The following is a 72,089-nucleotide window of genomic DNA, read 5'->3' on the forward strand; positions in this document are numbered from 1 at the left end:
CGGCGGTCGCGGTCGGCGGCGGGGTCCTTGCCGGAGGCCGGCGACGGGGTGCGAGGCCGGGCGGCACGGCGACGGCTCCGGACGGCGAGGCGGAGGGAGGCGACGGCGGCCGGAATCGGCCGGGGCGCGGGCGGAGGCGGAGGAGCTCGGCGAAGGCGGCAGCCGGCGGCGCGCGGGCGCGCGGGCGCCCCGCGGACGGCGGCGGCGGCGGATCCGGACCCCGCGGGCCTGGTGCGGGCCGCGGCGGGCTTCTGGAGCGGCGGGCGCGGCGGCGCCATGTGGCAGCGGGCGATTCGTTCGGGCGCGGCGGCGGACGCGTCCGGTCCGATCCGGACGTGTCCGGCGGCGCGGAGAGGGAAGATTTTAGGGTTTCGTCCGGAATTTCGGGGAAGGGGTCTATATATAGAGGTAGAGGGAGCTAGGAGTGTCCAAATGAGGTGTAGTTTTCGCCCACACGATCGTGATCGAACGACCGAGAGCATGTAGGGGAGATAGATGGGTTATTGGGCTGTTTTGGAGGGGTGTTGGGCTTCAACTTAAAAGAGGCCTTTGCGGGAGTGCAGATAACCGTTGGAGTCCCAAACGAGCTCCAAATGACCCGAAACTTGACAGGTGGTCTACCGGTGCTATACCAGGGCCACTTGGCAAGGCTCGGTCCATTCCGAGAACGTTCAACACCCGCACACGAAGAGAAGATAAGAGGGGTGCGCCGGTGCATGTGGGAGTGTCGGATTGCGAAACGGACAACGGGGAAAATGCTCGGATGCATGAGACGAACACGCATGAAAATGAGATGCACATGATGACATGGTATAATATGCATGACATGAATAAAATGCAAACACAAAAGACAAAACCCAACCACGGAGGGAATATCATATCACATAGCCGAAAATGGCAAGAGTTGGAGTTACAAAGATGGAAAGTTACATCCGGGGTGTTACAAACTCCCACTTGATTCAAGCGATTGAAGTACCCAGACAATCTGAGCACATGCTCACTAGTTGAGCGATTCTCCTCCATCTTTTAGCTATAGAACTTGTTGGAGACTTCATATCTCTCAACTCGGGTATTTGCTTGAAATATTAACTTCAATTCCTGGAACATCTCATATGGTCCATGACGTTCAAAACATCTTTGAAGTCCTGATTCTAAGCCGTTAAGCATGGTGCACTAAACTATCAAGTAGTCATCATATTGAGCTAGCCAAACATTCATAACGTCTGCATCTGCTCCTGCAATAGGTTTGTCACCTAGCGGTGCATCAAGGACATAATTCTTCTGTGCAGCAATGAGGATAAACCTCAGATCACGGATCCAATCCGCATCATTGCTACTAACATCTTTCAACACAGTTTTCTCTAGGAACATATCAAAATAAACATATGAAAGCAACAACACGAGATATTGATCTATAACATAATTTGCAAAATACTACCAGGACTAAGTTCATGATAAATTAAAGTTCAATTAATCATATTACTTAAGAACTCCCACTTAGACAGACATCTCTCTAGTCATCTAAGTGATCACGTGATCCAAATCAACTAAACCATGTCCGATCATCACGTGAGATGGAGTAGTTTCAATGGTGAACATCACTATGTTGATCATATCTACTATATGATTCACATTCGACCTTTCGGTCTCCGTGTTCCGAGGCCATATCTGTTATATGCTAGGCTCGTCAAGTTTAACCTGAGTATTCCGCGTGTGCAACTGTTTTGCACCCGTTGTATTTGAACGTAGAGCCTATCACACCTGATCATCACGTGGTGTCTCAGCACGAAGAACTTTCGCAACGGTGCATACTCAGGGAGAACACTTCTTGATAATTTTTAGTGAGAGATCATCTTAAAATGCTACCGTCAATCAAAGCAAGATAAGATGCATAAAGGATAAACATCACATGCAATCAATATAAGTGATATGATATGGCCATCATCATCTTGTGCTTGTGATCTCCATCTCCTAAGCACCGTCGTGATCACCATCGTCACCGGCGCGACACCTTTATCTCCATCGTAGCATCGTTGTCGTTACGCCATCTATTGCTTCTACGACTATCGCTACCGCTTAGTGATAAAGTAAAGCAATTACAGGGCGTTTGCATTTCATACAATAAAGCGACAACCATATGGCTCCTGCCAGTTGCCGATAACTTTGGTTTCAAAACATGATCATCTCATACAATAAAATATAGCATCACGTCTTGACCATATCACATCACAACATGCCCTGCAAAAACAAGTTAGACGTCCTCTACTTTGTTGTTGCAAATTTTACGTGGCTGCTACAGGCTGAGCAAGAACCGTTCTTACCTACGCATCAAAACCACAACGATAGTTCGTCAAGTTAGTGCTATTTTAACCTTCGCAAGGACCGGGCGTAGCCACACTCGGTTCAACAAAGTGAGAGAGACAGACACCCGCCAGTCACCTTTAAGCAAAGAGTGCTCGTAACGGTGAAACTAGTCTCACGTAAGCGTACGCGTAATGTTGGTCCGGGCCGCTTCATCTCACAATACCGCTGAACCAAAGTATGACATGCTGGTAAGCAGTATGACTTGTATCGCCCACAACTCACTTGTGTTCTACTCGTGCATATGACATCTACGCATAAAACCTAGGCTCGGATGCCACTGTTGGGGAATGTAGTAATTTCAATAATTTCCTACGCACACGCAAGATCATGGTGATGCATAGCAACGAGAGGGGAGAGTATTGTCCATGTACCCTCGTAGACCGTAAGCGGAAGCATTATGACAACGTGGTTGATGTAGTCGTACGTCTTCACGATCCGACCGATCCAAGTAGCGAACGTACGGCACCTCCGAGTTCAGCACACGTTTAGCTCGATGACGATCCCCGGACTCTGATCCAGCAAAGTGTCGGGGATGAGTTCCGTCAGCACGACGGCGTGGTGACGATGATGATGTTCTACCAGCGTAGGGATTCGCCTAAACTCCGCGACGATATGACCGAGGTGGAATATGGTCGAGGGGGGCACCGCACACAGCTAAGGAACGATCTTGAAGATCAACTTGTGTGTTCTAGGGTGCCCCCCTGCCCCCGTATATAAAGGAGCAAGGGGGGAGGCCGGCCGGCCCTAGGGGGCGCGCCAAGGAGGGGGAGTCCTCCTCCTAGTGGGAGTAGGACTCCCCTTTCCTAGTCCCAGTAGGAAGGAGGAAGGGGAAGGAAAGAGAGGGAGAGGGAGAGGGAAAGGGGGGCGGCGCCCCCTCCCCTAGTCTAATTCGGACTCCTCATGGGGGGGCGCCACCTCCTGGGCTGCTGCCCTCTCTCTCTCCCCTCAGGCCCACTAAGGCCCAATACTTCCCCGGGGGGTTCCGGTAACCCCTCCGGCACTCCGGTTTTCTCCGAAAACACCCGGAACACTTCCGGTGTCCGAATATAGTCGTCCAATATATCAATCTTTATGTCTCAACCATTTCGAGACTGCTCGTCATGTCCGTGATCACATCCAGGACTCCGAACAAACTTCGGTACATCAAAACTTATAAACTCATAATAAAACTGTCATCGTAACGTTAAGCGTGTGGACCCTACGGGTTCGAGAACTATGTAGACATGACGTAGAACTATTCTCGGTCAATAACCAATAGCGGAACCTGGATGCCCATATTGGCTCCTACATATTCAACGAAGATCTTTATCGGTCAAACCGCATAACAACATACGTTGTTCCCTTTGTCATTGGTATGTTACTTGCCCAAGATTCGATCGTCGGTATCCAATACCTAGTTCAATCTCGTTGCCGGCAAGTCTCTTTACTCGTTACGTAATACATCATCTCACAACTAACTCATTAGTTGCAATGCTTGCAAGGCTTAAGTGATGTGCATTACCGAGAGGGCCTAGAGATACCTCTCCGACAATCGGAGTGACAAATCCTAATCTCAAAATACGCCAACACAACATGTACCTTTGGAGACACCTGTAGAGCTCCTTTATAATCACCCAGTTACGTTGTGACACTTGGTAGCACACAAAGTGTTCCTCCGGTAAACAGGAGTTGCATAATCTCATAGTCATAGGAACATGTATAAGTCATGAAGAAAGCAATAGCAATATACTAAACGATCAAGTGCTAAGCTAACAGAATGGGTCAAGTCAATCACATCATTCTCCTAATGATGTGTTCCCGTTAATCAAATGACAACTCATGCCTATGGTTAGGAAACACAACCATCTTTGATCAACAAGCTAGTCAAGTAGAGGCATACTAGTGACACTATGTTTGTCTATGTATTCACACATGTATTATGTTTCCGGTTAATACAATTCTACCATGAATAATAAACATTTATCATGAAATAAGGAAATAAATAATAACTTTATTATTGCCTCTAGGGCATATTTCCTTCACATGGGGCAACCTCCCGGACGCCGACTGGTGGCACCCCCGGAGGAAAGGGCAACGAGCCGGCTGCTAGCCGCAGTCGGACGCGCCTCTCCATTGAGCGGGACGAGGAAGGCCGCCCTCGCGCAGTAGAGCGGCGAGGAGACCTACCGCCTCCCCCGTCTCGTGGAGCGAGGTACCCCACTCCGCCTCCTGTCACGCATCCGACACTCGGCGACCGCCTTGGCCGTCGAGAGGGAGTCGGAGAGAATGATGCTCGCCATTGGATCGATCGCCTCAACCGATCCCTGGCGCTTGAAGAAGAAGATGCGCTGGGCCCGCCCTGTTCCGGCCCCCGAATTCGAGATGAGCCCTTCCCCAGAGGGTTCACCCTCCCGCGAGACACGCCCAAGTACACCAGCTCCGTGAAGCCATAGGACTGGCTGGTCGACTACTCCACGACCATCAGTATAGCAAACGGCAACAGGCGTGTTGCCGTGAAATACGTCCCGCTCATGCTTCAAGGCACTCCCCGGACGTGGCTCAACAGCCTGAAGCCCCACAGCATCAACAGCTGGGTTGATTTCACTGAGGTCTTCATCCGCAACTTCACTAGCACCTACAGGCGGGCTCCCAAGCCCCGACAGCTCTCCGTGTGCGTCCAAGGGCCCACGGAGTCAACTCGCGTCTACCTCACGCGCTGGACCGAGTTGCGCAATTCCTGCGAAGGCATGCACGAGGTGCAGGCGATCGAGTACTTCATCCCCGGGTGCCGAGAGGGCACCCTCCTCAAGCATCGACTCCTCTACGACGAGCCCGAGACCCTCGATGAGCTGCTAGTCATCGCTGACAAGCACGCCACGGCCGACTCCTCCATGAAGGTGGAAATTCTGGTTGACGCGTCCGGCAAGGTGGCACCTCAGGCCCCTCGGACTCCGGCTGGTGACACCAGTCGGCGACAGCAACCAGGTGATAACAAGCGGAAGGCCACCCAACTGGCTTCCACCAGCCGGCAGGTGGCAACGGTCGAGGATCAGCAGCCAGAAGGGCAGCCGGCCCCCAAGCGGCAGAAGGGGGGCAAGTCCAATTGGTTGCCCGCCTGCTCTTACAATCAAACCTTAGATGCACCCTGCAAGTTCCATAGTGGTGCGAAGCCATCCAACCACACCACTCGAAAGTGCCACTGGCTCACCAGAATCGCCAAGTGAGATGGACTCCTGCCTCCTCCACCTGCCGGACCGCCGCCTCCTCATCCCTAGCAGCCGGCGGCCCGACCAGTCGGAGCCATACAAGACGAGTACCCAGAGGAACACAGAGCCTATGTTGTGTTCACCAGCATGGCCGACGACAGACGCAGCAGACGGCAACAACAACAAGAAGTGCAAGAAGTGGCCTCCAATACTCCAGAGTTCATGCATTGGTCCGAGAAGCCTATCAGTGGGAGCAGGGCCGACCACCCGCAAGTGATGCCTTCCCCTAGTTCGTATGCCCTGGTCCTAGAAGCAACCCTTGCGCGGGCCGCCCGTTTCTCCAGAATCCTGATAGATGGCGGCAACAACATCAATATCCTGTACCATGACACAATGGAGAAGTTGGGAATCAAGCAGACGCAGCTCATCCCCAGTCGGACTGTATTCCATGGCATAGTTCCTGGCCTTTCCTGCTTGCCAATCGGCAAGACCCAGATTGATGTCCTCTTCGGGGACAAGAATCATTTCCGTCGAGAGAGAGTTTGGTTTGAAGTGGTGGACCTCAAGATCCCCTACCATGCACTGCTTGGCCGGCCTGCTCTTGCCAAATTCATGGCAGTCCCCCACTACGCCTACCTCAGGATGAAGATGCCGAGTACCAAGCGGATCCTGACAGTAGTCGGAGACTACAAGAAGTCGGTCGCTTGCACCGCAGATAGCAGCCGGCTGGACGAGTCCCTCGTGATTGCGGCCGAGAAGCGGCTCCTTGACTGGGTGGTGGTGTTGGCAGGCAAGAAGCCGGAAATGTCACCCACCCCCCAGGAGTCGGAGGTTGAGGGCTCGTTCAAGCCGGCCAAGGAAACAAAGAGAATACCCTTGGACCCGGAGCACCCGGAGAGGCACGTTGTCGTAGGCACCAGCCTCGACAGCAAATAGGAAAGCGAGCTCGTCAATTTCCTCCGTGAGAATCAGGACATCTTCGCATGGTCTCCCAAAGACATGACGGGTGTTCCGACGGATTTGGCCGAGCACGAGCTACATGTCCGACCTGACGTCAAGCCGGTCAGGCAGCCCTTGCGCCGCCTGTCAAAAGAGAAGAGAAGAGTTGTCGGAGAGGAGATAGCCCGGCTTCTAGCAGCCGGATTCATCATGGAAGTGTTGTTTCCAGAATTGTTGGCCAACCCAGTCCTAGTATTGAAGAAAAACAAGCATTGGCGCATGTGCATTGACTACACCAGCCTCAACAAAGCTTGCCCCAAAGATCCCTTCGCTCTGCCAAGGATTGATCAAGTGATAGACTCCACAGCCGGATGCGAGCTGTTGAGTTTTCTGGATGCATACTCCGGGTATCACCAGATAAAGCTGAACCCGACCGACAGGCTGAAGACCGCCTTCATCACGCCGTTTGGAGCCTTCTGCTACCTGACCATGACGTTTGGCTTGAGAAACGCCGGTGCCACGTTTTAGCGTTGCATGCAGAAGTGCCTCCTCAAGCAACTCTGTAGAAATGCCCATGTATATGTGGATGATGTGGTGGTGAAGACGGAGAAGCGTGGCACTCTGCTAGAAGATCTCAAGGAGACTTTTGAGAACTTGCGCCAATTCCAGATCAAGCTCAACCCGGAGAATGTGTCTTTGGAGTTCCAGCTGGCCAGCTTCTCGGCTTTCTGGTCTAAGAGCACGGCATAGAATGCAACCCCATGAAGATCAAGGCAATTGAGATGATGAAAGTACGCACCCGACTGCTGGACGTGCAGAAATTCACCGACTGCCTAGCCTCAGTCAGCTGTTTCATCAGTCGGCTGGGCGAGAAGGCTCTTCCCCTGTATCAACTCATGAAGAAGACCACTTTTTTTGAGTGGAACGACAAGGCGGACAAAGCGTTTCTTCAACTCAAGAAGATGTTGGCAACCCCACCTATCCTGGTGTCTCCGACTGAGAAGGAGCCCATGCTCCTCTACATTGCAGCCACCAGTCGGGTTGTCAGCGTAGTCATGGTAGTAGAGCGCAAGGAGGAGGACAGAGCATTGCCGGTCCAGAGACCGGTGTATTACTTAAGCGAAGTATTGTCCGGCTCCAAGCAAAACTACCCCGATTACCAGAAGATGTGTTATGGCGTGCATTTTCCACCAAGAAGCTGAAGCCCTATTTTCAAGAGCACCCAATAACCGTCGTCTGCACAGCTCCACTTGCTGAGATCATTGGGAGCCGAGACGCCTCTGGCCGAGTGGCCAAGTGTGCTATTTATCTGGCCCCTTACACCATCTACTACCAGCCTCGCACCACCATCAAATCACAAGTGCTGGCTGACTTCCTCGTTGATTGGGCCGAGACCCAATATTTGCCGCCTGCACCAGACTCCACTCATTGGCGGATGCATTTTGATGGTTCAAAAATGCGCACTGGTCTGGGAGCCAGCGTCGTCCTCACCTCTCCCAAGGGTGACAAGCTCAAATATGTGTTGCAAGTCCACTTTGCCGCCTCCAACAACGTAGCAGAATATGAGGCACTCATACACGGGCTCCGGCTTGCCAAGGAACTCGGCATTCGCCAAATCCTGTGCTATGGTGACTCCGACTTGGTGGTCCAGCATTCGTTAGGCGACTGGGACGCTAAGGATGCAAACATGGCAAGCTACCGTTTCCTCGTGCAGCAACTCAGCGGATACTTTGATGGGTGTGAGTTCCTTCACGTGCCAAGAAATGACAATGAGCAAGCAGATGCCTTGGCACGGGTTGGCTCCACCCGACAAGCAATACCGGCTGGCGTCGCCCTACTCCGCCTTCTGAAGCCGTCTGTCAAGCCGTCTCCTAATTCAGACTCCATCTTTGTGCCCCCCCCCCCAAAGCAGTCGAATCCGACTGGACGATCCCGGAGGCCGGCACGAGGATTTCGGCTGGCGGCCCGAGGACTGCTACAACCACACCCGGCCCGGGGACCTCAGAGCCCGGCCCGGGGACTTCAGAGCCTGGCCCGGGGACTTCAGCAGTCGGCCCGGGGACTTCTTTAACACAGCAGACGGAAGCAGCTGCCAACCCGCCGCCTCCCGGCCCAGCCGTCCTCATACAAGTTGCAGTAGTCGCAGTCGAAGAAATTGCGGCGCCCTCATGGGCTCAGCCAATCCTCAAGTTCTTGGCGAATAAAGAGCTACCAACTGACGAAATCTCAGCCCGACAAGTACAGAGGCGAGCTGCAGCTTCCACCATAGTCAACAGAGAGCTGGTGCGACGAAGCGTCACAGGGGTTTATCAGCGCTGCGTGGAGTCAGACCAAGGCCAAGCAATACTTAGGGATATCCACCAGGGCGAGTGCCGCCACCACGCGGCTTCAAGATCACTTGTGGCCAAAGCCTACCGCCATGGGTTCCTCTAGCCGACTGCCCTGGAAGAGGCCAAAGAGCTAGTTCAGAAGTGTCAAGGGTGTCAGAGGTTCCGCTCCAAGCCACACCTACCGGCTTCTGCACTCAAGACCATTCCCATAGCCTGTCCCTTTGTTGTTTGGGGTCTGGATATGGTAGGGCCATTCAAGACGGCCCGCGGTGGCATGACTCACTTTCTTGTTACTGTGGACAAGTTCACCAAGTGGATAGAGGCAAAACCAGTCAAGAAGCTGAATGGGCCGAGTGCAGTGACCTTCATCGCCGACATCACCACGCGGTACGGCATCCCACACAGCATCATCACCGACAATGGCACCAACTTCGCCAAAGGAGCCTTGGCTCGTTTCTGTGCAACACAGGGCATCCGCCTGCACTTAGCGTCCGTTGCCCACCCAAAGTCAAATGGCCAAGTGGAGCATGCAAACGGCCTCATTTTGTCCGGCCTCAAGCCCCGACTGGTCGAGCCTCTGGAGCGTTCGGCCGGCTGCTGGCTCGACGAGCTGCCGGCCGTCCTCTAGAGCCTCCGCACAACTCCGAACAAATCAACGGGCTTCACGCCCTTCTTCCTCGTTTATGGTGCCGAAGCCGTCATCCCGACAGATATTGAGTTCGACTCCCCAAGAGTCACCATGTACACCGAGGCGGACGGCAAGGAGGCGCGAGAAGACAGCGTCGACTTGCTGGAGGAAGGCCGGCTGTTGGCACTCAGCCGGTCGGCCATCTACTAGCAGAGTCTACGTCGATACTACAACTGCAAGGTGAAGCCAAGATCCTTCCAGGAGGGAGACCTTGTGCTCCGGCTGATCCAGCGAACACCAGGACAGCACAAGCTCTCGGCACCATGGGAAGGCCCTTTCATCATCAGTAAGGTGTTGGGCAACGATGCCTACTATCTGATCGATGCCCAGAAGCCCAGAGCACGAAAGAGAGATGATTCAGGCAAAGAGACAGAGAGGCCATGGAATGCAAACCTCCTCCGAAGGTTTTACAGTTGAAAGCAGTATGTATCACGCTACCTTTTGTATTATGTATAAAGACTCCGCGTCCCCCGAGAAGAGCTCAGGAACTGCCCTCTTTTATCTATATGATAAGTATCATGCCTATGAGAATGTGTAGTTTTATTTTTTCCGCCTGGCACCGGGTTCGACCAGTCGGCCCGGAGCCTCGCCGTCTTCTACAATATGCCGCCTCCCACAGCCAGACAAGTAGTGTGCTAGGCACCAAAAACTTCCTTTGTCAGAAGCCGCAGCTCGCAGAGCGACTGCATGGCGGGCAAAGGTTGCAAGGCAGTATCCCACACAAAAGAATGACTAAGGAAGGAAACACATATAGCAAAAGGCGGCATGGCACCTTACCGTTTGGCTGCTTGGCAGCCGTACAGCCGGCCTCTGCCTTTACTACCAAAAACTCCAAATGGCTAAGTCCTAGCCCCCCTCACAAACGGCTAGAGTGCTCAAATCAGCCACGGTCCGTAGAGCGGCCGCCCGACCTGTGAGAGCATAGCCAAGGGTTGGCGGCAAAGGAGAAAACCAAGGAGAAAAAGGAAAAAAAGGCTGGAGGTCGGCACAGCAAGCATAAGCAACGATAAATATTTACATGGATAAAAGGCCTCTGGCCAGCATTCAAACAGAGTTTTGATATACACCCCGCAGGTGGAGTTGCGCAAATTTAACAAAATGTTCAAAGCAGCAAGCAGAAAGCAGATAAAACCCTAAGGAGTAGCAGAAGACTCCGGCTGGGCGGTGCCGGTTGGCGCAACAGAAGACTCCGGCTGGGCGGTGCCGCCTGACGCAGCAGAAGGATCCAGCTGGACGGTGCCGGATGGCATGGCCAAGGATTCTGGCTGGACGCTGGAGTCAGCTGCACCACCTGGCGCAGCAGGCGGCTCCATCCGAACAGAGGAATCACCAGCAGCAGGCGGGGGCGTTGGAGTGTTGGAGGGCGGAGTCGATGGCGTCCGTCCGACGAACGGGCGGCAGGGCGGCCCCCACTTGGACGCCTCCAGTAGCGGGCGGCACCTCGGTGCGTGGCTCGTTACTTGAAGCCCGGTCAGGTTGGGGCTGACCGTCCGCCTCGACCTCCAGCAGGTCGACGTCGCTCTCCTCGTCTTCCTCCTCCTCCTCCTATTCTTGCTCCTCCTCCTCTTATTCCTCCTCCCCGTCTTCCCCTTCGTCGCTGGAGTCGATGACTTCAGCTGAATCTTCGCTGTCCTCCGGGTTTCACCCGAGAAACTCTTGCGGAGCTTCGCCGCCTTCCTCGAACACCTCCGGGACAAAGACACTGGTGTCGGTGAAGTCGGCGATCGCCGCCTCCCTTTTGACGAGATCAGTTTCCACCGCCGCCAGCTCCTCCTGCGCCTCCAAGCCAGAACGTGGCCAACTGGGCTAGATCTAGCCCAAGGTACCATGCCTTGACGAATTCCAAGGCCCGGCGTGCCCCTGCCCGGGCTGCTGAGCCTTTCCAGGCTTCCAGGCGGTCGGCCGCCACCTCCAGCCAGTCGGCACTCCGACTTGGGGTGCGTGGAGCCGGCAAGCCAGGCCAGAGGGTGGAGACCGCGTGGGCTCCGATGCGCTGGAGGCGGCGTAGCACGCGGTGAGCAGGCTGAAGCCAGGCCCGAATGCTGAGGACATGTTCGCCAAGAGTCCCGGGAGCATCAGCGGCGATCTGCGCACCCTCCGCCCTTTGCTGCTCGCGCTAGGCCTCGATCATTAGGATCACGGCCACAGAATGGCCCGGGAAGAAGTCTGTCCGGGCGGAAGAAGAAAAAGACCAAGGCTATAAGCAAGGGCCGATAGTTCAAAATAAGAAACCAAGCGAATGAGGCTTACCATCGACCAAGTCTTCAATACTGCTGAAGCATGCCGTCATCTGGGCCTCCTTGTCGGCCCAGGCAGAGTGCTCGATCTCAAACTCGGCGAGGAGGCTGGTCTCCGTCGACTTCACCTTTAGCTGGGCCGCCTCGAGGGCTTCCGCCTGCTCGGCAAGTTGGGCGACCAGACGGTCCCGCTCCTCCGCCAGCTTGCTGCACTCCGCCTCCTTGCCACGCAGGGTGGTGTTGGCTTCGCCCAGCTGCTGCTGCAGGGCGGCATTGGCCTCTAAAGAAAGACAGAGAAGGAAAAGGCATCAGTCAAGTGGACAAGACAAAGGAAAGAAACAACTAAGGAGATTTGGCCCGACTGCTCAGCAGTCGGCCCGAACCTCGGGGACTACAGCCCGCGGGCACGCCAGCGTGCCCCCGTGGAAAATAAGTAGATGACAAGGGAAAAAGACAACTAAGGAGATCCGGCCCGACTGCTCGACAGTCGGCCCGAACCTCGGGGACTACAGCCCGCGGGTGCACCAGTGCGCCCCCGTGAAGAAAGAAGATAGAAACTTACGCCGGCTCTCGGACAGATGGGTCGTCTGCGCCTCCAGCTCCCAAACCTTGGAGTTGTAGGCGGTCGCACGGAGATTGTGATAGTCCTGTAGAAGAGACATCAGATGAAGTCAGCAGTCGACAGTGCAAGATAAAGTTCCGACCCACCTACTCAGCAGCCGGCCCGGAACTTGGGGACTACACCCAGTGGGTGCGCTTGCACGCCCCCACGAGAGAAGCAAAGAAGATCATCCCAAGAAGAAAGCCAAGGACAACTTATGCAGATGGCAGTGCGCGACTCCAAGTAGGCCTCGTTGCAGCGCTTGAGGGCCTCCACTTCTGCCCGGGGCTTGGCCTGAACGTCAAGAGACGCCTAGTTCAGAGCACCAGTCCCGCCCCCGTGTATCCAACCCACGTGTGCGACGTTGGTCGCCTCGGTATCGGGGGCCGATGAGCTTGCGGCGCCGATCGCCTGCGACCGCGGTGCTGAGGCCGCCTTCTCCAAACGGTGGTGCGTGGGTAGGCGGACCATAGGAATTAGGCCCGTCACCATCATATTTTCGACGGGCGGCACCGGCGGCGCCACCGGCTGCTCGTCCCGCGGCTCGCTGGCTGGCGGAGGCGGCGGGGGCGGCGGCACGAAGACGTCCGTAATGGCTACATCACCGCCCTCCCGCTCCCGGATCGGGTAGTCGCCGCCGGCACCTCTGGCCATCGCCTCGAATTCAGGCGGAGGCGGCGCAGTGTTCAGGGGCGCCACAAGCAGCGGCTCTTGGCGGCGTACGGCCTCCGCGAGCCGCTCCTTCTCCGCGGCCTGGGCTTCCGCCTACGCCAGCGCCCTCTCAGCAGACGCAGCGGACAGGGCCGCCTACTCCCTGGCCAGGCGGTCGGCCTCTTCCTCGCGCGCCTCCCGCGCATTCAGCTCTGTTGCCTCCCGGAGGTCGGTGGCTGGGTCGATCCACCAGCTGGTCAAGGAGGTCGCTGCCGACCTGAGGACCGAGGCGGCGCTCGACTTCTCGAGGGGTAGCAGGGCCCTGAAACAAGAAGACAAGTTGGAAAGCTCTCGCGCTAAATTGACAAAAAAACAAGGAGTGAGGGAAGGATACTTACGCCGACACCATAACAAGTGCCTTCGGCTGCCTCTGATATTGGGCCACCTTGGCCGCGGCTTCTTTCCGCCTGGTTGCCGCGGCCGGATTCTTGGGCTTCTTCGGGGCGCTGCCGAACAGGGTCGCGCCCTCCGCTTGTGCTTGCCACCCCCGGAAGGCGGTCCAGAAGAGGGGCCGGCGCCGGTGGTGGCAGAGCTCCGGGCAGGGCGCAGTTCGTCTTCATCTTCGTCGTCGTCGGGCCAAGTCTCCACGCCGCCGCCTTCCTCGGAGCCGCCTGCTCCACCACCGCCGTCCGCTCTACCACCGCCGCCTGTCGCGTCGTCGGTCAGGGTGGCCGCCCCCAAGTCGGGGTCATCCAAATCGCTCTCCGCCCTGTCCGCCTGGAGGGCATCACCCGGCCCCAGGAGGGCGGCCGTTGCCTCGCACATGTAAATCTGCAACCAAGAAAGGGCTGCGTCATGAAGAGAAACGAAGCTGAAGGAAACAGTTCAAAGGACAAAATGAAGAAACTTACAGCGGGCGGCGGATTGTGGCGAGAGTACGGCCGCTTCCCGTACCGCCACTCCTTCTCCGAAATTTTGAGGTCGGAGATCTCGTTTACCATCCGCGCAACTTCAGCGGGCGGCATGCCTTTCGTGCACAGCCAGCACGGATTGCGGTGTCCGCCCATCTGGAAGATCGGATGAGGGCGGCTCTGGAGCGGGAGGACCCGGCGCTCGACGAAGGCGGCGAGGAGGTCGGAGGCCACGAGGCCCTCCGACTCCTGGAGCACTCGGAGTCGGTCGATGGCGGCCGCCGCGTCTGCCGACACCGGCTTCGGTTTAAACCCCCAGGTGGGCTGAGCCCCGGTGGGGGGGCGGCCTCGTAGGCCGGCAGGTTGAGGAAGTCGGTAGTCGGGTCCATGTTCTCGACGTAGAAGTAGGACTGCTGCCACATCTTCACTGACTGTGCGAGCTTGATGACGGGGAAGGCGTTCCGCTTCGCCGGTCGGCGCATGGCAACAAAGCCCCCGCACTCGGCCGCCCTCTCCTTGGCGGAGGTGCTGAGCTTCCCATAGAAGAACGCTTCCCACAACTCGATTGTGGGGAGGATGCCGAGGTATCCCTCGCACGCCGTGACAAAGGCAGAGAGTAGAGTCACGGCGTTGGGCGTGAGGTGGTGAGGTTGAAGATGATAGAAGTTGAGGAAAGAGCGGAAGAAGCCGCTCGCCGGAAGGCCGAAGCCACGAAGGAAGTGCGAGCGGAAGACGACCCGCTCGCCTTCCTACGGCACCGGCGAGATCTCCGTCTCCGGTGGCACCCGCACCTTGACAAAGGCCGCGCTGGGCATCCGGCGCGTGTCGCGGAGGAAGGAAATGTGATCCTCGATCACGGTCGATCCATCCCAATCTCCCATGGCTTCCAGCTGGCGGCGCGGAGAGGAGAAACGCGTCGGCAATGGGCAATGGTGGTGGTGCTACGGCAGCAGAAGCAGCAGAGGATGAAGAAGAAGAGTGGGAAGGGGCGAGAGAGCTTTGCCGCACCTCTCCCCCCTCCCTACTTATAGCCCCAAGCTATGAAGCCGAGGGGGCGAGATGTGGGTCGTGGGATTAACTGCGCCCACGTCCCCACGGCCCCCGTTTCCCGCGCGCATTCACCACGTCGTAAATGGTCATGGGGAATGGCAACCCTCTCCTACGGCGCAGTGGATCCGCCCGGTTGCCGAGGAATGGTAGTGGCGGGCCCAGACCAGTGTCATGTCCCGTCCGAAACGTGGGATGGCAGGCTGACCAGGCTGTAGTGCGTCGCGTGGTGCGCCCATGGCGGGCGGCGGCCTGGGAAGCTTAGTAGGCACGCCACCTATCTCCCGCCTGGAAGTTCAAAAACCAATAGTGCAAGCTCCGCCTGGAAGAAGTCGGCCTCATCAGTCGGCTGGCCGCATGGCGGACCGGCACCTTCCCGGAGCCCGGTGAGGGAGGAAGCTGCTGAGGCTTCGCAGCCCCTCGACCGCGGTGCCTCACCGGCTTCGGGGACTACTGTCGGAGTAATGGTCCATGGGTAGGCTCACCCGAGTCCCTGGATTTATCAAGACTTTGAGCCAGCTCCGCCTGGCTGGACCCCGAGCTGAAGCTCCGCCTTCTGGGGCCGGCTGGCTCAGCGGCCGGCTGCTAGAGGGCGGCCGACCCAAGTCTACGGCGCTCCGAGTGACCAGCTCCTGGCGGCCGACCTCCAGAGAGGGCGGCAATGGGCAGGCGGCCACCTCATGACTATGGTGCGGCCGAGCCCCCATCAAGAGTACAAGTCAAAGCATGGCTACAGTGAAGCACATTGCCTCCGACGCTCGAGACTGGCGTGGCTACAGTGCTCCGTACAGACGGAGATCACCGCACGACGGAGCACTGTGTCGTATTACCCTTACGTTGCTCCGGGCAGGCGGAGCCCTGTTCCCCATGACGGCCTGTCGGTACGGCCTACCGGAGGTGGGCGCTATCGGGCAGTGACCCCAAGGAAGACGGCGAAAGCTCGACCAGACGGATTCGAGAGGGGCTGGCCTCCAGCAGGCGGCCGTCCCTTGTCCCGAGGCGAGCACGCCATTAAGCTGATAAGACCAGGTGTGGCTACAGTGGCCTCCCACCAGGCGGCGGGACTGTAGCCACGCTAAGATGACCAAGGCCCCGTCACCAACGACACGGCTACAGTAAGCAGCCACCAACATGTCGGCGGGGCCCACCAGGCAGCAGGCCCCAACAGTCGGCAGAGAAGCCGGAGGCTGGAGACACTGACAGCCGGGCCTAGCACCCGGATGAATTACCATTGTACCCCTGGGGGTAGGCCTATATAAACCCCCAGGTCACCCATGCAAAGGGTTCCCACTCCATTAGAACTAGCCACTCCCCTAGAGCAGGAAGAGAGCTAGCCTTGCCTCCTTCTGCCTCTAGCAAACAGCTCAAGGAGCACCATTGTATCACTTGTGCCTTAGTGATCATGCGGAGACCCCGCAGAGCAGGACTAGGGGTATTATCTCCTAGGAGAGCCCCGAACCTAGGTAAAGTACACCGGCGTTCGTGTCTACGCCTTATCCTGCTTCCAAGCACCGGCGACGTTCTACTCGCTCCCACCATGATAATCCATCCATTGGCATATGTCGCACCCAACCCCCGACAGCTACGGTCGAAACGGGGGTCCTGTTCATTGGGAGGGGTGTGGCGTACCGCCAAACGGGACTCCACGGGATACTGTTCATCTCCACCGTTGACCTCCTCCATCCTCCACGGGCTGCTGTTCATCCACCATGGACCTCTTCCAGCCTCCACCTGTGTCTGTTCATCCACGGGCACCTATTCATCCAGCCTCCACCGCGTGCTACTCCACCGGCTACTGTTCAACCAGCCCTCTCCACGGGCTCCTGTTCAACCACCCCTCCACATGCTATTGTTCATCCAGCCCTCCACCATCTACTATTCATCCAGCCCTCCATGGGGTTGTCCTGTTCATCCATCCCTCCACGGGGTCCTACTCATCTAGCCCCAACCGGCTTGATCAATCGGGGTCCTGTTCATCCAGAGGCAACACCATGGGGTCCTGTTCATCCACCCCCACCGTGAGCTGTTCATCCAAACCCCCCAGCAATGCCACTATTCATCCAGAGGCAGCATCGATCGGCTTCAGTTAGCAGCAGTAGCGAAGGAATCGCTCGATCGAGTTCAGTTAATAGCCACCGATCGCTCGGTTCAGTAACGCGTAGCCTGCAGTGCAATCGCTCGGGTTCAGTAGGTGAACGCCTCGCTCGGGTTCAGTTAGAGCCCAACGCCTCGCACCCATGCGCGTGCGTGTATGAGAGAAACGTGCAAACCTCCGTGTATCGCTCGGCCCCGACCACCCACTGTAACCGAGAACACCCCGATATTTTCCTCGCCCTCGCTTCTACCACGGTTTTTTCCGTCATGGACGGCCCAAAGAATGTCATACAGCTGCGTCTCCGGGCCGCCCAGGACGAAAAGCCCATTTTCTGTCATGATTTTTTGTCATAGAAGTAGGAGCGCACCACATCTATGATGATACCGGGTTTTGTCACAATTACCGTCATAGAAGTGTCATAAGTATGACAGAAAAAATTTTGTTCGGCCCAAAATGTCACGGATGTGTATTTTTTTTGTAGTGACCCCTTGGCTGCCTTGGTAGCTCACCGTATCTTCGGAGGGGGCGCCGCACGGGGGTCTTGGCGCTTCCTGGGATTGGTGGTGATGGAGAGAAAACGAGGGAAGGCGAAGGTGGCGAGTGGTGGGGGGGGGGCACGTCGGAGTACGATGGTGTGGATGCCTTCGCCTCTAACCGGTGACCCGCCGCCTCATCTTCCGTCCTTCCCTTACCTCCCCGGCACCATCATCACCGGGCTCTTTGGGCTATAGCTGGGGAGGGGGATCTTCTCGGTGCCTCCTCCTTTCCTTCGGTGATCTCCCGACCGAGCCCCCGAGGATGGCTTTGCCAGGGCTCGAGTCGGGTCTTCTTGCTGGTGGGGGCAGCCGGGGGTGTTCTGCCCCGTTCCTACGCTTCTCCTCGACACCTTTGCCATCCCCAATCTCCTTTGGCCACTACTGAACGGGCCGGGGCGAGATCGGGACGGGCTCCTGTCGGGTGCTTTTCTTGTCTTTTCCTCCTTCCACGGCAGTGCCTGGGGGAGGGAAAACGAAAAGAGGAGATCACGGGGCACTTATATTTTTTTAATATTAAATCTAGAGGCATTTGCCAAATTTTAACTCAAATAATGTAATCTCTCATGTCCATGTTTTGTTCCGTGATGCTTGTACTTCTATCAGCATGTTAATGAAAAAGATGAACCTTGCCGAGAAATCGTGCATGTTTACGTCCATGCAGAGATGAGATGCCTCTTTAGTGTAAATAAACGAGTTTGCCGCGATAGGCTATCCTTCCGGTGCTCTTTTTGTCTATCGGAGAACCTTATCTGCCGGGTTACAGACAGAAGGACCAGCTCCCCTCCAACTTCCCTTTACCAAAGGCAACTACAACCACCCTGACTGAAGCAGCGTTTAGGCCAGGAATGGGAGCACCTAAGTCTAAAAGGAGTGGCGAGGTTTTCTAATGCACAAGTTATAGCTTACAGAATATGAATGGACAAGAGGTAGAACTTATCTGTTTGGCTTGCCGGGATCGCAGTGCCATGGAATCTTCTCACTCCTTTGTCCAAGCCAAGTCCATAGTGAGAACCTGTAACTTCATGTAGATGATAATGAATGCAAGATGCAATCCTATCTATATGCATATGCAGATGCTCATGAAATGCTTATGCAGTAATCTAAAATGCTCATGCATGTGTGCAATCTAGGTTGGGGCCCCTCTACAACGCTTCTTTATTTTCTCTTGCATGGGGTCATCGCCCCGACTTTGTACAAGGGGTTACATGCAATTGAGGCAAGGCCTGTACAAATGGGTTGCTACCAGGCTCGCGCCTTATGGGTAGAACTTGCGGAGATGCTCAATATTCCATGAGTTTTGCAACAGAGTGCCATCTCCGGTCTCCAGACGGACTATGCCATTTCTGGTGACTCGTACTATCCGGTAAGGGCCTTCCCACTTCACTGACAGCTTGTGTGTACCCTTGGCGGACAGAACACGCCTAAGGACAAAGTCACCTTCCTCAAAACTCTGGGCATGAACCCTGTGGCTATGATAGCAATGCAGGGCTTGCTGATAGCATGCAGCATGCGTAGCAGTCCGGAGACGGTTCTCCTCGAGTAGCACAGCATCGTAACATCGGTGCTGATCTTACATGATCTCGTCACAAGCAAGTACTCGAGGTGACCTGTAGATGAGTTCCGTGGGGATAACTGCTTCTGCCCAGTAGACCAGGGAGAAGGGATTCAGCCCGATAGCTCGGTTTGATGTCATTCTGAGGGACCAGAGAACTACCGGTAGCTCCTCGATCCACCACCCGCCGTGCTTCTGCAGCGTATCAAAGGCTCTCGTCTTGAGTCTGCGTAGCACTTCACCATTCGCCCTCTCAGTTTGTCCATTGCTCCGGGGGTATGCCACAAAGGTGAATGAGATCTTCCATCCGAGGGCATGAATATATTGCACGAAGGTGTGGCTCGTGAACTGGGTGCCGTTGTGGGTGATGATCCTTGCCGGAACTCCAAAATGACACACCAGATCTTTCAAGAAGTTGATAGTTGACTGAGCAGTGACCTTTCTCACGGTAGTCACTTCCGCCCACTTTGTAAACTTGTCAATGGCAACGAACAAGAATTCAAAGCCCCCGATTGCTCGGGGGAAGGGCCCGAGGATATCGAGCCCCCAGACCGAAAATGGCCATGATAGAGGGATTGTCTGAAGCGCTCGGGCGGGCAGGTGGGTTTTCTTGTAATGGAACTAGCAGGCTCCACACTTAGTGACTAGCTCGACCACATCTTGGAGGGCTGTGGGCCAATAGAATCCTTGCCTGAATGCTTTCCCAAGTAATGCCCTTGATCCAATGTGGGAGCTGCACATTCTTTTGTGTATCTCAACTAGAAGTTCCTTTCCTTCTTCCCGGCAGACACACTTCAATTTCACACCATTGGGCCTCCTTCTGTATAGAGTGTCATTGAAAAACTGATACATACTGGCCCTCCGAGCTACTCTTTCAGCTTCGTCTTGATCGCCGGGAAGCTCTCTGGTTTGGAGGAAGTGGACACTGTGCCTTGCCCAAGTTGGAGCATGTGGCTCGGCAACAAGGACTAGTGGCACCTCCTCTGCTGCGGGAGCACTGGCCTTGTGCACGGGGTCCATGGACCCGGCAGGAGGGGGTGGTCCGGAGGCTGTGACGAGTTGTTTCCGGCAGGGTCTCTGCCGGGAGCGGACGGCTCTACCAGGAGAGGCTTTCCAGTGTCCAACTTTCTCCTGTTCCGGGCCATTGTTGCCGCGGATACGGAGGGCTGAGTAAGACGGAGAACAAAAGTCCCTGGTTCCACAAGAAGATTCTGCGCATCACACTTTTGACAGATGATCAGCTATATTGTTTTCCACACGGGGTACATGCTCTGTTTGCAATCCGTCAAAGTGCTCCTCCAATCTTCTCACTTCCTCGACATATGCCTCCATTAATTGACTTTGATAATCCTTGTTAACTTGCCTCACCACCAACTGTGAATCTCCTTGAATGATCAGCTCCTTCATTCCCAATTCGGCTGCAATCCTAAGACCGGCAAGGAGCCCTTCATACTCTATTGTATTGTTGATGGCTTCTTCCTGTGCAAAATGCATTTGGACGACGTACTTCAAGTGCTCCCCGGTGGGGGCAACAAGAAGCACACCAGCCCCTGTGCCTTCCAAGGAAAAAGCACCATCAAAAATACATAATTCTTTCTTGGGGTGATTCCTTGCAGGGGACAACTGTCCCTGTCACTTCCTCATCAGGGGATGGCGTCCATTCAGCAATAAACTCTGCCAATGCACTGCTCTGGACAGTTGATGTGCTCTCAAACCTCAAGCCAAAGCTGGATAGCTCCAAAGCCCACTCCACTATTCTGCCGGTAGCCTCTGGGTTTCGGAGTATCCGTTGCAACGGGAAACGAGTAACAACCGTGATCTCATGGGCTTGAAAGTAGTGGCGTAGTTTCCTTGGGGCCATGTTGAGGCCAAAGATCAACTTTTGCACACCAGAGTACCTTGACCTAGCCCCCTGTAAAAGGGAGTGGACAAAGTACACTGGGCGTTGCACCACTTTCTTCCTTGCCGCGTCCTTGGGGTTGTCATCGTTGCCGTGCTCGGTACTGCATTGATCCTTTTCTGGCCCTGGTGGCCACTGCTCACTCTCTTTCTCATCCACTTCTCGCTGCACTACCAAGGCTACACTGACCACTTGATTTGTTGCCACCAAATATAACAACAAGGGCTCCTGAGGCTTGGGTGCAACTAGGGTAGGCACAGAGGACAGTACGTCTTTAGCTCTTGCAAGGCTGCATCCACTTTAGGGGTCCACTCCATGGGACCTGCCTTCTTCAAAATCTTGAAGAACAACAGGGCATGCTTGGCGGACTTGGAGATGAACATGCTTAGCACGGCAACGCATCCCGTTAGGCGCCTCACATCCTTGATTGTTCTTGTGCTTGCATCTGCTCGATAGCCTTGATCTTGTCGGGATTGGCTTTGATCCCCGTGTGGGACACAAAGTATCCAGGCAGCTTGCCGGAGGGAACGCCAAAAACACATTTCTCTGGGTTTAGCTTCAAGTTGATCTTGCGCAGATTTGCAAATGTCTCCTCCAAATCCTAAATGAGAGTTGCTCTATCCTTGGTTTTGACCACAATGTCATCCATATAAGCTTCAATGTTTCTATGCAGCTGAGGTTCAAAACCAATCTGGACTGCCCTTGCAAAGGTGGACCCGACACTCTTTACTCTGAATCGCATGCGGACAAAGCAATATGTACCGCATGGAGTGATGAATGATGTCTTCTCCTCGTCCTCGTTTGACATGAAGATCTGGTGGTACCTAGAATAGGCATCCAGGAATCAGAGCAAATCACAACCTGAGGGGGAATCCACTATCTGATCAATTCGCGGCAAGGGGAATGGGTCCTTTGGGCAAGCCTTATTTAGGTTTGTGAAGTCAATGCTCATCCTCCATTTCTCCTTCGCCTTCCGGAGTACTATTGGGTTTGCTAGCCAAGTGGGATGTAGCACTCCTCTGACCAAACCAGCTGCTTCAAGTTTCTTGATCTCTTCTGCAATGAACTGCTGCCTCTCCAAGGCCTGCTTCCGGACTTTCTGCTTAATAGGTCTGGTATGTTGGCAGACAGCAAGGTGGTGCTCGATTACCTCCCTGTTAGCACCAGGGATATCAGATGGCTGCCAAGCAAAAACATCTATATTCGCCTGCAGGAAAGCAACGAGCGCGCTTTCCTATTTGTTATCGAGGGTGGTGCTGATGGTGAAAGTACCATCAACGCCAGCCAGCCCTGTCGGGACCTTTTTCACTTGCGGAGCAGCAACTTGGGTCTCTTGCTGTTGGAACACTTTGGCACGTCGTCAACGGGTGCCATGCACTCAGAGGGGGCACGCTTCCCGGGCTCCTTGCCAGCGATCCTACAATCCTGTTTCTTCCCTTTGCTCTCCTTGCTGGGAACTGTTGTCATTGCAACCTCTACTGCGACCGCGTCCTTGTACATATTGTCCACACAAATGATGGCATCTTTCTCATCTAATGGGATGGTGAGGACTCCCAGCGGCCCAGGCATCTTCAGGGTATTGTAGGCATAGTGGGATGCCACCATGAATTTAGCCAAGGCCAGGCGTCCAAGGATCCCATTGTACGACATGGGAAGGTCAACTACGTCAAACACAATCTTCTCAGTCCGATAGTTAAGTTCTCCCCCAAATGTTACTGGCAACGTAATCTTCCCTTTAGGATGGCTCCTACCAGGGTTGACTACTTGAAACATGCCTGTAACCTCTGGCTCTTCTTCTGCTATCTGAAGCCTAATGATAACTGCCGAGGAAATCAGATTAAGTCTGACCCCACCGTCCACCAACATCTTTGTGACCTTGAGGTTGCGAATTGTTGGAGAAACCAACAAAGGCAGGCATCCCACCGCAGTGGTGAGGCTAGGATGGTCCTCTTTGTCGAATATGATGGGTGTACGAGACCATTTGAGCGGCTTCCGGGCCTCCGGCGCTGGCTCCACGACATTGACTTCTCGAGCCCAGCCCTTGAGTTGTCAATGGGAGGTCTGCAAATATGCACCTCCATCAACGCACAGGGCGCTCATGGCCTTCTGAAACTCCTTCTCACTGGTTTCCTCTTGATCCCCCTTGTCACTCTCATCACCATAGACTTCCTTGTCCTGGCCTCGGGCGGGTTTTCCTTTGTTCCAGAAGGGCTTACCGGGGCGATTTGCTCCATCGCCTAGGCCCTTACCGCCAGCGACATTATGACCACTTTCCTTATCTTGCTTCTCATATTCTGCTCTCTGTCTCTTGAATAACTGCTCGACCTGATATCACTCCTGAAGGTCGTGGCCCTTGGTCTGGTGGATCTTGCAGTATAGCCCATCACCTTTCCCGGCCTTCTCGGCAGCTGCGGCTTCCCGGCAATCGGTGCACGTGGCAACCTCCTTGTTGGGCGCCTTAGTCTTGGCGATCTTGCCGGTACTAGGGGTGCCTGACCTTTGAACAGTCAATACTGCGTTATCCCTTCACTTCTTACTATTCTTCTTAGCCTTCTTCTGACTGGTGGATTCATCATCATCCTCTGAATCAACATCAATGCAATCTTCTTCTCCAGGCAATTGCCTTCCTTCCTCCATCCGGGCGCACTTATCCACTAGGGTTCACAACTCCTTCACAGTCCTGGGCAACTGCATGTTCATCTTGGCACGGATTCAGCTGTTGTGCACATTGGACTAGAAGGCAGCTACCACGGCTGCCGGATGGATATTTGGGACGTTGCTATGAACTTTACTGAACCTTTGTATATACTTATAGAGGGTTTCTCCTTCCTTCTGCTGGAGAAGCTGCGGATCGCTGGGGCGGCTCGGCTCCTGGTGGCCACCGGTGAAAGCGCCGATGAACTCATGGCACAGGTCTGCCCCGACGAGATAGAGCTCTCTGGCAGGTGCATCAACCAAGACCTCACGTTGGATATGAGTGCGAACGGGAAGTATTTGGCGAACACCTTCTCATCTCTTCCCCCGGCAGCCTGAACAGCGATGGTGTAAATGATCAGGAACTCTACCGGGCTTAGTGTTCCGTCATACTTCTTAGGTATCTCCGGCTAGAACGTGCGAATGGATGACCAACAGACTAGTTGCAGCTTATGTGTGAAGGCAGGGCAGCCAACCTTGAAGGAGAGGAGCCCATCAGCACCAAGAGTGGGCTTGTCGACGTCGGGGACGCCGCGCCCGTCGGCTCGAAGGAGGTTGCCACGGCGTTGTTCGACGATGCACACGTCTCCTCTCCACCCATCTTCCAAGATTTGCCATTGGCTTGGACGTGCCTGAGGATCAGAAGAGGCCATCGAGGCATCATCAGGGTCTTGATTTGGTCGCGCCCGCGCCGGCCGCCCTGGCGGGGATTGCACCGTGGGGATGGCTCCCCCTGTACGGGTAGCGGCATGGGCCATAGTTGTTGCTAGGGGAGGCCTTGGCGGGGCAGCCTGTCATGAGCCGTCGGCTTCGGTGAAACGAAACAGACTTTGGATGGTAGCACGCCATTCGTCCATCTGCTCGGTTGTTGGTGGAAACCTTAGCAGTAGCTAAGCCTGCGCCATGGCCTCCGAGGCTGTGCTTGGCATAGATGATGATGAAGTCGATCGCGCTGTCGCTCGGCTCCTGGTGGAGCCAGTGGCAGCTGCACTGCGCCCCTGCTGCTGCGGTGCAACCACCTGGGCAGCAGGGTTGTGAGGCAGAGGCACCTGAGGGCCATCAGCTCCGTCGGGCGCACCAGTTTGGTCAGCCCGCCCTGGGCAGAGCGTATGCACAGTAGTAGTGTCCGCGGCAAGGACGGAAGTAGGGAGGTGGCTCGCCCTGGACCGAGCGCCATCACTGTGGCTGCACCCGTCAACGGGGGGAGCGCGGCCGTCAGGGTGTTGCTGATGTCGCTCTCCTCTAGCATCTTCTACTCCTGTGTCGGCCGCGAGGGGGATGGTGGTGGTGCTGCCTGCTCCGGCCACAACCCCTGCAACGTTCGCTCCCTCATGCGTCTCCGCACCCCCTGCAGCGTTGGAGGCCGCGGGTAGCGGGGCCTTAGAGGTGGATGGATGAGCTAAAGGAGCTGATTTCTTCTTGGGCGTCACAGTCGATGGCGCCGTCGACGATACAGATGGCGATGAAGATAACGCGCTACTTACATCTTCAGGTTCGTGCAAGCGATATCCCTACCTGGCACACCAAAGATGTCGCGGGAAACCACGACCACCTATGGGACAAGGACGGCCCCTTGCTGGTTCGACAGGAGGGAGTAATGTTGCATAAAGAGCAGACCAATGCAAGGCAGCGCGGCAGGGATCACACATGCAGTTTTACCCAGGTTCGGGCCGCCACGAGGCGTAAAACCCTAATCCTGCTTTGGTGGATTTATGGGAAAAGGTGGTGGTGGTGCATAGTACACTTGCCCGACAAGGGTTGCTTCGGGTCAGCGATGACTACACGCGTACGGGGGTGTGAATGATCTAAAATTCTAACCCCTTGAATCATTGGCATGGGCCTCCTTTTATAGATCAAGGATTTAGCACAATGGCAAATAAGTCATTAGACACTGATATTGTCATGGAATTAACACGTCAGATATCCTTAGTGTGAGGACTTAGTCGTGAGGCCAATGCATCTATGTGGTAGCTTGATAGGGGTTGAGCAGAATCGAGAGACGCAACACAAGACACGGGTTTAGACAGCTTCGGGCCCCGGGAAACATCATGCGGTAAAAACCCTACATGCTGTTTGAGGCTAGATCTCATTATCATCACGAGGGAGTCACCCTAAACCGGCTCTCCTCTAGTTGTGTCTAGCCCTAGAGATTGTTTCTTGCTTGTCTGTCCCTCTTTGGGGAGCCCTGCCCATCCTTATATATGTTGAAGGGGCGGTTTACATGACTAGTCCTAGTTGGATTAGGATTACTCTATTACAAGTGGAGTTCTAGTCTTGCTTCCTTTGTAAAAAATATTCGTTGTGCTTTCCTCATAAACCGGCCCACCATAGCGTGATCTGGCTTCCATAAACCGCCCGTTGGGCCACCGGGTCTTGTTGCTCCTCTGGCCCGCCTGCCGGATTACCAATGAATCATAAACCGCCAGGTCCAAGTGGGTCACTAGTGAATCGCCAAACTCTAGCCGGATCATACATCGAGCGGTTTATACCGCGGGGTATATCCCCGACATTAGCCCCCAGTTTAATTTGGATTAATCCATGTCAAACTGATCTGCAACATAAACACAAGAAAAAATTTGTCGCGTTGTGCTCCGGTTTAAATATTCTTGTAAACCGGCACTTGATCATCCTTAAATCCTTGTTATTTCTTCCTTCTAAAAAATCCGAGTCAATAGACCAGCTTCATAATCAATTTGCTTGCAGAAGATATTTGTAAATAAAGAATCCATTTGAATTGGCCTTCAATGCTCTGACTTGACAAAAATATTAGTCTCTGAATATTCAACTGATATCCAGCCGACTTGAAGATGTAAAACTTGCTGGTTTATGATTACCACCATTGTTGGGTTATAAAAACTGATAATTCCGGGTCATGATTGTTGCCAACGCCAGTTCATGATTACTGATGACGCCGGGTTATGATTGTTGCAGACACCGGGTCAACTTGGTTTATTCAAAACTGAGAATTTGAAGATTTTTCTCCGTTATATCCATATTACCTGTAGCCCCCCAAGTCTTGAGCAGAACAAAGTGATGGCTTAAGACTTGCTTCAATATAAATATTGCCACTTAAGAAGAAATCCATGTTGTTCATCCCAGTCACTTAGTAAAAACTGAATACTCCATATTATGTAGCCCCCAAGTGTCGGGTTGTCATGCTTGCAGCAACCTGGGACTTGTAATTGTCTTATACTCATAAAAACTTCAACCAGTGTAGCCCCCAAGGGTCGGGTCATTTTGCAATAATGAGTAGGGACTTTATAAATATGATCATGCTTCATTGAATAATAACGTCATATGATGTAACTCCACCATGGGGCTTAAATCCACGTCCACAAGGTTAAGAGCTTTGTGCTTTACCAAGTGAGCAGTGGACCCTTGAATATAATAGACTAAAACTTGTGTACCTTGAATCATTGATAGGAGCAATTGGTAGCCCCCAAGGGCTGGCTCATTATAATGTGATGAGTTGGGTCTTCAATAAGATGAGCAAAAAATGACTTTGCATTAGCCCCCAAGTGTCATGGTGCATGCTTGCAGCGACATGAGACTTGCATATTTGATATAATCTCAACTTTGAATAAAGTAGCCCCCAAGTGCCGGGTCGTAAGCCTGCAGCGACTCAGGACTATTCCCTCCGTTGTAGAATAAATCATATTCATTGATAATATGATAGCCATTGCGCTAAAGAGACTTTGAAAACCTTTAATCATAATACTGGTTATTGATAACCATAATAAAAATCCAGCCATGTTGGCTATTAAAGACTTGAATAATGTACCCAATGATTTATAAACGCATGATTCCAATGGCGCAATCCAAATATATATTGGCGACTTATAGTCCAAAGCCAGGCCGGGTTAACAAACACCGGATTATAAGTGATTATGCACTGACAACTTGTAGTTGAAAGTCGAGCCGGGTTAAAGAACACCGGGTTAATTTGATGACTGATAGTCATGCCGGGTCGAGAGACGCCGGTTCAACATAAAATTTATCAAAAGAAAAAATCTTGACAAAGGCAAATAAAACCGTGTAGTCGAGGCTTTTCAAGGGCTGCCAGGCCCAAATTTGAGGCTTTTCATGGGCTGCCAGGCCGCTGAGTTAAACATTTTACAAAGCCTTTTAAGATGGGCTTCCAACTAACCAATCGTCGTTTTAACTTTGACAAGTTCAGGGTCTATATAAGAGTAACTTGTCAAATGTTCGGCGGGTCATGCCAGGATTACCTGGATAGGAGTGGCTTACTTGATGAAGGCAGGTTAACCCAGGGTTTTAGGTGAATACACCAGGCTTCCAAGCCGTGGGTCGATACCCAATTACAAGGGTCCCTTCAAGCTCTTTGTGGCTTTTGCACAAAAGAGCCCCCAAGTAACTTTGTGAGTTGTGCTCAATGGGTGCCAATGTTTGAGTTGTGCTTTTAGCAACAATACTCTCTTTGGCCCCTTGGGTGTGAAGCTCCCAAGCTGTATTGTGGCATGATAGCCAGTTTAATGGACAAAACAGGACGTCGCTTTGTAAGCAGAAGCCCCCACATGATAAATAATATGATAAGCCAATAATGTAGGATACCCATGTTTGAACCGCGCATCATGGCAGCAGGTCCTCTTCAGCAACCTTTAAATTTTTGCAAGAGATAAATTCTTCTTGAACCGGGATTTTGAACCGGATATTGAGAGCTTCAAAGCTTTGTGGGAGACATCTTTCCCTTGAACCAGATTTTAAACCGGAATCTTCATTTTCAGCCGGAAATTTTCTGACGACCTTTAAACTCGAACTTGCGAGAAGTTAATTCCTTTTTGAACCGGACATTTTTAAACCGGATTTGAGAGCTTCAGAGCTTTGTGGGAGAACAGATTTCTCTTGAACCGGATTGTAAACCTGATATTTGAGAGCTTCAGTGAGACTGACTTCCTTTGAACCAGATTTTGAACCAGAATCCTTTCTGATGACCCAGAACTTCTTCACTGAGCTGGGATTTTGTCATATACTTTTTGAGCCGGAAATTCTCTGACGGCCTTTAAATTTTCATCAATATAGCATTAGCCTCCGGGACCGCGTTATCTTTTCCTCCATCATCCTGGCGTTCTTACATTCGCTTAAACTGGCAAGATTTGCTGAGTCATGTCATCATAGCCCCCGAGTCCTTAAGACGACTCGAGGAGTTGGTTTGAGATTCTCCGTGTTTGACCATAGCAGAAGGTGTATATCATTGATGTTTGGTAGCACGATATGAATCCACAGAAGGTTGAGGTGACTGTGGCGGGTTATAAATGATCCCGTAGGAGCCGTGTCAGCAACTCGACCAATGGTTCCTTCCAACTAGCTGTTTGAAGCTAACCAAGCTGTAGTGGCGGCGACTTGTGCACATGTCCACTGAGCCCTCCAGCGCAGACGGCGGTTTGATGATAATTTGCCTCCATTTTGTTGGAAGAAAACCGGCTACCCAAGTAGTGACTTGGTCATACTCAATAAACAGCTCATGCAAACAGGTGCGGCCCGGTGTGTTGATGTAGACCGGGCCGCGAGAGATGGACGGCAAAGACAACCGCAACATCAGAGGTGACTCGGATGGACGCGACATTGTAAACCGGTGCGGATGGGGAAAATAGGCACCAGTGTCGTAAACCGGCTCGAACGGGCGAGTTAATCGCGGGCGCGGTCCCGGCAAGCTGATGTAAACCGGGCCACAGGGACAGCGTCTTGCGCACGTTCATTCACCAGGTGGTATTACACGGACGAAACGCCGGTGCAGAACGTTGCTAGCGCGTGCTTCGTGCCCATAATATAACGCCTCATTTGTAATGAACAATTGACCTGCATAAACAATATTGCATACCAAGGCAAAGATAAACTGATCTTTAAAAAAAAGGAATATGTGCTAGTAAAATATTTTTTAGATAGATATCACCTGATGTGTTTAGGCCGGAAGTAACCCGCCATGAAGCTGATGATCACTAGGTGAAACTGAAATCACTCACAGGTGAATCAGCCGCGGGAGCAGACAGATAAATTGGTCACGGCGTTTGTACGCCGGTGCAGGCGAGCAAGTTATTCTCCGCGTTGTAAGCCGGAGCGGATGCGTGAACCGGCGGCGAAGGCGGACGAGCGAGTCGTCCATGGCGTTGTAAGGTGATGCAGAAGGGCGAGTCGGCTGGCGCATTGATGTAAATTGGACCGCAGGGGGGACGGTGATTCGTTTGGACGACAGACGATCCGTTCCATGAATAACTTCCAATACATGCAACAGTAATTTAGCCATTCTCTTATGTGCCTATAGTGGCGTACTGTTCCCGGACTACGACGGTACCCTCGGGTCAATGATGGTGGCATATCGCTCGGTGCGGAGTCGACGGAAGATGAAGGTGACTCAGCACAGCAGTGGTTTAAAGTATAGCAGCGGCATTAGCAAGGCCCAGGGCGGCTTACGGTGCAGTAGAGGTGGAGTGGTAGGCCTAGGGACTCGTAATATGCACGTTGATTCCCTTTAGGACTTGAATTTCTCAAGAGAAGTAGTACTCCTTGGATGCGTCTTATTCTAGCATCTATTGCTTCCGATTAATAGTGGCAACGCCAGATCGGAAAGAAAAAGTAACAGCCAAACTGTATATAAAAAATCCACTACTTCTGCTGATTCCTGAATGACGATTGATGTGATGTTTCTGCCGCTGTCGCTGTTTTCTTTGCAGTCTTGGCAGGTACGCCAATATCTCGGGCGATACTACTTGTACACGAGCTCTTCGGCTGTACATGTGGTTTCCTGTCAGATCCGACCCGATTTCGGTATCCGTCTCGGATCTCCTACCTCCGAAAAATCCACCAAACTTTATTGCTAGTCACCAAATTGGATTGAAGACAACAGAGGCCGGATCAAGAATTAGACGTTCAGCACGCGACTTCGATGAAAAATAAAAAAAACTTCGGAGTACGATCTTGAGATTGGATTTGATGTGGATCTTCCGGCACTATCTCTTCTTCATCCAGAAAATCACAAACTTCTCGATGCCTGAGAGAGCTCCCTTCAAGAACTCAACACCACCGTGCGCAGCCCCACGGTGGGCACCAACTGTCGTGGAATTAACACATCAGATGTCCTTAGTGTGAGGACTTAGTCGCGAGGCCAACGCATCTATGTGGTAGCTTGAGAGGGGTTGAGCGGAATCGAGAGACGCAACACAAGACACGGGTTTAGACAGCTTCGGGCCCCGGGAAACATCATCCGGTAAAAACCCTACATGTTGTTTGAGGCTAGATCTCATTATCATCACGAGGGAGTCGCCGTAAACCGGCTCTCCTCTAGTTGTGTCTAGCCCTAGAGATTGTTTCTTGCTTGTCTGTCCCTCTTTGGGGAGCCCTGCCCCACCTTATATATGTTGAAGGGGCGGTTACATGACTAGTCCTAGTTGGATTAGGATTACTCTATTACAAGTGGAGTTCTAGTCTTGCTTCCTTTGTAAAAAATATTCCTTGTGCTTTCCTCATAAACCGGCCCACCATAGCGTGATCCGGCCTTCCATAAACCGCCCGTTGGGCCACCGGGTCTTGTTGCTCCTCTGGCCCGCCTTCCGGATTACCAATGAATCATCAACCGCCAGGTCCAAGTGGGTCGCCAGTGAATCGCCAAACTCTAACCGGGTCATACATCCGGCGGTTTATACCGCGGGGTATATCCCCGATAGATATGATAGCAAACAGTGCTATCATACCTAACTCTGTAGGCTGATAGCATGCATTTAATGCGCCGCTTAGTGTCACGTCGTTGGTCGCCCGGCAAGGCTTGCCGGGCTAACTTGCCAGCTCCACGCCTGCTCGCTTGACACATCAGTGGATGGGTGTCATTTGTGGGTTCACTTGGTAGGAAGCGGCCACCATGTGGCGAATGGTTGCCACTTAATCATCCTACGTCTTGACACCACACTGATCCACGACGTGGGTCGTGGTGGAGCAGTCGGTGGGGTGATCTGGCCTCCGTGGGCCCCAGTAGGCCCTCCCGGGGCACATGGGTACTCTTCTTCTAGGGGGGGGGGGCTCGCCCCTTGTCGGGCTCGCCTGCCCGGCAAAGGAGGCGTCTCTCTTGATAACATCTGGTCCTTCTGCCTCAGTCTTGGTTCCTTCTGATATGTTAGCTGGTTCTTCGAGTCTCTTGGTCTCTTGATTTGGTGCTCCAATCTTGATCTTGTGCCTGTGCACAGTCTGGTCAACATGCCCCGGGTCTGTAGCACCGACAACTGTTGACTTGAGTTTTCCTTGGTCTGCAGACTAGTCATGTCACCAGCGTCTACAATACTCTAAAGCTTCTCGATCATTCCTTCTGTCATGTAGCGCAAACAATGACTACTTCTTTCTGCAAAGTGGTAAGACCAACTGGACCCACTAATGCAGTAGTTTGTCTTAAACACAGTGGCTCCTTTTGTGCAGCTTAACTAAAATCAAAGTCGAAATAAAACCGAGCAGAAGTTTTGATATCCCTGTATGCAACAATAGGTATAAGGGAAACAATTACTAAGAAATAACGGTTGATGACGTATACTCCCAGAAGAAAAACATCTATTGATCTACCTTATCTTAATGCGAAATAAAGCAAGAGAGTAGCAATTCTCATTCAGTGTGATTCATTCATATTAACTGAGACATTACCTTAAGAATGCTTGTTTCAACATGTATAAAGAACGACAAAGCAGAAAAGTACCATTCCTAAAACAATGCGTCTGATTCATATTAACACAGACATTATCTTAACAATGCCTTGGTTAAACATGCAGAAAGAACTACAAAGCAGGATAGTACCATTTGTAAAACACTTTAACTGACATATAATAACAGAGGCATTATCTCAATAATACATTTCTTAAACATGTACTCCGGTCGATCCCTAACAGAAATGGTACTCCCGTCGATCCCTAACAAGTGTTGCAGTTTTGAACTAAGATTCAGTAGTTAATTCTGAGAGTAGCATTGTTTAATTTTACCAGCGGCATTAGATTAACAAAAAGCATAAACAATTCCAGGGGAGAGTGGGCGCAACAACACCATGTGCTTCCATCTACTTATAAAGGGGGTGATGCAGAGTTTTGTTGTAACAAAGAAACAAGCATCATGTCTGGGTTGGAACAGTTTTTGCTCACTTAATGGTAAAAGACAGTAGTTCAATAGCTTCAATTCAACATTTATCCAAAACAGTACCAATACAAGTAGCACAACATCTCAAAGCACACTTCAACATCATGTGGATGAAAGTCAGTACTGACCTTTCTTGACCAAGATTTCAAACAACTCGCGAGGAGGCCATGAAAGAAATCTCAACACATATATGGAAATCCAATCTACTTTTGTGCAGTTCCACCAAAATTAAGCAAAGTCGCCGGTGTGACATTCAAGTTGAACTACGCAAAACACTCTTAAAACAAAAGTGTTTCTCATAGCGAAGCAAAATGTCCCAATAGCAACAAGTTGAATTGATATCCCTGTTTTAACAGAGGCAAAAAACGAATCAATTACTGGCCAATAAAGGAGGATGAAACATGCGGCCACAAAAAGAAGCATCTACCTTATCTTGATGGAAAACAAAGTATAGGACAGTAGCATTTCTAAAACGGTTGCATTGATTCATATTAAAAGAGAAATTCTCTTAAAATAACATTCATTAAAAACATAATTTAATTTTAACAGTGGCATTGCTTCAATTTTCCAGTGGCATTCTTAGATTTACAACAACAAAATAGTTGTATGGAACATGGGACATGCCAGCACCATGTGCCTCCACACATATAAATGGGTGATGTAGAGTATGATGCCAAGCAGCATATTTGTGTTGGTCACATATTTGTTCTCTTTGAACCTTTTTCCTATGCGATGGCAGCAAATCCAGTCATGCACAAACTCCCAGACCCCCCGGTTTCTTTCCTTTTTCAACAAAGAGATCACTTCCTTGCAGATGTGTGTACTGGGTTACCCCCTTTTTCCCTTTTCGACCAACAAAGCGGCTTGATAGTCAGTCTATACCACTTTCCCTCCCTCCTTTCCTCATTGAACCACGTCCTAGATTCATGCTCCACCTCACCCCACCCTTCTTTCCTCTTTGAACCAACACCTAGATTCGACTACAGAATTGAAAAAGATCCGCATGCAGCTAGAGGAATGAGGTTTGAAAGAAAGATATACCTTAGGGTCATCGGGATGTGGCTAGGCGTGCGGTGGGAGGCCGGATCTTCCCACACTACATACGGCAATGAGGAAGAAGGGGTCGGTGGCCCTCCCACACAGGCGCTGGGTGAAAGACAATAGCGCAGCCGGCAGTGGATTGCCTCCCTTGCCGAAGGCGATAGACTGAACGCTACACCTCCTCCCCTTCCTAGTGTGACGGGATCCGAACGGCTCCTTCACCAGCTGTGAGGGGGGGAGACAGAGGCCAACGCAATCTTGTTTAGATCTAGTGAAGAGGGTCAGCTTAGGATCAAAAGTATGTCTAGAGGGGGGGTAGACTACTTGACAAAATAAAAGCTTAACCTTTTCCCAATTTTAATTCTTGGCAGATTTTAGCAACTTAGTACTAGTCAAGCAATCACAATACAATTCAAGCAAGCATGCACAGACTATATGAATAGTGGAAAGTAAAGCATGCAACTTGCAAGAAAGTAAATGCGAGGAGTTTGGAGGGAGCAAACGCAATGTTGACACGGAGATTTTTGGCGTGGTTCCGATAGGTGGTGCTATCGTACATCCACGTGTATGGAGACTTCAACCCACAAAGGGTAGCGGCTGCACGAGTCCACGGAGGGCTCCACCACGAAGGGTCCACAAAGAATCAACCTTGTCTATCCCACCATGGCCATCGCTCATGAAGGACTTGCCTCACTTGGGTAGATCTTCACGAAGTAGGCGATCTCCTTGCCATTACAAACTCCTTGGTTCAACTCCGCAATCTTAACGGAGGCTCCCAAGTGACACCTAACCAATCTAGGAGACACCACTCTCCAAAAGGTAATAGATGGTGTGTTGATGATGAACTCCTTGCCCTTGTGCTTCAAATGATTGTCTCCCCAACACTCAACTCTCTCTCACAGATTTGGCTATGGTGGAAAGATGATTTGAGTGGAAAGCAACTTGGGGAAGGCTAGAGATCAAGATTCTTGTGGTTGGAATGGAATGTCTTGGTCTCAACACATGCGTAGGTGGTTCTCTCTTAGAAAATCAATGGTGGAAGTGTAGGCACGTTCTGATGGCTCTCCTCACGAATGAAGAATGGGTGGAGGGGTAAATATAGCCTCCACACAAAATCTAACCGTTACACATAGATTCCCAAACTCGATGAGATCGAATGGTAAAACTCGGTTAAACCGATTCAGGTCAAAATATGAATGTTAGGCTTTTCGGTGGGATCGATGCAATCAACTCAGTGAGACCGATACGCTAGGGTTAGGGCATAACGCAATCTTGGTGTGACCGATCACATGAACTCGGTTGGACTGATTTCAGTAATAGGCACATAGAGGGTTGGTCAGGCAAACCCAGTTGCACCAATTTGCTCATGTCGGTGAGACTGAAATGTTATGAAAAGGAAACAGTGAATTTGCATTACAAACTCGGTGGGACCGATTCACTCATTTCGGTGGGACCAAAACATTACGAAAAGGAAACAGTGAATTTGCAATCCCATCTCGGTGAGACCGAGATCACTATCGGTGAAACCGAAGTGACTAGGGTTTGTGGCAGTGGCTATGTAAAATGAACTCAGTGGCGCTGAATAGATCAAATCGGTGGTGCCGAGTTTGACTTTTAGGTTTAGGACATATGTGGATATGAGAAAGTGGTTGAGGGTTTTGGAGCATATCAGTGGTTTTTGAGCAAGTAGGCCATTAAGCAACACCTCATCCCCTTTTAATAGTATTGGCTTTCCTATGGACTCGATGTGATCTTGGATCACTTAAATAAAAACGTAGAGTCTTGACCTTGTTGCCAATATGTGTCTTTAGAATTTTGAGGGGTCCACATCTCTAGTCCATGCCATGCCAATCATTGAACTTTCTGAAATGATCATCTTGGAAGAGCAATAGTTCAATGAGCTATATGGTGTTAAGAATTACCAAAACCACCTAGGGATTAGTTGCACTTTCAATCTCCCCCTTTTTGGTAATTGATGACAACATATAGATCAAAGCTTCGACAAATGATAACAAGAATGAAAAAAACATCGTCGCTTTGAGAAGTATTTGATAAGCAAGAACTCCCCCTAAATTTGTGCATTATTTAAAATTTGCTTTTGAATGAAAATGCACAACCAATTAGGATCATGGGTTACTCTTCCATGTCACATACATCTTGGTGGAGCGCTCAAAATGATAGAAAATAAGAACAAGCACTCATCGCCAAGGCAAAGTGAATGATCATACATAAAGAATAGATAATGTCATCATCCAAGCACAAGCATTTAGCATGATATGATCAAACACATGACCATACAAAATATCTCACACACATAAGCATAGAGTATCTCAACCAAGCAAGCAAAGCAAATAAGTAGCAAAAGAAGCAAAGATCTCTCTCTCCGAAGCCTATGATCTATACACTTTCTTCCCCTTTGGCAACAAATTACCAAAAAACTTGAAAATGCATAGTGATATGCGGCTCTCTAGGCTTGATCTTCAGGAGGAGGTGTTGAGAGGACTCCAAGGATGAAAGCATCAGTAGAAGTTGATGGAGCTGGTGGTGTTGCCACTAGAGGGGCAACTAGAGTTGTGGCTGCAGGTGCTGATGCTGTAGTTCTAGTGTCTGGCACTGGCACTACTGCAGACCTCTGTGCCCTAGGCACTCTCTGGAAGACTTCTGTAGTTGCTTTCGCCTTCCTCTCTTTTGCTTCTTCCTGGAGCTGCTCAACTGAGGTCTGAATTTCATTCACCTTAAAGTCAAGATCATAGAATTTGGTTTCAATGATCCTCTCCAAGCTCTCCTAGTTCTGAGTCAGGGTGGCTAGTCCTTTCTCAACTCTCAAGGTTGCTTGAATAAGATATCCAAGCTAGTCTTGCTTTCACTTGAGGAACAATTGTGAAGCTTCTTCAGCACTTGGTATCTTTGCTGCCTTCTCGGCTTTTGCCTTTTGTCTCTTCTCTTGATCCTATAGAGATGTTGAATCTTCAGCAGTCATGACAACAGTTTTGTCCTCAAAATCAGGCTTCAAGGGAAGGTGCTCTTTGTCCAACAAGTATACTCCTTTGGACATTTTGGAGTTTATCAACATCTGTATGTGTGGATCATACCCGCATGACCTCTTCTGGTCAACAGTTGTTCTCTTGATTGTCTCAACAATCAAACTCATGACCTTGAATCTCTGGGACAAATCAAAAAGCTGGTGCAGATTAATGAAATGGCCTCTAATCATCCTGTGATCTCCTGATTTGGTCAACAAAGTGTGCCTCAAGATAGTGTTCATTGTGCCCAATCCAGACATCAAGAAATACACTGAGCCTAGCTTGTGAGTCTCCAAAGCTTTGCCAGGTATCTCCTTGTACATATTTTCCATGGAGTTGTGATCCTTCTTCTTCTCAGCATAGACATCAATGTCTTTCTCAGCTTCTTTGGGGGCTTTTATGAGCTTGGCCCACTCATCAACTGTAGATTGGTACCTTGTACCTTCAGTCATCCACACAATCTTTCCATCAGGATAGAAATGAGCTGTAGAGTAAAACTGCATAATGAGCTCATCATTCCATTTGGTCAACTTTTGACCCACAAACTTGTCAACACCATTGAGCTTGAAGCTTTCATGCACTCCTGGGAAATGATCTTCATTCTCATCAATATACTCCCAATCAACCCACTTCATATCACAAACAATGGGCTTCTTGTCAAGCAACACTGTCTCATAGAAATCCTGTTGTTCTTTGGTGTGAAATCTATAGTCCACAGCAGTCCTTCTCCTCACGGCATATGGATCAGCTTGTCTCCATAGTCTGAGACCTGCATCCTTTCTCTCTTTCATATTCTCAGCCACTAGATGATTCTCATCATGGTCTGGAATCTTTGGCTTGAGTTTCCTGAGCACTTGGGCTCCGTCATCTTCTTCTTCAACCTCAGGCACTAGGGCCTTGTTCTTCTCTACATCAGATATGTTCATGGTGCTTCTCTTAGGTGTAGTCTTGGAGGCTTGAACTGGAGCTTTGGGGGCTGTCTTGGGGTTTGAAGGAGCAGCACCAGACTTGATGGCATCCCCCATCAGCTTTTGTGACTTGGGAGGAGGTGCAACATCCTCTTATTCTTCCTCACTTGCAGAATCTCTCCTCATAGATGGATTTCCAAGCACTCTTGCAACTGTTTTCCTGACTCTTTCTTTTCTCTTCTTGCCATCTCCATCTTCTCTGGCTTCTAGAGTGAATTCCATTATCTCTTGAGTTGATGCCCTGGCCTTTGACACAGGCACTCTCCTGGCAGGTGCTTTCTTGTGCTGACCTGGCTTGGTAGAAGCAGCAGTAGCATACCCTTTCTTGAGCACCTTCTTCTTTGAGCTGACTTCTTCAATCTCAAAGTCCTCATCCTCAGAGTCTGAAGTTTTCTTCTTGCTCTGCCTAGTTTGTGCCTTAGGCAGGTTTCTTGGTGTGCTCATGCTACCATCATCATAGCTGCTAGAGGGACAAGTGCCCTCACTCAAGTCCATCTGCTCCTCTGACTTGTTCTGGCTGTCACTCTGATCAGACATACTGCACTGCAAATTGAGAGTTGGCCCTGTGAATAGTTGTAGATCAGATAGAGTAGATGAGCATCACAAAGTGCAGAGCTTTGCAAAAAGAATGAGTCAAAAACTTGGTTTTAGTTTTTCACAGGAAGCATTTCGGAGCTACCGATTTGTAAAACTCGGTGACACCGAAGCAACTTTGGAGTCTAAAATAGTGGAATCGGTCAGACCGAGACACTGTTCAGTGGCTCCGAGTTTGCTAGGGTTTCACAAAGTCATGATCTCGGTCACACCGATTTGCAATTTTTGGTCAGACCAAAAATCACATGTGCAATGGCCTAAGCCAAATCGGTGAGACCGATTTCTACAATTCGGTCAGTCCGAGATGAGTCCGGCGGAAACCTAACCCTAAATTCTCAAATCAAATCTACTCTAAAGGATGATTTCTGTGGATAGATGAATCTCATACTTGGAAACAAACATGGCATTGTCTTTGTGCTAAGAATCAGAGTTAAAAGAATGCACAAAGTGTCGAACTCATACCCTAACTTGGCGCTAAGCTCGCTACGGTGACAACGGGGGTGAAGATTTCTGTTGACGGTGGCGGAGACCAGCGGCGGGAGGTCGCTGGCGACCAGAGGACGATCCGGGGACCTAAGGCGGCAGAGCAGGACACGCGCGGGCGAAGAGGTTTTGGAGGAATATCCAAAATTTGACCCGTTGGTATATATATCCTGGCACTGTCGGTGTGACCGAGTGGAACAACTCTGTGGCACCGAGATGTAGAATCACAAGCGGTTACTGCAACTCGGTGAGACCGAAGAGTTCTAATCGGTTGCGCCGAGATTGAAAACTAGATCAACCCAGTGAACTTGGTGTGACCGAAATGGATGAATCGGTCAGACCGAAATGCACAGAGAGGTTTTGGAAGTTTAAGTCTATGACAAATCGGTAACTCCAAGTGCTCCTCACCCAGAGGGTTCGAATTTGACTTGTTCAAACTTTGTGATGTAGCATGAATAGAGCTTGAGACGATAAAAGCATAGATAGCTAAAGGAAGTTCTTAGGCATTCTTGTCCATCCATTTGGCAAAAGAAGAAAAGCCAAACAATCAAAGCAACAAATGGATGTCCTCGAATGAAAAAAAATATGCAATCAACATGCTCACACAATAAAATGGCAAATGAAATATGTGGCAAAGCATGCACATTCACTGAAGCATCTATCAAGCAATTGGCGATGACTAGGTCATCTATATATGAGTATATTGACTTAGGAGTCAAATCAGAACATTTGATCATAGGTCATACTCATCGTTTAAGCACAAGTGGGGTTACCACTTTTACATAAAACATTCACACCATTAGAGTTGATTTAGCTCAATTCTTAGAGTAAAGCTCCCCCTAGATGTGATATCCCCTCTAAGAGGGATGAACTAACCTTGGGTTTTGTTGATGATGACTTCATGCAAATGTTGAAGATGTGGATGCTCATAGTTGATGTAGATCATTTCAAGCAATCCATTGGAGTGAGTTGCACTTTCAATACCTACATGGGTTAGTCCCACAAGGAACAAACAAGGATATCCATAGCATAGAGTGAAGCACACACATGATGATGTCCACGAAAGCATTAGGTTACCTTGCCCCTTGACTTACGAACAAGAGGGTTTGTGACTCCTTGAACTAGTGCAAGATGTGGAAGTTGTTTGCATTTGTCCTTGCCAAAATGAATATGAGTGAAGAATGTTGGCGGAGTCACCCTCAAGAACTTTCTAGTTCTTCTTCTTCGGGATCCACATCATCTTGATGGGAATCCTCGGGGTTGTAGATGTACTTGATGAAGTAGAACTTGATGTAGTCTTGGGAACCCACTTGACCAAGGCCTTTCACTACTAGGGAAAAGCCTAGCAGCAGCGCCGGTTTTGGGCCTATTAGTAGCGCGGGGGCTGGCGCTACTAATAAGGCGCTACAGCTAACGTATAGCAGTAGCGCGGGTGCCACCCGCGCTGCTACTACGTCCTTTAGTAGTAGCGTGGGTAAAAACCCGCGCTACTACTACCAGCGCGGTTTTTTTTGAATTTTTCCAAAAAAATATTTCGATTTTTTCCCTAATTTTCAAATTTCTGAATTATTTTAATCTCAAATCTCTAATCACCCCTCATCGGTGCTCAATTTAATCTCTAATCACCCCTCATCATTCCATATCATCTAACTTCCCGGATGGTCACCCATCCTCTCACTACTCCAGCCTGAGCACGCTAAACTTCCGGGTTCTATTCTCCCTCGTTTCCAAGTCTGCACTTGTTGTTTTCCTGACAATAGTAAGATGTCAATCCTATTAACCTCAGGAATTTAGCTTGAGCATGAAGTCACACATTTCACTATTTGAGTTTGAAACTATTGTTCTAAAAAATTAGTAACACTAATATTTCTTGAATAATTAGTTTGACCACAGTTTGACCACAGTTTGACCATAGTTTGGCCATAGTTTGACCAGATTTGACCAAAATTCAAAAAAACTAAAATAATTATTTAGTAACACTAATATTCTAGAATAATTAGTTTGACCTTTGTTTGACCACACAGTTTGAAATTTTTTCGATTTTTTCCACTCTAGATCTTAAAAGCCCCGTAACTTTTTTTCTATTTGGTTTTTTAGGATTTTGAAAATATTTAACGGGGTTCCCCCGGTTAAATTTGGATGTAACTTTTCGAGTAGATGATTTTTCATATAAAAAACTTTTTCATCCGAGTTAGTATGCAAAAGTTATGCCCATTTTTACAAATTCTCGAGAAATTTTGCAAATAAAGTCGAAATTCATATTTGCAAATTTTCCCAAAAACTAGACCACATATCACATGGGAAACTTATTTTCTTTTATTTTTTTGACATTTTCATCATTTTCTTTTATTTTTTTAAAACTGAAAAGGCGATCCACTGGGAAATGGGACCTTTAGTAGTAGCGCGGTTTTTTACCCCCTCACTACTACTATGGCACCACTTAGTAGTAGCGATGGCTAAAAACCAACGCTACTGCTATCAAACTTAGTAGTAGCAAGGTTTTAAAAACCCGCGCTACTACTATGGCATGTCCTGGGGGGCACGGTAGAGACCGCTTAGTAGTAGCGAGGGTTAAAAACCCGTGCTCCTGCTATCAACTTAGTAGTAGCGAGGTTTAAAAACCTGCGCTACTGGTAAGTAGTAGTAGTGAGGGTTTTTAACCCTCGCTATTAGTAACTTTCTATGTATAGGCTTTTCCCTAGTAGTGTTTGGAGCATCTTCAAATGCATCAATCTCCTCTTGAAGCTTGTCCTTGCCTTTTAGCTTGTGGTCTTGTGGTGGAAGATCATCTTGAGCTTGTGTTCCCTTGAAGGAAGTAGGATCATACTTATCTTGTTGAGGAACAAACTTCGCCTTGGGGTATTGATCTTGTTCCCACTCAACTCCATTGGCATTGAACTTTCGTTCAAAACCAACACCTTGATTCTTCCGGTGCCTTCCTTGCTTGCGTACAATTTCCTAAAATTGCTTACTTCTGGCAAGGCTCTTGTAAACACCTTTCTCTATAATTCCCTTCAATAAGCTATTTTATTGCTCAAATGTAACTTGGCTAAGAGAATCATTAGTGGAATCAAGAGAACTACTAGAAGCAACAATATTGGATTTAGCATGATTATTGTTACTACTAGAAAAAGAATCTTTCTTGTTCTTGTTGCTAGATTTTACTTGTGGCATGTAAGTAAACAAGAGTAAACGATTGGCAATGTAAGAAGAACTTTTCTTCCGAAGAGCATCATTGATGGCCTTTAAGAACCCATGTTCTTGCTCAAGATTGAGCTTCTCGAAGTGTAGCTTCTCCTGAGTTTTTAAAAGTTCGATGATCTTCTAAAGTAGTTTCATGAGCTAAGTTAAGAGTATTTAGTTCTTTACTTAGACGCTCAATCTCGTTCTTATCATTGTCATTCGTTTCATCTTGATTAGAATGATTAATACCATTTTCACTACAAGAAATATGTCAACTAGTGACCTTCTGTCAGTGACCCTCGAAGAATTGGTCATAGATCTATGACCATTTTAGACCAATTGGTCAAAAGCTGTTAGGGGGGCTCCAAACCCTAAACTATAACGACCATTTTGGTCAGAAAGGTCGTAATTTCCTTACACGAAATGGTCATAAAGCAGATAGCACTGGTCCGCTGCCTTATTTCTAGCTGATCATGACCAATATAGATGGTCATAACCTTGTAAATTGTGGTGGGTTGCTATGACTAGGCACCACCTCATCAATTTTGCCTATGTGTCATGTCCATGTGGCAGTTTTTGCCCTAGGTTGTGAAGCAACCTATATTTCTGTCATTCACAAAATTCCAAAAAAAATCTCATAAATTCTTTGGGTCATATCTTCATCAAATTTGTAAAAAACCTTCCTTGGCTAGTTCAAAAATAATTCGAAAATATTCATTTTCCTATTTTGTTCAAAAAAACACTTTGTGAAGGAAGTACCACTTTGGCATGTCCAAATGGTATCCATTTTCTACAATGCTTTCCTATGCCCAAATAACCATCCTCCACCAAATGCCTGCTCAATCCATTCATTATTTTGAGCCCAGCTTCAACATTCGTATTTATGTCCAGTGTGGTACTTTGCAAAGCAAGTACCACCTAGGCTCGTCGTTTTGAGCTGAAAATTTGTGAAGACGGTCTTCTTAGTAACTGATCATCCTCAGCCAAAACTCACGCCAATTAGCCATGTGAATTTCCTGTACCGCTAATCAAACACTTGGCTGCTTATTCATGTTTGAGCATCGATCGGTCTCCTCGTGAGAATCTTATGTTGTGATTTTCTTCCTAGCACCTACCTGGGGAGTGCCCAACCCACTAGACATGCCTAGGCCGCCCAGAACACATGGCAACGCCACGGTCACGCGGTGACCATGCGGCGGGAATGCGAGTTTACGCTCTCTAAAGATGGGGCCCTAGGCCACCGTCCAAACCTCGACGTATCCCCACTAAACCATGTATTTATGATTAAATAGGTACTTATGTAACTAGAAATGATTTTTGGAAAAAATAAATAGAAAACTATGATGCAGCTGCAGTTCAAATTTGACCTGCTTCTTGATGAATCGGCGGGAATTTGTCTTTTTCACCAGAGGTGGATCAAAACTTTTGACACCCAACCATTTTGTCAATTGTGCATTAAATATGGCCTAGTATTTTAGAAAATTGATTCGGTCCAATTTTGCAACAAATATATGGTAGGTCCTTCACAAAAAAAACTCATTTCAGGCACTCGGAAAATGGAAAATGAATTTTACGTGTAAAGAAAATGAAAACTCCCTTAGGCAACATTGTTTGGAATTCCAAGATGCACCCTTGTGCACAATATGAGATCATTTGAACAAACTATGCCATGAATGTGGCCATAAGATTGATCATTTGGCTTGAAAGCCGTTTTACAAGTTTATTATTTTTCCTGGAAACTTGGTCGCATATAGTGACACAATGCGAAGGTTTTCCAATTTTTTGAATTTTTTATGCCCGTTTCAAAATGCGGTCAAAACGACGGGCTTGACCGTTCCTAGCTAGTGGTTGAATCTGGGAAAACTTTTGATGTTTCTCCGATTAAATAGATACTTATGTACCTAGAAATGATTTTTGGAAAAAATAAAGATCAAACTATGAGGCAGCTGCAATTCAAATTTGACCCGCTTCCTACTAAATCGGTGTGAATTTCTCTTTTTCACTAGAGGTGGATCAAAACTTTTGACACGCAACTATTTTGTCAATTGTGCATTAAATATGGCCTAGTATTTTAGAAAATTGATTTGGTACAATTTTGCAACAAATATATGGTAGGTCCTTCAAACAAAAAAACTCATTTCGGGCACTCGGAAGATGGAAAATGAATTTTCTATGCAAAGAAAATGAAAACTCACTTTGGCAAAATTGTTTGGAATTCCAAGATGCACCCTTGTGCACAATATGAGATCATTTGAACAAACTATGCCATGAATGTGGCCATAAGATTGATCATTTGGCTTGAAAGCCCTGGATCTTCACGCATGATAGCTCATTTCTGAGAACACTTTTTTAAAATAATTGCCGTATTACAAGTTTATTATTTTTCCTGGAAACTTGGTCACATATGATGACACAATGCGAAGGTTTTCCAATTTTTTGAATTTTTTATGCCCATTTTAAAATGCGGTCAAAACAGCGGGCTTGACCGTTCCTAGCTAGTGGTTGAATCTTGGAAAACTTTTGATGTTTCTCTGATTAAATAGATACTTACGTACCTAGAAATGATTTTTGGAAAAAATAAAGATCAAACTATTAGGCAGCTGCAGTTCAAATTTGACCCGCTTCCTACTGAATCGGTGGGAGTTTGTCTTTTTCACCAGAGGTGGATAAAAACTTTTGACACCCAACCATATTGTTAATTGTGCATTAAATATGGCCTAGTGTTTAAGAAAATTGATTTGGTCCAATTTTGCAACAAATATATGGTAGGTCCTTCACAAAAAAAACTCATTTCAGGCACTCGGAAAATGGAAATGAAACTTTCGTCCAAGAGAATGAAAACTTCCTTAGGCAACATTGTTTGTCAATTCAAATGCACCCTTGTGCATAATATGAGATCATTTGAACAAACTATGCCATGAATGTGGCCATAAGATTGAGCATTTGGGTTGAAAGCCATTCATCTTCACACTTGATAGCTCGTTTCTGAGAACACATTTTTAAAAGAATTGCCGTATTACAAGTTTATAATTTGTGCTGGTAACTTGGTCACATATAATGACATAATGTGAAGGTTTTCCAATTTTTTGATTTTTTTGAATTATTTATGCCCGTTTCAAGAGGCGATCAAAACGGCGGGAATGACCGTTCCTAGCTAGTGGTTGAATCTTGGAATTTTTTTGTGTTTCTCTGATTAAATAGATACTTATGTACCTATAAATGATTTTTGAAAAAATTAAGAGCAAACTACGAGGTAGCTACAGTTCAAATTTGACCCGCTTCCAGCTGAATCGGCGGAAATTTTTCTTTTTCATGAGAGGTGAATCAAAACTTTTGACACCCAACCATTTGGTCAATTGTGCATTAAATATGTCCTAGTATTTTAGAAAATTGATTTGTACAATTTTGCAACAAATATATCGTAGGTCCTTCACAAAAAAACACATTTTGGGCACTCAAAAAATGGAAAACGAAATTTTCGTCCAAAGAAAATGAAAACTTCCTTAGGCAACATTGTTTGTCATTCCAATATGCACACTTGTGCATAATATGAGATCATTTTTTAAAATTTTCATGTGAAAAAGTAGAAGAAAAACAAAAACAAAAACACAATTATACGTGCTCTATTCTCATTGGTGGAATTCGTTGTCACACGGATCGATGACATGGCGCCCATCCATCCATCCATCTCCTCATCCCACATCCATCCCATCCATCCATCTACAAAAAATAAAAAAAATAAAATGAAAAAGAAAACCCCACCCGCAGCCACCTACCCAAACCCCACCCGCAGCTACCTACCCAAGCCCTAACTCCCATCGCACTCCTCCTCCCCCCATCTCCTCTCCGCCGCCATTGATCCCCGTCTCCAAGCAATGCTCTCCCTCCCTCAGATCTCGATACGCCATCGTCTGCCTCAGCGCGCACCCCGTCCTCCTCGCCCGCCTCCGCACGGCCTCCACCTCAAGCCCCACCCTCGCCTTCCACTCCCCCGCGCTGCAGGTCGCCCTTCGCGGTCGACTTCGACTCTGCCCCAACCTCATCTCTGGACTGAGCCATCGGCGGGCGATGGCGACGCGTTCAGGGAGGAGCTGCTGACCCACGGGCGGCGCCGGGGCCATGCGCTGCAGATGTCCAACATCAAGGATGACTCTGGCCACCTAGCCTGGGACCGCGTGGGTGTTGATACGTCTCCAACGTATCTATAATTTATGAAGCATTCAAGCTATATTATTATCTGTTTTGGATGTTTATGGGCTTTATTATACACTTTTATATTATTTTTGGGACTAACCTATTAACCGGAGGCCCAACCCATATTGTTGTTTTCTTGCCTATTTCTGTGTTTCTAAGAAAAGGAATATCAAACGGAGTCCAAATGGAATGAAACCTTCGGGAAACTTATTTTTGGAACAGAAGCAATCCAGGGAACTTGGAGTGCAAGCCAGGGAAGCTTCGAGGAGGCCACGAGATAGGGGGGCGCGCCCACCCCCCTGGGCGCGCCCTCCACTCTCGTGGGCCCCTCGTGGCTCCCCGACCGACTTCTTTCGCCTATATATTCCAATATACCCTAAAACCATCGAAGCGAACAATAGATCGCGAGTTCCGCCGCCACAAGCCTCTGTAGCCACCAAAAACTTCTCGAGAGCCCGTTTCGGCACCCTGTCGGAGGGGGGGTGCCTCACCGGTGGCCATCTTCATCATCCCGGCGCTCTCCATGACGAGGAGGGAGTAGTTCACCCTAGGGGCTGAGGGTATGTACCAGTAGCTATGTGTTTGATCTCTCTCTCTCATGTTCTCTCTATGGCACGATCTTGATGTATCGTGAGCTTTGCTATTATAGTTGTATCTTATGATGTTTCTCCCCCTCTACTCTCTTGTGATGAATTGAGTTTTCCCTTTGAAGTTATCTTATCGGATTGAGTCTTTAAGGATTTGAGAACACTTGATGTATGTCTTGCCGTGCTTATCTGTGGTGACAATGGGATATCACGTGATCCACTTGATGTATGTTTTGGTGATCAACTTGCGGGCTCCGCCCATGAACCTATGCATAGGGGTTGGGACACGTTTTCGTCTTGACTCTCTGGTAGAAACTTTGGGGCACTCTTTGAAGTACTTTGTGTTGGTTGAATAGATGAATTTGAGATTGGGTGATGCATATCGTATAATGATGCCCATGGATACTTGAGGTGACAATGGAGTATCTAGGTGACATTAGGGTTTTGGTTGATTTGTGTCTTAAGGTGTTATTCTAGTATGAAATGTATGATAGACTGAACGGAAAGAATACCTTCATGTTATTTTACTACAGACTCTTGAATAGATAGAACGAAAAGGATAACTTTGAGGTGGTTCATACCCTACCATAATCTCTTCGTTTGTTCTCCGCTATTAGTAGCTTTGGAGTGACTCTTTGTTGCATGTTAAGGGATAGTTATATGATCCAATTATGTTATTATTGTTGACAGAACTTGCACTAGTGAAAGTATGAACCTTAGGCCTTGTTTCCTAGCATTGCAATACCATTTACGCTCACTTTTATCATTAGTTACCTTGCTATTTTTATATTTTCAGATTACAAAAACATATATCTACAATCCATATTGCACTTGTATCACCATCTCTTTGTCGAACTAGTGCACCTATACAATTTACCATTGTATTGGGTGTGTTGGGGACACAAGAGACTCTTTGTTATTTGGTTGCAGGGTTGTTTGAGAGAGACCATCTTTATCCTATGCCTCCCACGGATTGATAAACCTTAGGTCATGCACTTGAGGAAATTTGCTACTGTCGTACAAACCTCTGCACTTGGAGGCCCAACAACGTCTACAAGAAGAAGGTTGTGTAGTACACATCAGGTGTGCACTTACGCGCTCTTCCTCGAGGAGCGGCTCAAGTGCTTCGTGGTGTTGCAGTACGACGTGGAGGCGGAGCGCCTCAGAGCCCCGACGCCGGCAGCAGAGGGGTAGACGCCTCACACCAAGGCGGAGAGCAGGACGATGGTACCCGGTCTCGCTCGTGGAGGACCTGGACCTGCGCGTGCCCACCCCGTTCTAGCTCCTCAACTGCGCCCTCGTCATCTGGAACGACCCCAACTCCGGCGAGTGGGTCGCGCTCGACGACCACTGCCCGCACCGCCTCACCCCGCTCTCGGTACCTCTCATCTCATCTCCTCTCCCTCGCCTCTGTTTGTTTCAAGAGCCAAATCCTGTAGTACTGACCAGTGGGTGCTGCGTGCGTGCGCGCGCGAAGGAGGGGCGGATCAACGAGACGGGCGGCTTGCAGTGCTCCTACCACGGCTGGTCCTTCGACGGCTCCGGCGCCTGCACCAGGATCCCGCAGGCCGCGCCCGAGGGCCCCGAGGCCTGGGCGCTCCACTCACCCAGGGCATGCGCCACCAAGTTCCCCACGCTCCTCTCCCAGGGGTTCATCTTCGTCTTGCCTGACAAGAAGGGCTGGGACAAGGCCAAGGCCATGAAGCCTCCAATGTATGTGCGTCAACTCTGCAGCTATGTTGTGGGACTTCTTCACTAGAAAATTCAGTAAACAGGAAACATCATCGTTTTATTTCGCTTGGTTTCAGGCTGCCGAAGGAGTTCGATGACTCGGACTTCTCCACCGCGACGATCTAGAGGGACCTCTTCTATGGGTATGACACGTTGATGGAGAATGTCTCTGATCCCTCACATATAGAATTTGCTCACCACAAGGTAAATGTTGTGCAAAGATTTGAGAATGAGTTTACTTGTTTGCTATACAAGGTTTCCTCTGATAGAAGAGGATTGTTACTGTCATTTCTATCCATTGTACAAAGATCTTGCTTGCCAAGAGACATTTCTATCCATTGTACGATAAGTTATCCAAGGGATACACATCAATAAAATGTTGAATTCATGCTGGGAACATTGCTATAGCACCTAATCAAATTTTCAGCTTGCTTGACCTGCTTTGTATTATTGTTTTGAGTGATGGAACAAGGAACATATGCTTAGAGAGCATTGCAAGGTACCATCATCTGATGTTGCTTTGTTATTTAGCAATGTTTTATTACTAGAATTGTAATTGATTACCCAGGGGTCAAGTTATGTTCCCTTTGCGGCTGGTAGCGTCACCCCCTCTGAACGTCGTGTGACTATTAGTTATGCATCTGAGTGTTGGGTGTGTAGGATAATAGGATCACCAATTCCCCTATTTCCTGTTGTCAGTAGTTAATCTCGGGGAAGAATTTTTTATGGAAACATGGAGGATGATGCTTTTGCTGTGCAATTGTTTATCAACCCTCGTAACATGTATATTTAGCGGTTACTACTAAAAGTGTTGCATTTGAGTGCTGGGTAGGTAGGATCTCAGGATCATCAACTCTTGTACACTGTTTTAACTGGTTCTGCATCTGTACATACATGTGTACATGTAAATCCAAGTGTACGTGCTGTCTTTTGAAGGCTTATTTAAGGTTGTGGTTGTTTGTCCTAAAATATATCAGTCTATTTTTTTATATCCTCGTCCACTAAGCTATCTGTGCTATGTCCTATTGAATAAGATTTCATATTCAGTGCCTTCGTAAATGTTGTCTTTAGCCTGAAGCTTTCTATTCTTCATCAATTTTGCCATGTTTCTCATTGATTATGCTCCTCCTCGCAGTTGCGTGTAGACCAACAGCAGCCCTAGACCCTCTCTCCACAGTCCACACTGTGGCATATGGCATCCGCTGGTGGATCCCTCGTTGTGGCGTTCATCGTGGGCTTCCTCATGGGCACCAACCCACGGTGGCACGTCTATGTCGTCGCCATGCCACAGAAGTTGTAGGTCGTTGAGGTCTCCACCGTTCACCTCTTAAAGGACAACCTTCCAACCTTGTTGTGAGATACGACCGACTCCCCCCTTCTGTTCATAGCCTTGTGAATCAGGTTATGCAAACCTGTTGCATTTAGCACCATAAAAGCTTGTTACTACATTAGTTGCTTGCTCCAAGTGTCTTGTTCTGTGTTCTTTGATTTTATCCTGGTGTGCACAATGCTGATATTTCTGGATAAGCTGAAACTAGTTTCTCCACCATATGCTATCTAGCTGTTGGGTGCTAATTATAGTTACTTTATATGAAGAAACACTTACCTTTCAGCCGTCTAATATGAAATTCTAATATGCCTGCTTTTTTTAGTTGTATATGTCATTCATGCATGAATTCATTTTCTTATGTACCAACTCCCTAATCAACATTTTGTATTTTTAGTTTGCTATCTTAGGAGAACCTGGTGTGCTATATGGGGAAGCAAAGCAGCAGCCCAGAACCCGACCTGTGATACCAGATGAAGGCACCACAACACACCATGATGCTCCCTTGGAAGGTCAGCTCCTGGACCGCAACTTTCTCTCAATTTGTGCTCTGCATGATATCAGTTCCTTGTACTGCTGCTGCATTGACACAAGTTGCAATGTGTAGGGCTTCCGAGTCTGCACCCTGCCGTCTGGATGGAGAAAGGAGGGGGCATCGTCCATACCGCAGAGTTGGTTGAGCCTTGAGTGCAACCTAGAGAAGCAGTGCATCATCTGGGGTCATCTCTTGCTTGTGTCGTGGTAAGAATAGAGCGCCACTCTTTGTCGTGCATGTATCAAAATGGCAAAAATGTCGAATACATGTTCACTCTCAGCTGGGGTACTTTTGAGGGAAGATACTTGGTTGTACTTAGTTATGTGATTTATTCATGTTCGTGCTATTTGTTAAGCGATTATCTTTATGTCATTGCTACCCCATTGTGTATCTCTCTTTTCTTGTGTGTTGCGTCATTGTAGATATGCTTAATGGAGTGAATGCTTTCAGTTCTAGTTGTTACAAACCTTTACTATGTACCATGCTTAGTGTTTACTATACTGAGGCATTGGCCATCGGAATTTGGGCGTGTATGTATAATATTAGTTCTCGATGTGTCCAATGCAAACATTACTATCAGTTGTTAAATTGATTCTAAAATTTCTCATTAACTTCATTTCATACTGTGATTTTTGGATTTGGTACCAATTTGTTGTTGGCCTGCATGTGCTCTGTACCTTGCTGTGGTTTTAAGTAGCAAGTACCTTAGTACCTTTTCTGTCATGTGGTGTCCATGGATTGAAATGTTGGCTGTTATGTATATTTTTGACACCTGAAATAGTAGGAGAGGCTCCTACTGTGTATATTAATTAAAGTATCAAAAAGGTCTTACAAAATAATAACCTTACATCCATGGCCATGATATAAAACAGAGTGCTAGGTGGGGTGAGTAAGGTAAAGGACTATCCTACGGATGTACAAAGTTCTCTAGGAAAGAGGGAACAAACCCTCTGTGTCTCTCCTTGGCTCTATGAATAAGGAGAGAGAAGTCATCCTTGAATCTTCTTGCCCATGAGCTGTTAGAAGGAGCAATACCTTGAAAATGTTAATTATTTCTCTCTTTCCACAAGCTCCAAGAGGCATACAGGCCCATGAACATTGGGGTGTTCCAAACATATTTGGCTTCTTGGATCCAAAGCAATCTATCTCCCTGTGTAGCCCAGTGGATATGCAAAGTGTCCCAACATGCCTTGCTGAATGGGCAGTGGAAGATCATATGCTCAAGAGTTTCCTCGTCATTAGTACCGTAGAGGATGCATCCATAGTTGTCTCCAATATTGTAGCTTCTTCTCTTTAGCATATTTCTTGTGTTAAGACGGTCAGAGAGAAGTAACCACCCAAAAACTTTGATTTTCATTGTGACAGAAGATTTCTAGAGCCATTTGTAAGATTTGTGAGCTGACACATCCCGATAGAAGAAATTGTAGTAACTTTTGGCCGTGTAGACGTCAGACCTCCAGGCATAGCACCACTGATCCCTCTCAACCTCATCAACTTGGTTACCAACATGTGTTGTGGTTTCCTGGATATATCTCAGCTCATCATGGGCTTGCATGGAGAGGGGAAGGTGGAAGGTTTCATTGAGATTTTGGCTCCCAAGGAAGTCTCTGACTGAGATATCTTCAAGTTTAGTGTAAGAAAATGCACGTGGGTGTGATTCTGCCAGCACCTCATCAAGCCAAAGGTCTTTCCACATCAGCATCGTGTCCCCCGAGTGGGCAATCACATTGGAGATGCCTCGATAAGTTGGAGTAAGTTTGAGAATGTCTTTCCACCAGAATGAACCGCACAGGTCTGAGGCATGAGGGATCTTGTCCACATAGTAGGTAGACCAAATCAAGTCAACCCATGGTACATCCCAATGATTGTAGAATTTATGTAGGTATTTCATGAGCAATGCATCACTTTGGGTTTTAATGTCCAGAACCCCGAGACCTCCACAATCTTTAGGGCGGCATACAATTTGCCAGGAGGCTAGAGAGTTGCACTTGTCTCCATCATGCGTTTCTTTGTCCAAAGGGCTTTCCTTCTGATTATGTCAAGAAGATCAATGATCTTTGGCGGTAATTTCAGAGTACATAGCGCAAAGATTATTAAGGACGTGATGACACAATTCAGCAACGACAATTTGCCTCCATAAGATATCATCGACAATGTGGAGGAGAGACGTCTTTCAACTCCACAGACTAGAGGCATTAGATATTGCACCGTTGGTTTCGAAGTACCCATGGGTAGACCAACGTAAGTGAAAGGTAGTTTTCCTATCACACAACCAAATATTTGAGCAATATGTTGAGCAGTGGCAGCATCACAATTCAGAGGTACAAGGGCTGACTTGTGGAAGTTGATTTTAAGCCCAATGGAAGTTGCATAATCAGTAAGAATTTGCTTGACTAAAGTAGCTTGATCAGCATAGGCCGGTAGTAACATGATTGTATCATCAGCATATTGTATTACCGGATAGTCTGATTGGTTGGGTCGATGAAAAGGTAGTTTCAGATCATTTCTCCTATAAGAATCACTGATAGCCGCTTGAAGAAGGTCAGCAGCAAGGACAAAAATGAGGGGGGACAGAGGATCCCCTTGTCGAACACCACATTTGCAATGGAATTGACGACCTGGCACTCCATTAAGGAGAACAGAGGATTTGCCCGAGGAGAAAATGTCTTTGATCCAGCCCAACCACTTATCATTGAACCCCATGTTCTTCATAATTTCAATCATGGCATCATGTTCTATGGTATCGAACGCTTTGGCGAAGTCCAACTTAAGAAAGACGATTCGTTGCTTAGAGTTTTGGCATTGATATATATACTCGAATGCCCACGCAAGGCAGTCCTGGATGGACCTCTTTTCAGAAAACCGTACTGGTTGCGGTGTATGATCTTCAAAATAACTTTTTGCAACCGATTAGCAAGGAGTTTTGTGATGACTTTAAGACAACAGTTAAGAAGAGTGATTGGTCAGAAGTCATTAACTCCTTGAGGTGCAGCAACTTTGGGGATGAGAGTAATATAACCATCATTAATGCTCTCAAGATTGAGTCCTCCATCAAAGAATTCGTCACATAAAGCATAGAAGTCTTCCTTTATTATATGCCAATAAGACTTGAGGAATGAGCCATTAAATCCGTCCGGTCCAGGTGCTCTGTCAGCCGGCATTTCTTTGATTACGAGGTCAATCTCCTGTCTTGTGAATGGTACAGTTAGAACATCAAGTCCATCAATCTTCTTAATTATTCTTTCATGATTAAATTTCATCTCATGCTTGGATGAGGTACCCAGTCTCTCTTTGAAGGAATGAAAGATGACAGACTCCTTGCTCGCATGATCTTCAGCAATCGTGCCATCTTGGAGGGTGAGGGAGGTGATATTATTCCTTCTGTATCGTTCTAACGCCATTGCCTGGAAAAACTTGGAGTTCTCATCGCCAAAACGAACCCAGCGAATGGTGCACCTTTTCTTCCAATATTGTTTCTAGTATGATAGAAGTCTCAAAATGTGGGCTTTGAGGATAATCTGAAAATTAGTCTCAGGAGTTGTCAGCCTCCTTTTGTTTTCAATTGCATCAAGTTCAGACAAAGCCTAATTGGAGTTGTCGATAGCAATGGATAGGCGGGAGATAATTTTGCTCCAATGTTTCAGGCAGTGACGCAAGTGTTTGAATTTTCTGCAGAGGATGGTTGCACTGTTGGTCGCTCTAACTGGATTATCCCAAGCAGCTTGGACAGTTTCCATAAAACCAGGGTGCTCAATCCAGTACGACTCGAACCGGAAAAGTTTAGTCCATGGGATTGTTGTTTCGATTGTGATAACACATGGGATGTGGTCTGACACAGGTTTACCTAAAGGTTTAACAATGGTATTGAGGTAAGCATGTGTCCAATTACAAGAAGTAACGAACCAGTCAAGCTGTTCTAATAGGGGATCTTGCTGCATGTTACTCCATGTAAAAGTGCGGCCCTTGATTGGCAATTGAACCAAACTTTGTGATCGTATGAAATCATTAAAGGTGATCATATCATTAACGTTCCCTCCCGGTTTATTACGGTTATCTGGGCTGCGGATATAGTTGAAGTCCCCCACGAGAAGCCAATCTTCAGTAGTTGGAATATTTAAGGAAAACAACCCATTAGTATAAGTTATATGTGGGTCACCCTGGCAGGGTCCATAAATATTCACGAGAGTCCATGATTGTGAAGATTGTGTGGAGTGAAATCTGATGACCAGAGCAAATTCCTCCGAAGCAATTATCGTACCAGTAAAAACATCACTATTCCAAAATTTGACAATCCCACCCGATGCCTAACGCGAAGGAACTAAAGCAAACTGATCAAAACAACGTGGGCAACATGATTTGATGAACGCATGATCAATAACTAGTTTCTTAGTTTCTTGCGGACATAAAACCGAACAGCCACTAGCAGCGATAGCATTGGACAGAGCAAAATGTTTGTCGCCAGAATTCAACCCACGAATGTTCCAACATAAAACGTTCCAATTAACCAAAAGACCCATGAAATGGTAAACACAAGTAAATTAAGCAGACGAGGACGGCCCCGTAGCAGAAGAGTCCATGAGCGCATCGTCAGTCAGCTCTTCTGCTGGAATGGCGCATTTGAGCACGCCCACCTGCTGGATCACCTGGATAGGAGTGGGAGGAGGCACCGCATCATCCTCAATTTCCATGATAACAACTGACGAAGGAGCCGCCGGAGTGCACCGCGGTTTAACCTTGGAAGCTTTCTTCTTAGTGTCAGTGATAGCAGGGACTCGGAAACCATCATACTTATTGGAGTGTGCACTGCGCCGAAGGCTAACTGCAGATTCAGGGACCTGGATGTTTCCACGGTAACTAGCAGTTGCATTGCTGTCATTCAGAGCCAACAAAGAGTTATCATCAGTAGAAGGAAATATTAGCAAAGTGGAAATGCTCGGCGTCAGAGTAGGCATGACATCCAGGTTGTCAGCATCAGCGATTGCCCAACATGCGTAGTGGTGATAGAATCAGCATACTCTCCAGTGACTTGATGCTCTGTAGTGACAAGGAATCAGCATGCTCTCCAGTGGCTGTTATGTATTGATTGTAGTATCGAAAATGGCTCAAACCTGAAGTACTTAGAATAGATTGTAGTTTCTTTCTTGTTTGTTTTGATACCCATATACCTGCCCTGTAATAGCTCTTTCCTTTTGTGCATGTTAATTCAGTGTTTGTGTTGGTTTGATGCCAATGTTCAGAAACAAGATTTTGATGGATGGGTTTACGTGTTCTGCTAGTATATATGCATGCTAGTATATATGCACGCTAGTATATATGCACACGGATTGGCCTTCATTATTTTGTATATGCTGTTAGACATATGCTGTTAGATTTGCTTTTATTTTGTACCTAACCATTTTGTTCTATAACGTGCAGATGCTGGCGTTTCATGTTTCGTCGCGAGCATCAAGATGAAGAAGTCGGAAGAAGCATAGTTCAAGCTCATTGGAGCCAGTTCAAGGAGTAATGAAGCCCTTGATGTTGATCGTATTGGAACAAATTGAAGCACGAACTTGGCTCATGTGACATATTGTACACGTTTAGAGGTTGTTATACTATGATCACATTTGTATGTGTGTTGATGTAACAGATTGTTGCTTCTTGTTATTTGAAGTATTACACTTGTTTTCTGTCTATTTTGATTTAAATATTGGCTGTTTAATTATTGGCATATTGAAATCTGAGGAACATGACCATGACAACAAGGACCCACAAACCAGAATTGGACATTTGGGATCCACTTATCAGAACTTGACAATTGGGACCCATTTGAAAAAATAAAAAAAGGGCCACAACCCAAAAATAAAAGGCCGAATTATAGGGCCTGGCCTGTGTAGCTTACCCAAATTGAAAGAAAAAAACAACAACAAATGAGCTAATTAATGGGCTCAATCCAACTAAAGCACCGAAATAGACCGGGCTGATTCTAAGTAACGACCTTTTCAATTGGTTGTAATTTTGCCACGTCAGATTGCCATGTTGGATCCGACGTGGCCTGGGCAGACAGCCAGTGACCAAAACAAAAGGTCATGGGTTCAACGACCTTCTGTTTTGGTCGTAAACGTCTACGACCTTCTCACAGAGAAAATCGTTAATTTCAGTTTACGACCGCCAGCTTTTGACCTTCTATTTTTGGTCATAAAAAGGTCGCAAATGAAAAAAAAATGACCTTTCAGTGTCCAATAGTCAAGGTCACAAGTTGACATATTTCTTGTAGTGTTTCATCATAGTGTTCATCACTAGAGTTGTCAACCAGTAAATCATCATCACCTAGCAAGTCATCTACATCACTATTGAAATCAACATACTCGGGGTGTGTTACCTTGGGGCCTTTAGCCATGAAGAATCTCCCAATTCCTTCATTTGGTGAATCAAATATTTCATAGGAGTTGGTTGACACAAGTGCTAGACCGACAACACCTTCATCTTTAGTATATTCGGAGTCGAAGTGATAACTTCTCTCGGAGTTGTGGTTGGAGTCGGAGCCGGATACCCATTCACCAACATCGGCTTGATATCTTCGTTTTGTGTAGCTCCTTGATGACTTGTCCTTCCTTTCTGAATCCTTGCTTCTTCGAGAGGTTCTTCATTCATAGCGATCATCTCTACTCCTTCTCTCTCTTGGAGGTGATTCTTCCCTTTTGCTTATCCTTTTAGGTGAGTCTTCTCTTCTTTTGTAGGGAGCCGTACACTCATTGGAGTAGTGTCCGAGTCTTACACAATTGTAGCAATTTCGCTCACGACTAGGAGATCTTTTGTTATTATAGGACCTTGACGTGGAACTTCTTTCCTTGCTTCTACATTTGTAGTATTTGTTGAAGTTCTTCACCATTAAGCTCAATTATTCTTTGAAGGCTTGTTTATCATTTGATGATGTAGGAGCATCACATGAGGCTTTGTAAGCACCATTAGACTTGTTGTGAAGCTCTTCTTTATCCTTGAGTGACATCTCATGAGCAACAATTCTTCCAATGACTTCGGTTGGCTTGATATCTTTGTAGTTTGGCATCATTTGGATCAAAGTGCACACGACATCATATTTTCCATCGAAGGCTCTCAACATCTTTTTGATGATGAATTTGTCGGTCATATCTTCACTTCCTAAGCTGGCAATCTCATTTGCGATCAGAGCAATCCTAGAGTACATTTTAGCGACACCTTCACCATCGTTCAATTTGAACTTGTCAAGTTGACTTTGAAGCACATCCAACTTGGATTCCTTGACGGAGTCGGTACCTTCGTGCATATCAATCAAAGCATCCCTAATTTCCTTTGCATTCTCAAGATGGCTGATTTTGTTGAATTCTTTGGGGCACAATCCATGAGGATATCGCAAGCTTGAGCATTGTATTGCAACATCTTCAATTCTTCTGCGGTAGCTTCACGGTTTGGTTCTCTCCCATCGAAGAATTCACCTTGCAAACCAATACACAAAATAGCCCAAACGGCGGGGTTATGTCCAAGAATATGCATTTTCATCTTATGTTTCCAACTAGCAAAATTAGTAACATCAAAGTTAGGACCTCTACGGTGGTAATTTCCCTCGCTAGACGCCATAATCTCCTAGGTTGTGAAACCAACGCTATGATCACTAAAGCTATGGAAATCAAGACAAATGGAGACCAAAGCTCTGATACCACTTATAGGATCGAAAGTATGTCTAGAAGGGGGTGATTAGACTACTTGACCAAATAAAACCTTAACCTTTTCCCAATTTAAATTCTTGGCAGACTTTAGCAACTTAGCACAAGTCAAGCAATCACAATAAAAGTCAAGCAAGCATGCAAAGAGTATATGAGGATAGGAAAGTAAAGCATGCAACTTGCAATAAAGTAAATGGGAGGAGTTTAGAGGGAGCAAATGCAATGTTGACATGGAGATTTTTGGCGTGGTTCCGATAGGTGGTGCTATTATACACCCACGTTGATGGAGGCTTCAACCCACGAAGGGTAACGGCTGCGCGAGTCCACGGAGGGCTCCACCCATGAAGGGTCCGCGAATAAGCAACCTTGTCTATCCCACCATGGCCATCGCCCATGAAGGACTTGCCTCACTTGGGTAGATCTTCATGAAGTAGGCCATCTCCTTGCCCTTACAAACTCCTTGGTTCAACTCCACAATCTTGACGGAGGATCCCAAGTGACACCTAACCAATCTAGGAGACACCACTCTCCAAAAGGTAATAGATGGTGTGTTGATGATGAACTCCTTGCTCTTGTGCTTCAAATGATAGTCTCCCCAACACTCAACTCTCTCTGACAGATTCGGCTATGGTGGAAAGATGATTTGAGTGGAAAGCAACTTGGGGAAGGCTAGAGATCAAGATTCTTGTTGTTGGAATGGAATGTCTTGGTCTCAACACATGAATAGGTGGTTCTCTCTCAAAAAATGAATGGTGGAAGTGTAGGCACGTTATGATGGCTCTCCTCACAAATGAAGAATGGATGTAGGGGTATATATAGCCTCCACACAAAATCTAACCGTTACACACAGATTCCCAAACTCAGTGAGACCAAATGGTAAAACTCGGTCAGACCGATTCAGGTCAAAATATGAACGTTAGGCTTTTCGGTGGGACCGATGCAATGAACTCGATGAGACCGATATTGTAGGGTTAGGGCATAACTTAATCTCGGTGTGACCAATCACATGAACTTGGTAGGACCGATTTCAGTAATAGGCACATAGAGAGTTGTTGAGGAAAACTCGGTGGTACCGATTCGCTCATCTCGGTGAGACCGAAATGTTACGAAAAGGAAATAGTGAATTTGCATTGCAAACTCGGTGGGACCGATTTGCTCATTTCGGTGGGACTGAAACGTTACGAAAAGGAAACAGTGAATTGCATTCCCATCTCGGTGAGACCGAGATCCCTATCGGTGAAACCAAAGTGACTAGGGTTTGTGGCAGTGGCTATGTCAAATGAACTCGGTGGCGCCAGATAGATCAAATCGATGGGGCCAAGTTTGACTTTTAGATTTAGGACATATGTGGATATGAGAAAGTGGTTGAGGGTTTTGGAGCATATCACTAAGAATTTTGAGCAAGTAAGCCATTAAGTAACACCTCATTCCCTTTTAATTGTATTGGCTTTCCTATGGACTCAATGTGATCTTGGATCACTTAAATAAAAATGTAGAGTCTCAAGCTTGTTGCCAATATGTGTCCTTATAATTTTGAGGGGTCCACATCTCTAGTCCATGCCATGCCAATCACTGAACTTTCTGAAATGATCATCTTGAAAGAGCATTAGTTCAATGAGCTATATGTTGTTAATAATTACCAAAACCACCCAGGGATTAGTTGCACTTTCAGTGAGAGACTGTGAATATAGCAAAACCCTAGCAAAGGAACACTAAGCCTCCAGCGTGTATATATATGTAGTCCAGCGACAGTGTGGAGAGTGCAAACCCTAGCGAACAAGCGTTGAGGCTCCAGCTTATATAGTACTTATATAGTACTCGTGTATACTACTAAAAATAATGGAGTGGTTTTCTTTTTCTCTCCATAACAATCGTTTTAAATTTTGAAAGTGCGAAATGAAACTCCTTATTTAATGTACAAGTGAAGAAAACTCCTTACGATCAACTAACAATCCACGCGTCCTAGTTGCACTTCCTGTCCTTCACGTGTGGTACACTACCCTCGTTAAGTGAACAACCACACATGTGCCAAATTTTTGGAAACGTGTGATAGTGTGTAGAAATAAATAATTTTAATTTCAATTATCGGAAAGGTTTGAGATTATGTACAATTTGCCCTCTCTCAATAATTATGGTTTGTTGTGTTCTGCCTAAACTTGGTCAGACTTTACAAAGTTTGATTTCAGTCAAATCTAATATGCAGAGTAAATAAAAATGGAGGGCTACTACGTCCATCCGGGTTTTTAGTCCACACAATTTTTTTAATCGGTCTGACCACATATTTAGTTAATAGCTGGACAAATAAAATTATTGGGGAGCTGAAGACAAAGTTGTGAGAAGGCTTAGAAATCAATACAAAACTTATGCTCTTAGTACCAATGTCGATCCTTCTTCGAGGAAACATTTGGTTCATAGCCAATTGTGTGATAAAATTGCACCAACGTGAAAGACGACTGCGTCTCCAATGCAACCAAGGTGAACTGATGAAGGATATCATCTTCGTGGGTAACAAGCGAAGAGCACTGATGGAAGACAACTTGTTTTTCGTTAAAAATCGATCAGCTTCACCCACCAATGCAACTATGAGATGCAACCATGAGCATCGATAGGTCATCGTGGTGATGCATCATCCATTTGGCATCAAGTTTGTGTGAGACACCAATGAAGTTTGAAAAATATGCACCGTGGTCTGTTTCTTCTCGGTAATCAAGCTCGAGGAGGAAGAACCACGTGGCAGAAGACAGTGAGGTGGAACAACAATGGCCATCCAATTTTGTGCAGTTCCACTAAAATTGAGGAAGACATGCCCCCTCTTCCAGGTCTGGGGAAGACAATGGCGGACAAATTTTCTTTAACGTACCAAGAAAGAAAACTCAATCAAAAACACGCCCCCGCTTCCAGGTCACAGTTTGTATCGCTCACGTGTGGTCCCTGGTCCTCCATTATTAAAGGGTCAAATTATTACGTACGTACGTAAGCTGCATCTTTGTGTACAAATACGCTCCATCGTGTACTCGCGGGTATCTCGAAGGAAGAATGCGTGCATGTATATTTCTTCTTGTACGTCGTACTCCATTTATCTCACTTCATACTGTTTCCCACTCCTATGATATTCCTATCCTAGGAACAAAATGAGGCGTTACTAAGTTTGTGTGTGTAGGTTGAACGAGACATCGATGGTGTGTACGTGTAGTCGCGAGACCTCACGCACACACACATAGACATAGACATGCATATATGTGTTTACGTAAAATTCCATCTCCATCTCCATCTCCAATCATATTTGTCCAACACGCACATTATTTACGTTGTTAATTATATATGCACCAATATTTACATACAACATCTGTTGTTTGCAGGCGTCCGGACTGCTGCCACGCCCGCTCCTGAGCAACCCGAACCCTCTTCATCACCCATGCGTGCTTCCCGCCCGAAACGGTCAGTTCTGCATTCATGCCCGGTCAGAGCGAACACGACCTCTCACTGGCGACGACATTGAAGCGGCGCGCCGGCTGAGAGAGCACCGCCCGTGCCACTTCCCGGTGCACGCGACTACTCCGCGTTCAAAGGTCGCCACGGCCGTCCACAACATGCATGTAAAAAGTTCTTGGTAGTCCGTGCTACAGCTAGCTGTCCACCCCATCCTCGTCAATCTCTTCTAGTAGTGCTAGTACTCCATGGCGCAATCCATCAACAAGAAGGGGGGAAAGTTATTGTATACTCAGTTTGCGGTGAGTGGCATGTCGAGCGACCGTGTGGGGTGGAGCAGTGGAGGAGGGTGAGACATGAATGCGACAGACGTGATTTAAACGTTGGTTTTGCTTGATGGCGTGATCCAACAAAATGGAACGTTGGTTTCTCTTTGTTTCCATTTTTTCTCCGGAAAAACAGAAACTTTGCACTCCATTTTCATTGCTACTCCAAGGTTGCCCCATTACAACATTCCATCAAATACAAAGGAAAACTTACACACATGCTGATGCATCTCAATGATTCACAGATCATAGCCAATATTTACTTCACAATGAAAGACAAAAGTTGTGAGAGTGTGTAAACAACTACTCATGGGGTCTCTACACCGTAAATCGTAAACCCTAAATAGGATTTAATTTCCTGGCTAGGTAGAACCTGTCGAAGGAAAGAAGGCTGGCACCCTCGGATCATACCATGCTTTTATGTAGTTCCACTAAAATCGAGCTGAGCATCCCTGTTGGCAAAGATATTGAAGAAGTATGATTAGAATAATATTACTAACACTAGTTCATGAGACATAAACTCATCACAAATAGAAGCCGGTAGAAGTAGAGAAAGATCCACAAGGAGATGGAGCTACGTGGGGAGCTGCGGCAGTGGAGCAAGCCAGCTCCAAACGGAAGTTGTACCTAGGACGTCGGGCTATAGCTAGAAGGGCGGTTGGGAGGTCGCATCAGCCCATACTGCGGGGACCCCCGATCGGAGGCACCGATAGTGGGTTTTCTCCCTCGCCGTTGTCGACCACGTCTACACAGAAAATCACCCCTTCCCCGGCGGCGGATTAGGCCGGATCTGCAACCTGCGGTGTGGCCACTGGTCATTCTATGCTTGTGAAGAGAGCAACCCAAGAAAGTAGGCTTGTATCTTAGGCTCCTGCTAGTGTATATATAATGGGGCGCTTTTCTTTTTCTCTCCATATCAACCATAGCTTAGGCTTCCGACTAACTTACTATGTGATTTGACTGCTCCTGAGTGGCCCCTATCTACATGTACTCCCCTACGTGTATGACCGTTCTTGAGTCTCACTTGTACTTATCTCTATTTTCTTGCATGACACGTAGACATGATGCACATAGTGGAATTTTGTTACTGCACGTTATTACGTAGTACTACTAGTACCTACTCCCTCCTTCCGGTTCACTACTAGTACTCCCTCTATCCTGGCTTATTGGTCCCCTTTGTACTCAATTCATGGGCTCGTTTTCCTCAAGAAATTGTCTTTACCAATGTATTAATATTGGGAATGCATACGTGAACAACGAATGATTAAACCTTGCATGCAAATTTTTGGCAAAGCATTGACTTATGAACATGTGAATCTGAGGGACTACAACCTCGTGCATGCATGCAACAGTCACACATACACATGGATGCAAAACGCGCAGGATGCCCTAATGCATGCATGTCCGAGAACACGACGAAACACCCACGGTCATGCTCAAGTGCTCAACCTACACGTGCATGCACACACATACACAGCCAGGGTGAGCTAGTGACCGTACAAACACCGGAAAATGTACATATTGAGCGCAATGAGCATATTATGAATTCCACTAACCATAATTTTACAAATATACAGTGACAAACAGTGTATTTATCTCGTTTCAAATTAAGCCATATTAACCAGAAAGGAGGCAGTATGGACTAGCATTACTTTGCTGTGTCCCGTCAACTTGCCGAACGAGGAGAAGCTTGCAGGACAGGAGAAGCATGTCGTGATGGCTCGCTGGGTAAGGAGAAACTTTGACTAATGCAAGCTCTCCCTCGCTCAGGTGGTGGACATGCAACAGTTAATTTGGTGTCAGATTTCCAGAAGCATAAATTGTACTAGTACCATTATTGTTCGAGTTCCTGAAGAGGCGAACAGCTAAGCACAAAGTTTACTAGTAGTACTACTACTATAGAGGTGCTATGCACTAGTAGAAACCGGATGGTAGAGAATATGCACTCTTACTTTATTTTAAAATGTGATAAAGCAATCTTCAACACATTTGGTTCTCTTCAAGGGTTATCACATGTGATAATGGAAGTTGATTGCAGGGAACACTCGCCACAATTCTCGCTTAATTATGGCTCCTATCTTGTTACAAATAGGAGCGCTCGGTAATATTTTCTATTTTTTTATTCAACATGTAAACAGGTCAGCAAACCTTGCGGTGCATATTTGTGCGAACAGTGCTTGCAGCACTTTGAATGTGACCGAGAGCTGGCTTGATGAAACACCTCACTTCCTTCTTTTTTTGCGGGGTACCCCGTTTCCTAGTGACCAGTCTCTTGGCTGATCGTCCTAAGAATGCTTATATATGAATAAAGCTCTCTCATTTACCCGCAAAAATATTAAGCCATATTAACCGAAAAGGAGGGATTATGGACTAGCACTACTTTTTGGTGTGTCCCGTCAACTCGTAGAACAAGGAGAAGCTTGCAGGACAAGGTGAAGCTCGCTTACACCCTCTCCGTCTACCTCAAGCTTGGTGGCTTGCAGGATGAGGAGAAGCTTTTGACTAATGCAACCTACCCTCGCCCAGGCGGTGGACGTGAATCAGTTCATTCGGTATCAGATTGCCAGAAGCATACACTATAGTACCATCATGGTTTAACTTCAAGAAGAGGCGAAGAGCCAAGCGCAAGGTTTTGTAGTACGAGTAGTACTACTACTAGTAAACAGGTACTAGGAACTGCATGGTGGAGCGTCTGTACTCTTATTTCATTTTAATCTTTGATAAAGTACACATTTATTCGGGAGAAGTGCGGAAAACGGCAGCCCAATAGTACTACTCTTAAAAAACATCGAACATGTAGTGATGATATCGATCAACCATGCTCGAATATATCTTGGCCTCCGTGCGAGCCCATTTATGTGTTCTCGCTCCTCGTCTCTCTCAAGGAACGGCATGTTGGCCATTTTGCCGTCAACTGAGATCGGTTTGCTCACACTCCAGTCCCACATGCCAGTGATATGCCAAGAGGAAGTGCGTTGACTGACTGGCCATACACGTACTTGGTTTTGCACCTTCATACTACTCCTCCCTCCGTCATAGTTTACAGGGCGCGCTTCATTCTCATGCATTTCTCTCCATGCATTTCCACCACCAGAGAGATGTTAGACATGTTTGGTTTAATGCTCAATTAATTAGGGCGTGGTAACCGCAATCAAGTCCACAATTTTCTCTTGATGTACTAGGTGTGTACGTGGAGTGGAGTAAGTGCATGCATGTGTGTACCCGGGGTGGAAGCACTACATGGATGTGTGTACACATTATTTCCTCTAGTAATAGACGTCGTGCTATAACTACCAATGCTATTTTTCAGACTGATCGCTAGTTGCCTTGGTCCCAGGGATTTTTTGAAGCGCGCTCTATAAACAGTGAAGGAGGGAGTAGTATGAGCAGATTCAAAGAAGAATATATTAATGGTTGCTTATTCTGAGCAACTTAGAGTGAGAAAGGTGGGTGATGAGGATACAGACCTGGGGTAGGTTCATAGGCCTGACCTATACGTCCTACCCAAGGTCACTACCCCAGAGGATAAGAAGACCAAGAATCCACTCCACGGTATAATCACTCGACCGTCAATCCCCACTTTCACTCGACCATATGGGGAATGACTCAACTATATTGAAGACCAGGCGTCGGAAGAACGCACAACGGTCGGGCATTCACTCCTTAGTCTTCATGAGCATTAAGAGTATTTAAGACTGCTGTTACCAGTAATGCCCTTACTTTATGTACATTAAGCCCCTTGTAATGGAGGTTGGCTGGGGTCCTGGTGCACTCTATATAATCCACCCCCTCCTCTGGGACAAGGGTTCGCACCCTCTGTAACACAACACACATAAACCAATCGACCGCCTCCGGGCACCGAGACGTAGGGCTGTTACTTCCTCCGAGAAGGGCCTGAACTCGTAAACCTCATGTGTACATCTTCGCCATAGCTAAGATCTTGCCTATACATACCTACCCCCCCTTTATACTATCAAACTTAGAACACGACAGTTGGCGCCCACCGTGGGGCCAGTGTCTTAGCGACTTATTGGTGAAGTTGCAAGTTTCTCCGATCATCATCATGGTTTCCGGCGGCGAGATGGTTGAGGGCCGCGAGATCCGTCTCGGTGCGCTCGTTTTTGTCACTGACGAATCGGCGTGGCTCCAGGAGGCTCCACTCGATGTCGAGGTGCTCCCCATCCGAGGGGTGACACACTTTCCCGCGTGCGTTCTGGCGTCCTTCTTCGGCAGCCGTCGACTCAATATCAGTCAGCTCCGGCGACATCTTCCCTCCCCACTGTTCACCGCCGCAAGTGACCCGGTCGGTCGCGGCTTCAGCGGTGGGTGAAGCATGCGTTGGCTCGACGTTCAGCCACTCATCAAGTCGCGGCAATCGAGCCCGACGAAACTCTCCACAGCCTGTTCGATCTATCGACTGGCTTCGCGGAGACGGCGTCCGAGTGCGATAGCAGCGATCCGGCGGCTGAGGTCCTGATGGTCGACGGTCCGCGTGGTCCGCCTGGATTTCGCCGCGAGGATGGCGAAGAGGCTGGCGGCGATCCATCACTGGTCCATGAGGAGTACCATCCCGAACCACTCTCTTCACAGCAGAGAGAGGATCTTCGTCGTTGCAACATGGACGCACTTCACACGCCCATCATTGGGGAAACTCCCGAGGCTCGGGGCTTGGAGCGGGTGCGCTTAGCTAACTTGGCTGAGCGCACTTGACTTGAAAACCTGCAACGCGCTCTCGACGAACCAGCCCGGGATCGAGTTCCTGATTCCAGTCAACGGCAACTTTTCCCACCTCCACCTAAGGTATACAGTACTCCGATTCAGAACCTCACTGCTGCGGCCCGAATTGCAGAGTCGATTCAACCTTCCCAGTCAGAGGCTGGCCGAGGGTTGGAGCAGATCCGGGCCCTGCTCCGAGCGGCAGGAGAGCAGAATTCTGCGGTGTCTCAGTCACGGAATAGGATACACAACAGATCCATGGTAGCAGATGCAGTCCAGTTGGCCCATAGCCCAAGATCACCCCCGCGGCGTGAAGGCCATGGGCAGTACGATCGTTAGTTTGACCGCAACAATTGTCGTCGGGTGCCGACGCCTCCTCCGAGGAGTGCGTCGTACGTGCCTGGCAGAACGATGACACACGTCGTCACAGGGACGAGCGCAGAGCTCCAGTCGACCCAAGGGAGCCAGGCTTCGATGCAAGATCCATTCTCGTCCAAGGCCTGGTCGACCGGAATAGAGCACACAGAGAAGACCTGGGCAGAGATCGTCCGAGTTGCAGCAGATTACATGTTTCAGGCCCAGAGTGTTTCGGCAGAGCCATCAGGGCAGCAGTGATTCCTCCCAACTTCAGATTGGCAATAGGAGTCAGTAAGTTCACCGGGGAATCCAAGCCTGGAACTTGGCTTGAAGATTACTGAGTGGCTGTGCAGATTGGAGGCGGAAACGACGAGATAGCAATGAAGCATCTCCCTCTAATTTTGGAAGGGTCAGCCCGAGCGTGGTTGACTCAGTTGGCCCCAGACAGTATACAGAGCTAGGAAGAGCTATCTCAAGTGTTCATACAAACCTTTGAGGGCACGTGCAAGCGGCCAACATGGCATCCCGAGTTGCAGCATTGTGTGTAGAAGCCAAATGAAACTTTGAGGGAATTCATTCAGAGGTCGACCACTTTGCATCACACCGTGGAGAATGTATCAGAGCATCAGGCGGTGTGCGCTTTCAAGGAAGGCGTCAAGTATCGAGAGTTGGTTCTGAAGTTCGGTCGGACTGGAGATATGACTCTGACCTGGATGATGGAGATAGCCACCCGGTATGCTAACAGAGAAGAAGAGGATCGACTCCGAAGCGGGAAGAGTAAACTAGTCGGCCAAGAGGCTGGTGGAGGTGGTTCCAGTCGGAAGCAAAAGCGTAAAGCCGAGCCAGCGGCACCTGGGAAGATTACAGCAGTGGCTCAAGGAAAGTTTAAGAGAAAACCTAAGGGGCCTTGGCCTCCTAAGAAGGTGAAGGATCAAGCAGGAAATGATGTGCTGGACTTGCCGTGTCACATTCACACGAAGAAAGATGAGGAAGGTAATCTGATTTACCCAAAGCATACCACTCGACAATGTCAACTCCTGATCCAACAGTTCCGGGAGAAACAGCCCAATGAAAAGGACAAGGAGTCGGACAGAGATGAGGAGGAAGAGGAAGATGACGGTTACCCCAACGTCAATTCCACCCTCATGATTTTTGCCGACGTTGAGAGCAAGAGTCGGTTGAAGGTAATCAATAGAGAAGTGAATATGGTTGCTCCGGCGACGACGACCACGTACCTGAAATGGTCCCAGACAGCCATCACATTCGACCAGTCAGACTATCCTTCTCGCGTAGTCACCCCCGGGAGGCAAGCGCTGGTGGTCGACCCAGTGGTTGGTGGCACTCGGTTGACTAAAGTGCTAATGGATGGAGGTAGCGGCCTGAATATCCTATATGCTGAAACCTTGAAAGGGATGGGCATCCCGAGGTCCAAGCTTAGCGAGAGCAACATGAGCTTTCACGGCATTATTCCCAGAAAGAAGGCCGAGTCACTCGGCCAGATCACTCTCGACGTGGTTTTCGGTGACTCCAAGCATTACCGGAAAGAAAAGTTGACTTTTGAAGTCATGGATTTCTAGAGTGCTTATCACGCCATCCTGTGGAGACCAGCGTACGCTCGTTTCATGGCTCGACCGTGTTATGTGTACCTCAAGCTGAAGATGCATGGTCCCAAGGGTGTGATCACGGTCACTGGCAATCTGCAGAAAGCAGAAGAATGTTTGCAGAAAGGTTCCAAAATCGCCGATGCACAAATGGCGGCGGTTAAATTCCAAGAGTATCAGAAGAGTGCAGATCCGAGTGATTTCCTCCGAGCCAAGAAGCCTGCGACAAACTCTGCATTTCAGTCGACTGGTGAAACAAAGATGATTCATATTCACCTGACTGATCCCAATGTTGCACTGACTCATATATCAACAACGCTCGACAGCAAATAGGAAGAAGCGCTCATCCAGTTCCTCCATGAGAACTGGGACATCTTCGCATGGAAAATCTCTGACATGCCAGGTGTACCCAGAGAACTGGCTGAGCACCTTCAGCGGTCCGCCGTTCAGAAGAGAAAAGCAATCAGCGAAGAAGTGGCTCGACTGTTGGCAGCAGAGTTCATCCGTGAAATCTACCACTCCGAGTGGCTTGCCAATGTCGTCATGGTCCCCAAGAAGGACGATTCACTTCGCATGTGCATTGATTTCAAGCATATCAATCGGGCCTGCCCGAAAGATCACTTCCCTCTCCCCCGTATCGATCAGATTGTTGACTTGACCGTGGGGTGTGAGCGCTTGTCTTTTTTAGATGCGTATTCCGGGTATCATCAGATCCGACTGTATGGTCCCGATAAAATAATAACAGCCTTCATCACCCCATTCGGGTGCTTTTGCTATGTCACCATGCCATTCGGTCTTAAAAATGCCAGAGCCACATTCATGAGAATGATCCAGAAGTGTCTGCTCACCCAAATCAGTCAGAATGTGGAGGCATACATGGATGACATCGTAGTCAAGTCTCGCAAAAGTTCCGACCTATTGACTGATCTCACAGAAACCTTTGCCAACCTAAGAAGGTACGATATCAATCTTAATCCGTCAAAGTGCACACTCAGAGTTCCACGAGGAAAGCTGCTCGGTTTTCTCGTTTCCGAACGAGGGATCGACGCCAATCCAGAAAAAGTTGATACCATCCTCTGAATGAAACTCCCCGTGTGAGTGCATGATGTTCAGAAGCTGACTGGTTGTTTGGCCACCTTGAGTCGATTCATCTCTTGTCTCGGTGAAAAGGCCTTGCCTCTTTACCGATTGATGAAGAAATCTGATAAGTTCGAGTGGTCTGAAGAAGCTGATGCAGCGTTTGCAGAGCTCAAAGCCCTGCTTTCCACCCAGCCAGTGCTCGCTGCGCCAATCAGCAAAGAGCCTGTACTGCTTTACATTGCAGCCACTGGACAAGTTGTCAGTATAGTACTCACGGTCGAGCGAGAAGAGGAAGGAAAAGATTACAAGGTTCAACGTCCAGTTTATTATCTCTCTGAAGTTTTTACTCCGTCCAAGCAACGCTATCCTCATTATCACAAGCTTGTCTATGGAATTGACATGACCATGAAGAAGGTTGCACATTACTTCTCTGATCACTCTATTAGAGTCGTCGACGACGCACCGTTGTCTGAGATCCTGAATATCAGAGATGCAACTTGTCGAGTAGCAAAATGGGCGATTGAACTCCTTCCACTGGACATCAGGTTTCAGGCAAAGAAAGCTATTAAGTCCCAAGCAATAAGGATTTCCTTGCCGAGTGGATCGAACAGCAACTACCGACTCAAGTTCACTCGGAACATTGGACTATGTTCTTCGATGGCTCCAAGATGCTAAACGGATCAGGTGCTAGAGTAGTATTAGTGTCCCCTTGTGGAGACAGGATCAATTATGTTCTACAGATTCACTTTGATTCCTCCAATAATGAAGCAGGATACGAAGCACTTCTATATGGGTTGCGTATGGCCATTTCACTCGGCGTCCGTTGCCTCATGGTGTATGGCAATTCAGATTTGGTGGTTAACCAGGTGATGAAGGAATGGGATGTTAGAAGTCCAGCCATGACTGGTTACTGCAATGCTGTAAGAAGCTGGAAAAGAAGTTTGAGGGGTTGGAACTTCAGCATGTGCCCCGATTGAAAAATCAAGCTGCAGATGAGTTGGCAAAGATAGGTTCCGAGAGAGAGGCCATCCCCCGCAATGTGTTTCTGGAACATATTCATTCACCTTCGGTTCAAGAGGATCCCTTCACAGAAGAGTCGCCACAGCCCAAGAGTGCTACAGATCCGACTGAAGTTGACATCCCAGCCGTGGTCGACTTAGTCATGCAGGTTCTGGTCATCACTCCCGACTGGACAGTGTCGTACATTGCATACATTCTTAGGAAAGAACTTTCGGAGGACGAAGAAGAGGCTCGATAGGTCGTCCGGCGATCTAAGGCCTTTACTGTGATAAAGGGGCAGTTGTTCAGAGAAAGTGCAACTGGGGTTTGCCAGAAGTGTATCACGCCAGAGGAAGGCCGAGTGATCCTCAATGATATTCACTCGGGGACCTGTGGTCACCACGCATCCTCTCGGACCATCATGGCCAAAGCATACCGAGCCGGATTTTACTGGCCGCGGGCCAATGAGATGGCTAAGGAAATAGTGGACAAGTGTGAAGGCTACTAGTTTTACTCCAATATGTCTCATAAACCTGCGTCGGCTCTAAAAACAATTCCACTCGTCTGGCCTTTCGCCGTATGGGGACTGGACATGGTTGGACCTTTAAGGATAGGCAGGAGTGGATTTACTCATGTGCTGGTAGCAATCGACAAGTTCACCAAGTGGATCAAAGCCAAGCCCATCAAAAGCCTTGAAGCAAGCACAGCTGTGAGTTTCATCATTGAACTTATATTCAGATATGGCGTTCCGCACAGCATCATCACGGATAACGGCTCGAACTTCGATTTTGAAGAATTCAAAGCCTTTTGTGCCTCTCAAGGAACGAGAGTCAACTATGCGTCGGTCGGTCATCCTCAGTCGAATGGGCAGGCCGAGCGGGCAAACAGATTGATTCTCAAAGGATTGAAGCCTCGATTGATGCGTGACCTGAAAATGCAGCAGGAGCCTGGGTTGACAAGCTTCTATTCGTACTATGGGGGTTGAGGACAACCCCTAACCGGTCGACTGGAAGGACTCCATTCTTCTTAGTCTACGGATCTGAAGTCGTGCTCCCCAGTGATTTGCTCCACAATGCACCTCGAGTCGAACTCTTCTCAGAAGAAGAAGCAGAACAAGCTCGGCAAGATGCAGTCGACTTCTTGGAAGAAGAAAGAGAGATGGCCTTGATCCGGTCGACCATTTATCAGCAAGACTTGCGTAGATTTCGCGCTAGAAATGTGAGGGGTCGAGCATTTCAAGAAGGAGACCTGGTTCTTCGACTGGACCAACAAAGACCTCACAAGCTTGCTCCTGCTTGGGAAGGCCCTTTTGTCATCACCAAGGTGCTCCACAATGGAGCATACCGTCTCTTCAACGTCGAACATAATAAAGATGAGCCACGC

The 72,089-nt window shown here is 48.2% G+C and overlaps 1 pseudogene; it reads left to right on the plus strand.

Moving 5' to 3' along the window:
• Positions 1-24,661: 24,661 nt before the first annotated feature.
• On the plus strand, positions 24,662-50,956 carry LOC119279479 (annotated as a pseudogene).
• Positions 50,957-72,089: the final 21,133 nt, after the last annotated feature.

The sequence above is a fragment of the Triticum dicoccoides genome, chromosome 3B, assembly GCF_002162155.2.
Source record: "Triticum dicoccoides isolate Atlit2015 ecotype Zavitan chromosome 3B, WEW_v2.0, whole genome shotgun sequence".
NCBI lineage: Eukaryota > Viridiplantae > Streptophyta > Magnoliopsida > Poales > Poaceae > Triticum > Triticum dicoccoides.